The 72,089-nt window shown below is 47.8% G+C and overlaps 1 protein-coding gene across 1 annotated transcript; it reads left to right on the forward strand.

Moving 5' to 3' along the window:
* The first annotated feature begins 14,701 nt into the window (after positions 1-14,701).
* Positions 14,702-56,772, forward strand: LOC116952900 (PR domain zinc finger protein 1). Its single transcript, XM_032972590.2, has 8 exons — positions 14,702-14,812; positions 15,115-15,176; positions 36,109-36,348; positions 42,813-42,932; positions 46,422-46,659; positions 50,194-51,695; positions 52,242-52,370; positions 53,652-56,772. The coding sequence occupies exons 3-8, from the start codon at positions 36,121-36,123 to the stop codon at positions 54,477-54,479; spliced, it is 3,045 nt and encodes a 1,014-aa protein (XP_032828481.1). The 5' UTR covers positions 14,702-14,812; positions 15,115-15,176; positions 36,109-36,120; the 3' UTR covers positions 54,480-56,772.
* Positions 56,773-72,089: the final 15,317 nt, after the last annotated feature.

Genomic DNA, 72,089 nt, shown 5'->3' on the forward strand with positions numbered 1-72,089 from the left:
CGCAGGTGAAGCCCAGATCAGGGTCAAGTGCAACATTCCACTTGTGTTGTGCATCATGGGCAGGAATCAATATTTAAAATATCATTTAGTGAACACCAGTTTTCAAATCTGTTTTTGTTTGTCATGGGATAACAGAAGACTTGACCTACCCTCTTGCAGTATGGTCGGTAATTCCAGGCAAGAACTTATATGCTGCCTTTAGGAATCAACCTGTCATTCTCTCACATTCTGCATCAGCGGATAATGTACTGATGCGTTTTGGCTGCCTGATTATATTTTATAATAGTTTCAAGTTAAATTTGATTGTCCAGGTGAGAGAACTCAAGAGACCAGGATATGGTCTCATTTGCTATAGTAACCTGTTGCACCAACATCACAAAAGCAATCACGTTTAAAATGAAATACAACAATGAAGCAAATACGGAATAATTTTTAAACACGAATCAATATTTTATAAAAGAAATACATTTCCTGTCACAAAAGTTGTCTCTGACCAATGACTTAATTTACAGAAACAGTACGGATTTAGGGTGGTAATCGCACTCGTATGTAAACACACAAAGATACAAGTCCAATACGAAATAAATGTTCAACACATATGGCAACTGAACTTCATAGCTATAAACGAGGGCCATTCCTCAAAACGTTGCCTATTATATCAAACATATTTTCCAGGTCACCGTTTTATGGACGAACGTGTCGAGTTGTCGTGCTGCGTGTGCTCGTGTGCATCGCTGCAAATGAACGCCCCTCCCCACCGTCCCTTAAAATAATGCGCGTTCATCCCCAGAAGAAGGCTGGCTGCATCAAAGTGGCCCAAGCATGCGAACAGAATCTCGTATTTTACCAAATCTCCTCTTCTCCTAAATCCTTACAGATGATCGGGCCTGGAGAGGATATTCCTCTATCTCATTAAAGGCCTATAAATGCTCGAACCTATCTCATTAAAGGGTCTATAAATGTGCGAACACAAGGTAATCACCTGAGCTGCCACGCGACAGCGCGAAGAAGGCACTCTGCCGTTAAGCTGGCTGCAGTGATTACAACAAAAAGCATTTGCTGTAAGACCGAAACCGGAGGTGGATGTCTCCACAACTCTGGCTGTCGCCCGATGAAGCTGATCGTGGCTGTAATTACCGGCGAAACGTCACGGTGTTCGAATCGTTAACGCTGTCTTGGGTTCACTCCCCGACACGCCGGTGGTGCCGTACTAGTCACGAATTGCCACGTTTTGTTTACGTGACAAACCTTACTAATTGGCCATGTCGGGTGGTGGCGGGTTGAACGACACATTTATATTTACGCGATCTAACCCCCCTCCTCCCCCCCCCCAAAAAAAAAAACCCACCCCTATTATGGAAAACAAGCGTTTGGCCGCTATTCCTCATGATTTCCCGTGTCCCTTAACCACCGTCAATTACCCTCCGCAGCACCTGTAAGGCGTGGGAGGTGCAGGGGGGTGGTGGTGGTGGTGCTGCACAAGCGGTGACATGCCCGCGCTCGCCGCCCAAACCTTTTTTTCTTTTGTTCCTTGGTTTTTATATTGCGGACGAAAGTTTTTTGTTGTTCTTGCTGCTGCTGCTGCTGCTGTCTATAGTTGTGTGAAACACCCCCCCCCCCCAAACAAAAAAGACGTTTACCCCCCCCCGCCCACAAAAAAAATCGCACGCCCACCTCCATTGCACGTAGGTGCAGTCGGCTTTGTCCCCAGAGAGCGGGCCTGATGGAGAAGCTTATTTACCCCGATAAACATCTCCTTGTTTGTTTAAGGCCATAAATAGGAGGCTGTGTTGTGTGTGTGTGTGCGTGGAGATGCTCCCAGCTACATCATTACTGCGAGTGCTCCCTCCCCACCCCTCCCTGTGTGTCGCGTCGCTGGCTCTGCCCGCACTGCGTGACACAGATTAATGAAGAGAGAGAGAGAGGGAGAGAGAGCGAGAGGGTTTGGGGTGGGGGGCATTTCCTTGGGGTGCGGGCAGGCCGGGAAGGGTGGGCGGTGAAAGGGAGCCGCTTTGGTGGTTATTGGTGTTGGCCGCGCGCGATGTGTAATGAAGGTGACGGAGATGTTGGGGGTGACGGAGATGTCGGAGAGACGGAGGCGGCGGCTCTGCTCGATATGTTCAGAGAGGGAGAGCAGTCCAACGGTGGGATCAGGTGTCTGTGCAAATAAATAATCAGAGATTGGTTGAAGGGAACAAAAAAAATGTGGTGTTTTGAGGTCACTGCTCACAAACACAGTATTTGTAATGAATGTGCAATTACAGTTTATATGTACATGGAATGTTACGCTAAATTAATTCATTAATGCAGCCTTAAAAAAGAAAAATGTCGATCAAAAGCTAACTTTTTTGTATATAGGCCTACCTCAGAAAAAACGTTTAGCTGAAGTTTGGCCTTTACATGGTGGTTCCTTGGAAACATTGAAGTTGACAATAACAAGAAACAGTTTATAATTAATACAACATAAAAAATATCCATCAACATGTAATGAATAAGATTTTTTTTTAAGAGGTGAGTTTATTCTTATTTGAGCTTGTGCAGCTGTGGTTGATGAACTGAACGATTAGTTGAATTCCCAGCCAAAGTGAACATCAGTGGCGAGTGATTATATAAATATCCACTGGTCTTGTGCCTCTAGCTACACCGACCCACACTGACCAACGTGGTGAAGTATGGTCAAACAGCCCCCATTATTGACCCAGTGCGAGGAGGCCTTCATCCAGCGGTGGATTAACAATGGGCTGACATTATGATTATTTACACGAACAATACGTTTTATGTATACATAGAATGAAATATTAAATAACTAATAAAAAATTGAGGTGAAACGAGAATGATCGACATCAGTGCCTGAGATTATGATGATGATGATATCATTTATGGACGCGTACGCACAAATGTCTCATCACTCCGATTAGCACGGTTGGCTACGTACGGTGCGAAAGAAGTTCACCATAAACACATCGCCTAATCTACAGAGCGCGAACACGGGTAATTTGTACTGCACATTTAATCAGTGCGCAACAAATTCATACAAATTACATCGCCCCACCTCCCCCGCCGCGCCTGCATTTGTAGCGACTTTAAAACAAGTCCACCACTAAATAACATTTTTGGGGTGGGGGGTTTGTTAATCTAGCCTTGTCCATTTTTATGGGTTCCATTCCACAGGCGTCACACACACAGCGAGGGTATTTTATAGAGGGGGGCAAAAAGACACATAGTAGAGATGGGTCAGAGCGCGCGCGCCCCCCACTTAACCCTTAACCTTTGCCCGCGCCCCTCCATCACCTCCCATGTGCATATCAGGTAATTTCTAGCCGTTAAGTGACGCGCCCAGATTTAAAGCTTCCTGCAGAGAACATTTATTTAGGGCCTGGTTTGAGGGGAGGGCAGCTGCACAGGGATAACGGCGTGGTGAATAGAGTTGTGGCGTGGGGCGGGGGGCGAAAGGAGCACACGTTGCCTCCTGGCTACTCAGGCGTCGCTCCCACACGCTCTCTCTCTCGCTCTCTCTCTCTCGCTCTCTCTCTCTTGCACAGCGAAGGCGCGTGTGCCTGTGTAAAGCACGAGTCTGAGAGTCCGTCCCACATGGATTCATATAAACTTTGCGGTGAAAGTGCTGTCACGTGAGAAGTCCATTAAGGCTGGCGTGGCACAACGGAGGGGTGACGCGAACAACATAATGCCCATTTGTCGAGGCTCTCTCCCTGGGACTTACGTTGTCACTTATTCGATTGTAGCCCGAGACAGCCTAAGGGAAAAGTCAAGCCAGATTCAGATACCGATTGCTGTGAGCGTTATGCAGCTCAATCAAACTTGAGTCCACGGGATGGTGCCACGGTGGGTTAACCGCTATACCACTGCAAGTGCATATGACAAAGATCCCCTGTATAGCCTGACACAGACTATCAGGGTAAGAGTTCTGTCAGCGAGCATCAATGGAGGCTGGCATGAAGCAAGTGTTTTCGCCAGGACAGTGTCTTCTGAGCGCCGGTGTTTTCCACATTGCACCAGGTACTCGTGTAAAGCCACAGGCCAACTTATACAACAAGTGCCTTGTTCAGACATTCGCCACTGATGTTAGTCGTGCCCTGAAATCGAACTTGTAAAGCGTTCGTAAGTGGTGCGAACTCACCTTTATCCGCGCGTAGTAAAGACAAAGATCACCCGTATAACCTTAATAGACTGTTGGGGCAAGTGGTGTGAGCGAGCACCTATAAAGGCTGGCACGGCACAGGTGGTGGTGGGTGGCCAGGACCACGCGCGGCCGCCTTTGTCTCCATAGTAGCGATGCTTACACACCTCACCAGGTACTCATTCTAGGCTGAGTCGACCTAGGGGAGGCCCAGGATCGATTCAGATAATCGTCACTGGTGTTGACCGTGAACGGAAATCGGTTCGTAGCGCAGCGCGCTAACCGCTACACCACCGCTCTCCACCCATAGCAAACACACACACATTCAGATGCCATGGTTGCATTATCTAAACTACTTGTGTTTCCTTTACACATAACCCTTGTTTGATTGACATGGCATTAGCTATTTCATTTTTATACGCTTTTATTTAACTCACTCTGTCTGTTGTTGTCGTCGTTGTCGTTGTTTTCTCAAATCTTGTAACTCAATTTTAACCCACTTTCCAAAGTGGTATCGACTGCAAACTCGGTATACTTATGTCATACCAATGACAATACTATATTCTATCATAAAAATATATATATATTTGTATACATTTTTAAAAATGTTATTTCTACGTCTCTCTTTGCCCAAGCGACGTTGCCCCCTGACACCACCACAGACGATTTCTCCATCCAGTACCCGGCGCGACGTGCCTCGGCCATTTCAGCCACTTCGTGCGTTCGAACAATCGCGCGTCCCGCGCCAATTCGCGCCCAACCGCGATCATTGAACGCCGCTCGCCCCCCTCGCCCCCCCCCGCTCGCCCCCCCCCCCCGCTCACTCTCCCGCTCACCCCCCCCCCGCTCGCCTTCCCGCTCGCCCCCCCCTTGCCCCCCCCCCTTGCTCGCCCGCACGCGCAGCGGAGTTCAGGTGAGAAACGGAGATTTAGCGCGCGAGGGTCGCTCCGTTAGCTTCAATCCTGGAGAAAGGTTTGAACCCCCCCAAAAAAGGTGGTGGGGTGGGGAGGAAGAAAGCTCTCTGCGGATCAGATATCCGAGACAATAAAGAGCAAAGCCTTCAGACTCTTTATTTAATTATTTGGTTCATCAGCGAGAAGGTGATTCAATGGGGGGGAGGGGGGGGGGCGGTCTTCTCTGCTCCAAAAAAACAAACAGCTTTGGCCTCCGCTGATCAGTTTGCCTGTAGCCACACTCAGATCCATCAGCGGAACAATAGAATGGGCTTGGGCGCCCCAGACTTATTGCAGCAGCCACCTCTCCCCTCTGCCCACCCATCCCTCAACCATTACCTGGAGTTAGGTTTTAGCAGCAGGGGGGCGCTGGGGACGAGTCAGCCACTGGCTGTCGCCGTGCCACAAGCTGTGCGGCTGTCTCTCACCCTAATCTTCTAGAAAAACTGACCGTCTGCTGACGACGCTGCTCCCCCCCCCCCTCCCTACTGGCTGGCCACCCATGCCCCCTGCGCTCCCACTCCCTCCCCCTCACCGCCCTCTCCCCTCCCTCCCACCACGGCGGTCTTTCCATTCGTCTTTTTTTTTCAGCTACGCTACTTGCCCAGCTTGCCTACGAGACAAACAAAAAGTTGAAGTACAAACATATTCGCTGAGATTTAAAAATCTAACTTTTGGTAAAATGTACAGTTTTTCTCAAAGGGGTGTGTGTGTGTGTGTGTGCGCAAAAGACAACATGCACGCATGGGACAAACCCGCGTGGACATCGCTGACTCGAAGTTCAAAGAACAATTCGAGACATCGCATTCACCGTGAAGTAGAACAAGTGCACTTGAAGAGGAGACCAGCGCGGGAAGCGGTCGGTGGCAGACAATCAGGGAAACAAAGCAGACACAGAATCATAAATATGTATTGATGCTGGAGGAGAAATCCGATGAGCTACAGTAGGGGGCACGGCGTGAGAACTCTTACCGTGAAGCAGAAGGCGCAATCGTGAGACCTGCGTGTGTCTAGGAGGGAGCCCAATTCCACTACCGCAGAGCTGTGAGCCTTTGAAAATGAGATTGGTACATGATGGTGGCGATGACCTGCTGATATCATTGCAATTTTGCGAAGTGAGCTGCGGCTCACTGAACACGACACAATGCATTATGTACCCCAGCGTGCAATGCAACAACAAATGTGCAATGTTACATGCATGTGCATAATGTGCCTGACCCTGCTGATGAGACCCAGAAGGTCGAAACCAGCCCTGAGTTTGCGTATTAAATTTTAGCCCGGAAGGCATCTTAGTCCGATCGACTCTAATTATATCTGAAGGTGGAATTTGTGCGTGTTTGTTCTTTATTTATTTGTCATGGTACGTCACGTAGCTCTCGCAATCAGCTGATGTGTGTTTCGTTAACTGGTCGCATTCAAGCAGTGGTTTTAAATTAACATTTCGGGAGACAAACGCAATTGCCCTCTGTCATTGAACTCATGGCGTCAAGAGACGTACGCCTCTGCGATGAGCTCGTGGTTCATAATTTGTGACGTGTATTTTTATTTGAATATGTACAAACACACACTTAAATTGCATTTGTTGCAAGTTTTCGCTTGCGGTGGTACCCACTTGGGCGGCAGCAGAGAGCCCGAATTTTCACCCCCCCCCCCCCCGCCTTCGCTAAGCCGCTGGCGCGCCGGTCTCGGCGTTTTTTTTGCTCACGGAGTTTCTGTCTCCCCCCCCCCCCACGTCTCCCACCCCCCTCCTGTACTGTGATCGGTGCCTCGCACTGGACTCGCGTTGAGTGGCAATAACAACGACAACAACAAAACATGCATTTGTTCCTAACGAACTAACGGAGAAGATTATGTTAAATTTGAAGATCAATTCACCCTTGTGATGTAAAGAGTTCAGCAGTCAATTTCCCATCTAAGGCCGATGAAAGACGCTCATCGCCCTCACCGGTAATCCACCCTCAGAGTCTTCTACATCAGCTCACGAAGAAAAAAATATATATAACACGTATAAGATAACCGTGGGTTTTTGACCAAACATCACGATGCTGAAAATGATTGGGATAACACAGCAGCTACAGCAACATCACCACCACCCTTCGACTGCGAAAACGTTGAAGACCCTCTTGAAAACAAGTATAGAGACGAAGTGAGGCTTTTCTTTGGTAAATAAGCATAATCATCCACAATATGGTTTTGTTTGGTTCAGATCACGTAAATATGAGTCGTTAAACCCGCCACCACACGACACAGGTTTGTCACGTGAAGAAAACATGCCAATTCGTTCCTAGTTCAGCACGCCGGTGTGTTGGAGAGTAAACCCACAACATTTAAAATCTTAATAACAATCACCTATAGAAGTGTGATCCCACCGGCTTAAGATCCTTACGGGACGACACACACGGTGCAAAAATAATTTGTCACTGCCGGAAGACGCCGCATCTCTGCTAGGAAGATTGTGCTCTAGGATTGAGGCTTCAACCATCGTACCTACAAACTATACATTAGAAAAAATAGATATTTTACCAGGTAAGGCCCCATTGAGTTGTATAGATCTTTTTCAGAAGTGACCCTGTCCATCGCAGATGATAGCCCCAACGAATTGGCTCGTCACATGGACATTTATAGCAGCCCCATGCTCGTACCTACGACTCGAACTCCCGGCGCACTTTATTGAAGAGTGTAAAAAGTAAATATTAAAAAAACGTATTCTTGGTTCTTTCGGTATAGTCACGTAGAAGGGAACAATAAAATCATAAAAATATGAAAAAATAATTGTTTTATATTGTTATTGCTTCCCTTCTACGTGACTTTACCGAAAGAACCAAGAATATGAATCCCTGCAGTCACGAAAGCTTTAAATCAACAGTAAAATACGTGTTTTTGTTTCGATCCGCATCATTGCCCGGCCCATGCCGATTAACCGCGGGTTGCCTTGTGAAGCGGTGGTGCCGCATGGCGCCTCTATCGATCTATCTGTTAAGGCCGCCTGCAGGAGGCGACCAGGTGGGACTCAGTCATTGATAGTAAATTGCCACTAAACGCTAAATCCCCGTGATTATCCTCAGAGACCCACCGCAATCCGGCACAGATTATCGAGCCCATTGTCTTAAGTCTGAGCCGGAGATTTAATAACGGTCGAGTGTTTCATGTAATAACAGTTTTTTTGCGCCAAACTGCTCTTCGATGACGGGGAAAGAAAACTGGCACTGTTCGGGTTGATTACAGTTGGCTAATTAACTAAGGGGCGGCAAAGTTCCATGTCGTTATGTTAGTTGCACGACCCACGATATTGTGCGCCATCTGTCCAGCGTGACTTTCACCATCGTCTGCCATGCCTGGTAAATAGGTCGAATGGCACTTGATCTGATTGAAATTGTTTTTGAGCATGTGCTAATAACATATATTGTCATCGGCAGAGTTCTTCCTTATCATACTGTGTCTTTAAAAATATAGTTTGCTCTTCTCCGACGGAACGAAGCTTTGTTTTTTTTTAAATTGTTGAATCTCTGAACAAGGTTGATACATCACGAGCATCCTAAATATATACATATGTTATCTGCAACAATTAACTGTTGCACATGTTCGCTTTCATATACTTCCTAACTTGATGTATAAAACACATGTCAAGTTAGATTAATGATATATAATATTGTTGAACCCAGAAGTAACGTGGAAGCTTTCACTTTTCCTTTCAGTGAAAGATTTTTTTAACGGTACAAGAAAATCCACGCGCACCTATTTTACACACTCGCGTGCCAACCGGCTAATTGCTCTGCACTCAGCGAGGCGAGAGAGATTGCATTTAAAAATAGTCAAATTAAAACTGGAGGTTAAAGAAAGATCTTTTTTAACGTTCATGGTGCCACGGATTAGGCCATCACTGGGACACTTATCCACTCGGATGTGGGCCATTGCTCGTTAAGCTGCCTGTGCCACTGGGAAATGGAAAGCCAGCAAATTGCTTGCAGCCTGCGAGCAGACACCCATCCGCAAGACTGGAGATTGAGGTTATTCCGCTAATGGGATTTTCTTCAACAACAAACTCGCTTATCCTATAACAGAGTTAAGCCGCCACGCTGGAGCCAATTACGGAGCGAGTGTGACAGCAGCACTCACAGACGTGAAATCTCCGCTTTATGTAAGCCATGCACCTGGTGATTTTGCAGCATTAAATATCCAGATCCAACTGAACCACAAGCGGTTGGACGAGCCCCACGGTTGGAGAGCGTGCCGCTGTTGTATCCGCAGCAGCGATGGTTGGTTCACCGCCTAGAATCCCATCCCCCAACCACCCACCCACCGACCCACCCACCCAACCAACCACCCAACCAACCACCCAACCAACCACCCGCCGACCCAACCATCCACCAAGCCACCCATTGACCCACCCATCCTACTCACCCACCGACCCACCTACCCACCCACCGACCCAACCAACCACCCACACACCGACCCAACCATCCACCAATCCACCAACATTGACACATTATCAGCCAAGTTTGGTAAGAGGAAGTCAGAGGGCCCTATGATGTAATGTACGCAGTGTGGTGGTAACGTGCCCTTTATCCAGTGGCTTGGCGGTGGGGTTGGCGGATCATGAATTTCAGCGGAGTGTTGGAATGTTCGTGATAGCCTCCCGCAGGGGCAATGAGGCGCCCGAATGTGGCAGTGCAGTTGGCATTCTGATCTGTTTATGTGGGAAGTGAGTGATGCTCCACCCGCAATATCGGGTTTCCTCTCCACACGTAACAAAAATGCTCAATTCAGGAATTGAGCAAATATTCTGAGAAAAAATGTGCTGAACTTGCTTAAATATCAGTTTAACACGTAGTAGGCGTTCGCAACCAATATTGTCTATCATTGAGGTTTTTTGGGTTGTGTCATGTAAATATTTAAATGTGTCGTTAAACCCGCCACCACCTGGCACAGCCAATTAGTAAGGTTTGTCATGTAAAACAAAACATGCCAATTCGTTACTTGTACAGCACACCAGTGTGTTGGAGAATAAACCCACAACATTTACAATTCGAGTACGACGTTTCACAAGTAATTACAACTAGCATCATCAGGCAAAATCTGGCTGTCACCTGATCTCGCTCGTTGTTATTACTGGCATTCTTCATACTCGAATGTTTAATGTTGTAGGTTTAAATTTTGATTTAAAGCTTTCGTGACTGCAGTAATTCATATTCTTAGCTCTTTCGGTAAAGTCACGCTGAAGGGAAACAATAAAATAATAAAATATATATAAGACAATAAAAATTCTCACGACGTTTCGACCATGACCGTTTGCGTTATGGTCGAAACGTCGTGAGAATTTTTATTGTTTTATATATATTTTATTATTTTATTGTTTCCCTTCAACGTGACTTTACCGAAAGTTGTAGGTTTACTCTCCAACACTGAGCTCGATTTTGTTGTCTTGGTGTGGTGTGGGACTGTTCTTGCCGTTGTTTTGCTGCTTTACCTAAGCTTGAGAAAAAATGCACTTCAGGAATTGGAACTTATATACTTTAGTAATGTTATGTACTCACTTTTTGTGATTTATTTTCCTTTCCTAAAGTTTGCACTCCTATCGATTTTTGCACTGTTTGTTGTTGTTTGAACTTCCTGACCCCGTGCCCCTGTGGAAAAAAGAGCTTTATAGCTCATCGGATTTCTCCAGGATAAACGAAGATTCTTATTCTGATTTCTAGCCGCATTAAAGTCAGTGGCGAGTGGTATCTGCACTGATGCTGAGCCCCTCTCTCTTCACCAACGCGCAATGAACAGAACGATGAAGTATGATCAAAACAACTCCCATGAGCGACACAACATAGGCTGGTCTACATCCAGCAGTGTGCTCACATCTAAGAACAAAACATGCGAAATAAAAAAAAATGTGTGGTCTCTAAATGCGTATTACAATTGCGCACAATCAAGTTCAAGTGTATTGTTGAATCGTGTATGTATGGTGAACTTGCTTTCGCATCATACGCAGCCAACCGCGCTAATCGGAGGCGCGGGGTGGGGGCAAACTAAACAGATGAGAACTCAAGAGACCAGAATAGTCTCATTTGCAAGAGTGACATGAGGCTTTCGTTGTTGCCACGAGGGAACGATAATTGCCGCCGTGTGAGTAATCCGAATTTAGTAATTTGCAGGCGCAAATAAAAAAAATCGTCGGTTGGCAAATGTGAACCCTGCCGCTGGCACACACAACGGCCTGCCCTTGTGATTGGTATCAGGGGATCTTTAACGTCCGCTTGTGAAGGAGACGGTGGGGCATTGTGACAGTTAATAGTGCCACAGTAATCACCGGGGTGGCCGCTGAAATCGAACCGTCAACTTCTACGTACAAACAAACATGTGGCGACCGCGCTAGCAATAGGCCACGTCTGATAACCATTCCTCTAAATATCTACTCTGCAAGTAACCTTCACATGCTTACGCAATGAATCTCAACAGAGTGTCGCCTGATTTAAAGGAGAGTGCCGTAATACAGACCGGTGTGTTACTCGTGGCCACAAGTGCTCAAACGCAATGCTGTACTTGCAATGTCGTGGGGCTAGGTGGCAGCCCAGCACAGCTGTTGCAGCACAGCCCACGTGAACTGGGCAAGCCCTTTCTGTATGCGTGTGTGTGTGTGTGCACGCGCAATCAAGCATTTGTGTTTTGTTTACCAGATAAGGCCCACTGAGCTATGGAGATATTTTTCAGGTGCGACCTGGCTATCACAAATGATAGCCCAACGGAAGTGGCTTATCGCGTGGACTTTTATAGCAGCAGCCAAATGATGTAAACGCGAGGTGTTGATTCTAAGTATGGAGGGAAAAAAGCGGAGGACCCGGAGAAAAATTCACGCGACCACGGGGAGAACGTGCAAACTCCAAATATACAGCAGGCGTCAGGGTCGGGAGCGAATCCACGACCTCCTGCATACCAGGCGAGGGAGTTAACATCTCACCACACAAAAAATAATCACCAAAAGCATACCGACTGACACAGTGCATCATCATCATCATCGTTAGCCGTGATCAATCCAGTGGAGGATGAAGGCCTTTTCAACACCTTTCTCAGAAAGGCAGGAAACCCTTACAATCCACGTCAAATATGATGTTGATGATGTCACCAAGCCCCGCCCATCACCTCCCGTCCAGCGGCACAATGGACATATGGAAGACGGTTTTTTTCCTCTCCAAATATGTATGATTCGTCGAGTAATTGTTAATCGGCAGAATAATCCATTACTTTAAGCAATCGGATAACAGCCTCAGCTCTAGATGAAAGCAGTGGGGAGGCAAATACAGCTGTAAACAACAACAGGATAGTTTTATGCGTAGGCTTTCACGACCAATGTTGTAATTAAGAACTAGTTATATTCTTGGTTCTTTCGGTAAAGTCACGTTGAAGGGAAACAATAAAATAATAAAAAATAAATAAAACAATAAAATTCTCACGACGTTTCGACTGCAACACAAGCAGTCATCATCAGGTGTTGCAGTCGAAACGTCATGAGAATTTTATTGTTTTATATATTATTATAATTTTGTTTCCCTTCAACGTGACTTTACCGAAAGAACCAAGAATATGAATCACTGCAGTCACGAAAGCTTTAAATAAAAAAATAACTCGTTAGTTCGTGGAGGTATAATGGCAATTTTCAGCTATACTCTACGCCACCCGATGCGGCCTAACTAGTCACGAGGGCAATTGTGGCAATGGATTTGGGTTTCTTTCAGCAAAAAGCCAGAATGTCGACAAGCGAGCGGATGGTTTTTTCCGACAATTGTATCTGACGTTTCGATTGAGATTTACAGCCAGCATCATCAGGCGTTAGCAGAGGCTCGGCTGTCGTTTAACTCGAACGAGGTGTCATGGCACACGAGGTGGAGGGTGGCCAGCACCACGCCCGTACGCCTTTGTCTCCCAGGTGGCGATGTCAACACACACCTACACAGTGCACGAAGTCAAAACGTTCTAAGTTTAGAACAATACATCTTAAAATAACCAGATTTAAACATTCCACTCTGAAGAGTCATTTGTCTTCTACACACCAACCTGTCTTTCACGTTTGGTTCTGAAAACCGAAACTATAACTCGTCGGAAATATAGCAAATCTGTATGCTTGTGAAGCCTTTAACCAAATCACCTGGAATGCACCCGATATTGTCACATCTCAGCGTTAAGGTTGGATATTTATTTTCGAACTTCTTTCGCACTGTGTACCGAGAGGTCGTCACCATTGTCTGCTGTTGGACTACGTGGATGGCAAGCGGACGACAGCGCATCGTAAGCGACCATTGTGCCCTACTCCTATGTTGCATCGTCTTTGCCTCCTGACTCTGCCAACCTGCGCTGGCCAAACGCGGTGAGCTATGGCCAAAGAGGCCCCCATGACGTGCACGGCGTTAGGAGGTCCTCATGTGAGTGGACATTGCGAGAGGGTTGGTGATGTACGATATGGTGATAAAATAAACAATACGTTTTTGAAAGACTACAGAAATATGTTCTCTGTGAGTTATATCTGGAGCCTGACTTAGGAGTTGACTCGTGTTTGTACATCACTGCTAATACAGTTCCTCAATGTTTTGTTCGTGTAACTAATTATGAAATTATAATCCCGTCAAACCTTTGTTCGCATCAACTGATGTTGATGTTCGCCATGGCTCGGAATCCAACTAAGGTCATCGGGTTCTTAGCGAAGTTTGTCAATCCGCACGTCGCAGCTACACCCAAAATAATTATACAGGTATGCATATATAGAAGGTACATATATTACACGTTTATATATATAAAAAAAGAGTGTCACGCATTTTATGACGTCTAATATATAAAGCTCCGCGTCATAGATAATCTCATGATTAACATATAGTTTATACAAGTGTTGATGGTTACGAATAATTTCAGCTGCGGTAACGACACCGGGACATTACAAAAAGCAAAGTGCTGTCGTTACAGAAGAAGAAAAAGATAATAAGTGCGTCAATGTTGATAAAGCCGTTGTGTTTTGGCGTAAAAATCACCGTCAACTAAATCACGCGAAATTAACTGACAGTCGATCAACGCCTTCCATCGTAAAGAACATCGTGTTTTGATTGACGCCAAAATGTGACAGGAGTGGCCGCCAAAAATAAATGTTGGCTTGGCTAAGTGACATCCATTCAATCGCTAAAGTTTTGTGGGGGGGGGGGGGGAAACCCCCGAGTAAAAAAAATGAAACACTCATTTAAAAAAAAGCCCATTCGGACGTCCATTTTAACGTTGAGTTAGCACGATTATGTTTCAAGTAGGAGGCTGATACGCAATGGGAAATAGGTCAGTTGGTGTCACAGGGAGGAGGAGGTGGTGGTGGGGGGGGATCCAGAAGGTTTCTGGGTTTAGTGTTCTGGGTACGATATGAGTCACGTGGCCTTTGAGACGTAAAAGGTGGGGGGGGGCGGGGGGTGAGTGGGAGGAGCCCCCCCCCCTCTCCTCATCCTCCTCCCCCCCTCCTTTAGCTTGGTGGGGGGTGCGTCATCAACATCATTGTGGGTGCTGCTCGAGAGCCCTGGGCTGGGTTTAGAGAGGCGGGGGGGGGGTTGAGGGAGGGGTCGGAGGCAGAATACAGGTTTAAAGGTTGGCCGCTTTGGGGAGTGGGCACGCATTCGCTGTTGAGATAGAGGACGGACAAGACGGGAATAAAAGGGGGTCTTCGGAGGGGGTCACAGATTAATCACGGGGGACTCCGCAGCACTTGCAGGTGAGTTGTCTAGCAGCGCAAGGACGTTGAGATTTTCACTCGCCGCGTTGTGAATGCGCCTTTAGCCTCCAGCACCCCGGCGGACGAGACAGCCGCTTCTTGCCCCAAGGATATCGCCGTCGATTTTGAAGCAGGCGCCACGTGCCAAAAGTTGACGGGTCCTCCCGATCGGCGCTGCAGACAAACATTGACTGTTGAATTTTCTTCCTCTTCTCCTGCTTCTTCTGAGCCTGGAGGACGCAATTAGCAATCGTTGGGCCGCCCGGTTCTGATGAAAGTGTCGTTGTTTTCACGCGTGACAGGGAAGACGGCAGACGGAGAAGACCTGTCCGCCTTCGTCACCCTTCTTCGTCCAGGGCAACAGGTGAGTGCAGTGCGGTGAGGGTCGGCCTCGACTTGTAAACGTTGTGGATTTTGCTCTCCAACACACCTGTGGGCTCAGGTAGTCACTAATTGGCGCCTTTTTGCTTACGCGACAAAGCATACCGGCCGTGTCTGGTGGCGGAGGGTTACGACGGATTTATGCTTACGGGATCTAAGCCAGCGACCTTTATCATCAATAATATTGGTCGCGAAAGCCTACATGTTAAAACGAGGGAAGCCTTCATTCAGTCCGAACGCGCTTGCAAACTCAAAACAGCTAGCCAACACCGCGTGGGGATTCATTCATCTGGAGGAGAATAACACTTATCATCAACAATTCAGTGTGTGTGTGTAAGCTCGCTACATTGTTTACGTAAACGCGCATTGTACAGAGCGAGAGAGCTTCTAATCCACGGTGAAATTATGTAACAACCTTAATTGACGCTGGCAATTTTGACGAACACTTGAGGCTGCACGTTTTTTTGGTAATGAGAGTCCACGGTTTTTTGCTGTTGTAATTGTAAAAATACTCCCGTGGACTTTGTAGATGGACTACGTACCACACATTTGTGAGGCTGTATCTGCACTCTGCTAACTCCTCACACACTGCGCCAGGAGCGTGACATAGGCGACAGTCCACGGCGTCTGCCTTTAACCTCACAACACTGAGTTCGATCCCAACCCCAAAAGCTTGCGCCGCGCATTTTACAAAACATTTACATCGCCCTCCAGCGAATTTGCCTACCGTGAGTCACGCCGCCTTGCGCGTGAATAATACATGTCAGCTGCTCGATCTGTGATCACTTCAGGGCAAAGAAGCAAGGCACACGACGCATATACATCGTGACGCCAATCGGCTCTTGCCTAATAATAGCCCCGGAGGATTCAGAGTCAGGGGTCTACTTCCTGTACTCCGTCGCCAACTTCGCTGATACGCTATCTGCTATGCTAGCCACTTCAACGAGTTCAATCAATTTAGGATTTCTTTTCACGTGTGTGCGCTTGAACTAGAATTAAGACAATTGTTTGATGGAGCGTTACGCATCGTCGGAGATAACGTATCGTGTTTAAAATCCGCACAGTGCCGTTTTGTTACATATTATACAGTATGGGATGAGTATTTTATGTGTACGGATGTGATTGGGTTCTGTGTCTATTTTTTAAAGTTACAATAACGCACGTTCGCTTAGAGACGAAGGAACAACCCCAAAGTGGTGTGAAGTTCATTTCGTAATTTCGCCAATGTGGTATTTCAATGTTTAATGGGGTGGAATGATTGTGTGTTAGCACTTATCACATTCTTTCGAACGTTAAATTAAAATGGCTCAACGTAATATGCGGAAACATTTATGTTTGCAACCTATGCCAGTTTAAAGTTTTTTGTTTTTGGTGTAAACTAATAACTGAACATCATTTAATAAAGAAGAAATAGCACTGGAATACATACGCCAAATAAATAATTAAAAAGCACTGGCTGACTAAGAAATGTATGAAACAGCAATAACTATGCAAATGTAACTTCATAAAAGTTTTAAAAAGTTACCTGTAACCTTTAACTTTTCAACTTGAACATAGACTGCCAGGTGTTTAATGTGTTTAGTATTTAATCTATTGCGGTGTTTAAACATTTCCCAGTTTATATCTGCTATAATATATTTTACACCAGGAACAAATCAGTGAATACATTTCATATGGGCTTAGGGTTCAATGCTTGTGTGCGCCTGCCTAAATAATGACACACAATTTACACAATAAGTTGTGAGGTTAAACATATTGTTTGGCCGATAAAAAAAAGCGTAATTTACACTTGGATTTCTATGAATGAAAAAAGAATAACCAGCCAATACATAAAAATAATGAACAAAACAAAAGATACGTGTAAATAAGTCGATATCAAAAACACCAAAATCAGCCAACTACGATCTTAAGAAACAGAGGGCTGAGTTTGTTGTTTGTTTCATCAACACGTTTTTTGCCTTGGGGCAAAATTAAAAAAAACGATTTATTTCAACTCGCAAAGCTTCATTGCCCACAGCCGTCAGACAGCCACACGAGGCACCCCTCGCTCGCCTTTTTGTGCTGTGGCGTTCGTGAAACAACCTCGGCCGTTTCTGCTTCCGAGATCCTCGTTAACGACCGGCAACAGCACACCCACACGCGTGCGCGCGCCAGTTTGTGGGGGGAACTCGTCGACAAAGACGCGAATGGTTCACTTTTGGCAGCATTCATTATTTAGCATTCAGGTCGTCTCACATGTCAGTGAGACGACTGGCACAGACACGTTACGCCATATCTTGGGATTGACTGGTTTTGTCTCAGTTTATTTCTGCCCGACACTGGATGGGTTCGCCCTGAGCCACATCGAAGTTGTCCTCGACGGGATTGGGGTGGCAGTGTGCCGTGTTTTTTACGTCTTAAAATGACATTGATAGAGAAAACACCAATACTGTTGGTAACAAGCCTTCAGCGTGTTCGATCTGGTTTTATCTAACACGTGATGACCGCTGATGTGTGTTTGGAGAGATTTTTTTAAATATCCAGTTTGGTACGTATGAAGCACAACCAACACAACCAACTTAGTCTGTTTAAACATTTTGTGTTCTGTGTGTAAACACATTTTTCTCAAAGTTACATTTTAAAATATTATTTTTTATAGCTTAGGACTTTGAAAATGGCTATAAAACATGTCCATATACCCTTCCCCTTGTGACATCTCAATACTTAAAGCGTATCTTTTCACACCAGGTATCTGTTCACGAATGTATAATGGTTGCAAGAAAAAAGTAGTAAATTGTTCCATAACTATTTCACATTGTACTATGTATGCAGGTCACAAGCAAAAAGCTGTAATTATTTTACAACTCAATTCGTTATAATTTAGCATTTTCGCAGTAAGCGTGGCACACTTAGAAAGTGTGCACACTCGTTTCATATGCTGCTTTAGGAAGGCCTTCATCTAGCAGTGGACTGATCATGGCTCATTATAATGTAGCTGTCCTATATTATGGCATTTTGTTCCCTTAAAAGGGTGCCTTCATAAAAATTCAGCCATTGTATAGTTGTTTAAATGCAGACCTCTACTTATTTATTAAACTGCAGGTCTTTATTTATTTTAATTGCAGGCCTTTATCCCGAGTTGAAATAAAAGCACAGACTGACCGACACCGCTGAGGTCAATACACTCGTAAAATGAAACGTACAACAGTGCGAAACTTCTTGCATATGTAAATCGCTCACTCATTCATTGTGCCGTGCTGCAATGGCAGTGCGGTGAAACAGAATACAAGTATTTGCCTTGCGGACGCTAACAACTTTATAGTTATGCAAACTGTGTGCATCATCCCAAAGGTATTCGATAGGAGCCAGTTTATAACATCCCCAGTCGCCACTCTGTCACCTGGGAAATGTTAACATTGCTCTTCCTCTGACTCCGCTTAGGCTATAAAGCTATGGGGGCCCGCGTATAATGTTGGAATGGGCAGTGAACATCTGCCGTGCCGCCTAGAAGGCCGGCGATTAAGTCATTGGACGTTGAAAAGATGTTACTATACAGGCCTGTAAACGGCTCACAAGGAGATGATTTTTGGACAGGGCAAGGCAGGGAGAGGCTGCTGCTGGCAGCATTTGGATTGCTTCCACTAAGGTTAGGGTTGGGTTTTAAAACAAAATGTAAAGGTGTTTAAATGTTTTAAAAATTATGATTTGTTTGCATGTCTTTGCGGCGATGGATGAGTTGTTCAGTGTAATAAATTATAGAGTGATTAAAACAAAGATATTGGGGCATACGAGGTGGCTAGTATAAGGCAGTACTGAAAGTAGGTTGCTGTTGTGTATGTTTGGATGTTTGAGCGTTATCCCATTACACGAGTGAGTCTTATCTGGATACTCCTGTTTCCGCTTACACATCAAACTGCCGAGTAAGGAATTGGACAAACATTCCAAGCAGGGTTCCTCTCAAAGAGTCTTGAGAATACGTTGAGACCTTTCTGGATTATTCGAATTACTGTTTTTTTTTAACTTTTATATTCCAAGCCGCTTTTTTGTGCTGATGAGAGGGAGCATTTAACAGTTACGTCACCAGAAACCGTATACTTTCTATCATTGCCTCTTATACTGAGCTCACCTATAGCACCCATATCTCTTCTCAGAAACTGTGTCGGTAGGAATTCACTCTCAGAGAAGTATGATTATGAATAAAGTTCAAAGCCACCGGATCTTGGACTTTGATTTTACGGACCGCAACATAATTATTTGTCGCTAACATAAGGGCAATTCTTGAACAAAAAAAAACTTAATTTGTATCCGAGTCAGATTTTGCTTGACGACCCGTGTCAGATTTAGTTTTCTTAAGAGAAAAGTAACATTGTCTCCACGCTACGTATTGTGCGAAAGCAGATCACCGTATGTACATATCAGTGCTACGATTGCCACCAACAACACTGCCGGTGTGAAATGTTAGCATCTGTGTATATAATAACACGTTTACTTAACTCGAGCTGTGAGCAAGGGTGAACACGTGGAGCCATTTCGTTAATCCACTGCTGGATGAGGGCCTCCCCACACCGTTCGGGCCATGGGGTTATTAACATACTTCACCACGTTGGTCAGTGCGGGTTGGTAAAGGAGTGGAGCATAGACATTGGAGGGTAGTGCAGTACAACAATAGATGTCGCTGCATTGGCCCCTGCTGAAAAACATTGGTTTAAAATATTTAAAAGTACTCGTTTGCAGCCAAACCAAAGTAAAAAAAAAAATCCAATAGTTCAATATTTTATTCTTTATATTACATTTTATGACACACGCACAAAGCAATGTTTTACATGGTTTTTTTTACAAGTGTGGTGCAACTAAATAGCACGTCACGCGCGCATGCAACGGCCGATAAACGACACAAAGGTCGTACCCAAAACATGATGTAATGTAGTGAACCTTAGGCAACTTAAACGCAATCGCGGTGTCATCACTGCGTTCACGGCTATGGCTGCTCCTTGACGATAGTGTCTCTCGCAGCCACTCGACTATTTTTCGAATGGTTAATTATCTCAACAATTTCACCCAGCTGTAACGCACCAAAAAAAAATGACAAAACGACACAAAATGTGATATATATATAGAAAGACGAAGATCCCTCGTATAGCCTTTAACAGACTGTTAGGGCACGTGTCGTTATTGAGCACCTATGAAGGCCTAAATGGTTTCACGAAAGGGTGGGTGGCCAGCACCACGCCCGACCGCCTTTGTATCCCGAGTGGCGATGCTTACACACCACACCAGATACTCATTTGATGCCGAGTCGACCTAGGGGAGCCCCAAGAGCAATTCAAATAATCGTCACTGGTGTTGGCCGTGAGTGAAAATTTATAACGGGTCACTGGGTTCAAAGTGCAGCACGCTAACCACTGCACTACCGCTGCCCATATATATACACACCCACTTTTTGTTTTATAGAGTCTGAAATCATGCAAATGATTGAAATTATTTGAAGGGGTCAGAACGGAAGACACATTTGCATCAGAGATTCAAGTGATACCTGGGCTCCTGGCACAACTATTGTCAAAGGCACACGAGTCGAGGCAGAAGCAAGGGGACGATATAACCAAGCGACATAGGGCACACGTGATGGACAACGCTAATGATGGGACGGAAGTTATCGGACGAACAGGGAATGCACACAAAGGTGTGGCCAGAGAAGAGGTTGAGTGATAAATAACTACAATTTTTATTTTACCAAATAAGGTCCACTGAGATATACAGCTCTTTTTTTTAGAAGCGATCTGGCCACAAAATGATAGCTCATAAAAGTGGCTTATCACGTGGACATTTATAGCAGCCAAATGCTCAAAATGCACGTTGATTCTAACTGTGAATGGCTAAACCGTAGGACTCGGAGAAAAATCCACGTGACCACGGGGGAGAAAGAGAGAGGGAGAGACACTCCAAATATACAGCAGGCGTCAGGGTCGGGATCGAACCCACGACCTCCTGTAAACCAGGCGAGATAGCGTGAAGACGGATCGCCATAGAAAGGGACCACAGGTGACGGCGGTGGTGTGTTGACGTTGGAAAGGCCTCAGCCAGCCATCGACTTTGAAGAACCGCTTTAAGAAGCTTGTTTGTGTAAAAGAATATCACCCCACCTCAAACCTGCGGCCGTGTGTCGCACGTTTTAAAAAAGAGGCCTCGGTATGAAATGTAAGTTTGCTAAAGGCGATCAAAAGGCCTACAAAATAAAATGTCAAACCCACAATTTGCGAAATAAAACTACGCGGGTTTTTTCTTCGAAATATATATTTGGTTATGTCGACGATAACCGTTCATGTGCGACAAGGCGAGACGCAATTTACCGTTTAAAACTCAAATATAACAACGTAACTTAAACGTTGGAGAAACTATTAATTATTTAACTGTGGAAATTCAGTCTCCTTGATTTCCACCGCCTTTGAAAACTGATTTCAATTGGGAACACCGTGCACTTTTGAACAGGAGGCAGTACGATAAGTTTCCTGGTGGCAATGCTTATGCAGGTAATTAGAACAAGTCATAAACCATTCGTCCTCTCATTCATTCGCTTTGTCCGTATGTTGAACTTATTTCGCTCCGTACGCAGCCAACCGTGAGAGTGGGAGGTGTGGGGGAAAAGCAAGAAACTAAACACAAAAAGCAGTTCGAAAAAAATGTGTTTTACATCTAGATTTAAAAGTGCATTTCTCCGGCGCCTTCCTAACATCGGAAGGAAGAGCGTTTCAGACGGCCGCAGAAGCGTCTTTGTGTCGATGACTAGCGCACACATGGCGAAATGTCGTGTGATGCGCGTCTCAGAACGTAAACACTGCACGCATTGCGTGCTGTAATCCCATATTCAGCGAGCTGTTATTTTCACGAGACGTTATGCTATTGTGTGTACTATATATTATCCCCGGGAGTACTGAAACGAAACTCAGCCTGCGCTGCTGAAATGTGCGGTGAAGAATGGCCAAACAGTGCCCACCAAAGCCTTCAGTCCAGCACTGGCATTGACAAAGGGCTGTAAATTCGTATTGGTTTCATTTGATAATTTAGGAAGCCATTCTTAGAACATTGGTGACACACAGTGGACACTGAAAAAATACCCCTCACTTTTAAAACGCTTCTTAGAATTGGCCCCTACCAGAGGAATCCTAGTCATCTTTTGTATATTGACACGAAATAGAAATGACCCTGAATTTGTATCGTATCGTTTCGGTCACCTTACACAGGCTAGGCTTTTATGAGGCGAAATACACAAGGAAAAGTCTCCTCGTGGGTTTGCTGCCAAGTTAACGTACTTATTCACAAAATGCATCCTTCCTAGATCGATCTCATTCAATCTAAACTGCCGCGCGGATGAGCAGAGTTTATTCATTGTGGGAAATGTTTTATTTCCACATTAATGCAGCGCGAGATAATAAAATAATCCGCACATTATTATGCTTTTTTCAGAAACAATTTATGTTCTTGAGAGATTAATAGTGATTACCGCATGTGATTTATTTGGTTGTGGTCGAGAAAGCTACCACATCGAATGATAAAACTAATATTTTGTAAAGCTACTCTTTGGTTCTATTCGGTAAAGTCACGTATAGAACCAAAGAGTATGGATCCTTGCAGTCACGAACGCTTTAAATCTAGTTTTGTAAAGCTATTTTTAATAATGTTTCTCGGCTAACAATCCTCTCTGTTATTAGCACACAGCACCGTCATTTGTGCAAAATTCAGACTTTCACTTACGGTAATGCTATATATTTTTTACAATGAATATATATATTTTTGTCAATATTATACGGCATATGTTACACTAATTTTTTTTTTACCCAGGTCTTTCACCTGCCCATTGTAAAACATTGCGTATGATTGGGTCGTTATTTTCACATAAAAAAAAATAGTATGTGTGTATCAGGCTGTGAATATGATAAGAATAATGAGATTGTGTAGAAGCTCATACAGTATTTTCTACTATACTATCGTGTGCAGTAGTTACTGGAACTCTTTCCATTTTCTGACCACTTTTCAACACTTCTGCATCTCAATTGCATTTTGCAGATAAATTATGCAGTGCTGACAATGAATATGATGTAGTGCTTACTGAATTTGGTTGGCTAAATTAATTACTTGTGTGCCCAACATTGAGCTGGTTTGCATGGCTTACACAGTGTTTATTCCTACGAACAATATTGTTACGCGGCGTTACCAAAGAAAGGAGGACAATCAGAGACTCGGTGTTATTAATTTGCAACAGTAGTGCTGTATTTGAGTCAAAATGCCAATTTTTGTTTGTGTTATCTGCAAGTCTTGTTGAAAAAAAAATCATACAATGTATTTCTCCCTTAGCTAAATAAAAAAAAGTGATTCCAATAAATGGTCTATCTGCAAGCGTGTTCACAAGAATAGTAATAATAATTTACAGCTCTTTGTCAATCTACTGCTGGATGAAGGCCTCATAGGGGCCATCGTTGCGTGTTGCAAACCGGAGGTGGGGAGGCTGCCGTCACCACTGACGTCATTTGGTCACGGCTGGGAATCTAACCGAGGTCACCAGGTACACACACACACAGTGTGTGTACCTGTGTGTGTGTATATGCGAGATTTGATTAGACTGCTGGCAAAACAAGGCATGGATCTGATATTAAAAATCGTGACTCGTTTTGTTTCGTAGAAAAGGAAGCCACTGCTAGACCATTGGCGACACACAAAGAATACCATACTCAGTTGCGTGCCATGAATAAGGACCATTGCCCCAAACGTTGCCTGTCGTAGTATTTTTTTTTCCTTTCAAGGCCGTAATGGGTCATTGACGAATCTGTTGAGCTCTGTCTTTTTTGTCATTGTTGTTGATATTCGAGAAACGATCGCCCGTATTGTGAATCACGCAGCGGGCAAACGATGATGGGAAGCGGGATGGAGGGCAGGTCGGCCCGTGAAAATAACGCGCGCTTGTTAAGCCTGAGCATTATCGAGCGTGCTGGATTCCACTGCATTAAGCAGAAACAAGAAAATACAATCCCGCGCAATCTGATTTCCTACCTGGCGCAGCAAGCATCTGTTGAGACCTCCCCCCCCACCACCACCACCACCACTCTTTACCGTACGGGCCGATTAAAGCGTCTTTAAATCTACGGAGCTAATCTTCATCTGCAAATTATAGACTCGTCAAGTAAATGTGCAGCTCATTTTTTATTTTTTTTATTTTTTAGGCAATCTCCCCCCACCCACCCCCCCCCCTCTTTTTTATCGTTCGGTCGGGGTGGGCGGGCAGGCGGCCCCGAACGGGTCGCTGGGGCAAAGGCAAATCGGCCCAGACGGACTTAAAACCTGCGAAGGTCGGAGTTGGGGGAGGGTGGCGGGGGTGGCTGTCCCGGGCTGCCCCAAGCAGACTCGGCAACGCAACGGAAAGCCCCCCCCCCCCACCGCCCCCGCCCCCCCCCCCCCCCCTTATCCGCCGTTCAGAAATCAGGCATATTTAGCGGAGGCGGCCTTTATGGGATGATCAGTAGGGAAATGAGGATTACGTTGTCTATGTAGGTCAGTGCCTGTCTTAAAGAGGATTGGAGGCTCTCTGGCAGAAACGGCATCTTTTGCCGTCGGCAAAATCTGAGCAGAGGCTCAAGCCATCGAATTTTGAATTAACCGCGTTTTGTTGTTGTTGTTATTGTTGTTGCTGCATTCTCTAAATAAACAAGCGATCGCTTTTAGTGCACTTAAGTGCAACGGACGAAGCTGTTTTAATTGTGGGTCGTTTGTCAGCAAATGGTCAAACGACTGCGCTGTACAACGGCACAGGTGTGGATGGACGTTCAGGACGCCACGACGGGCAACAGCGTGGATCGGCATTCGAGAATCACGCGGACCTACGCTTACCACAATGGATCGTTTTCCCCTAGACAAAATGTGCAAATGTACTCCCAACGTGAACCGACCGACCGACCGACCGCCCGCCGCCCCTCCCCTCCCCTCCCCCGACGCGCAACGCGACGAATGTTCCGACTGCGTTCACGTTGGTGCGGGAATCACGATTGGCGCTGGCGCGGTGGCTCCTGCGAGTTATGCCGCAGAGCTTCCCGAGAACGCAGCGGCTGACCGAGATGCGGGCACAACGGGAGCTGCTGAAGGACGCTCGCCAGAAGCTCCCCGGCGCGGACAAACTGTCACCGAGCGCAGGTTGCCTTTGCTGCGCGCTCGTTGGTCCGGACAGCTTTCAAATGCTGCAACTCACTTATTCTCGTCGACGCGCAAATCTCAGCATCCCTGAGAGGCCTCTGTTGGTAAAGCTCCCCCCCCCCACAGCCCTCCAGGTCTCCCCTCCCCCTCCCAACATTTGAATAGGTGACAATGTTCACACAGCATTATCTCCCACACCTCCCGGGCTTTCCCTCTACAAAAGCCACCATCCCCAAAGGTGATGGTTTGTTTGTGTAATCGCCGGGGTAAGGGGGGTGGGAGAGTGCGCGGGGGTGGGGCGGGGAGGGGGGTAGACAGCTGACCGTGGAGACAGAGAGCGTCTGGTGCTGACGGGATGGTGGTGATGGGGAGGGGGGTGGAGGTGGCGACTCATCTGAGAATAGACAGGGCTGGTGCCAGCCTTAATTCCACCTGGACTAAGGGGAGATGCCCACCCTGTGTGAGGATCTCTATTCCTCAGCGGCCTAAACAAAGGCTATTGTGCGCAAGACATTTGTCCCATCTGGCTGTAGGCGCACCTTTAGGCCCCCCTGACTTAGCGCCTGTCTGCACGCTAACACAAACAGTGCGCATAGCAAAGGGATAAATTATGTCCCCCCCCCCCACACACACACACTCCCTCTTTGCACAGTTAAGGTCACGTAGTCCCGGTTTGCTCACAGAGTACGCTTCGTAATAGAGGGTGCTTTTTTGGGTCAGATCGCGTAACGCGATCTAACCCCCTCCAAAAAAACCCCTCCTCGATTATGGATAATATCGGTCGCGAAAGTCTGCGTGTTAAAGAGCGGCCCCCTCGTCAAGGCAGAAACGACGAAGAACCCCCGGATCGGCACGCAGTGCCAGTGACGTCACCGCGGCGCTTGGTGCCAGGCTAGGTGCACTTCGAGGCCACGTGAAGTGTCGTCACACACGCACAGACACGCGTGTGTTTCACGCGTGTTGTATTTGGCATGCCCTGCATATTCTTCATCGAGGGGGAAATGAAAGGCGAGCCGCTGAGACAAGCACATAAATGCGTGCCTTCTTTTTTGTTCGCGGTAGGAACTTGCATGTAAATCAACATCAAAGTTTGCAAACATCTCTTCCTCGAAGAGCACTTCCAGTCTCTGTATTTGTTTAGCAAATAGAAATGATATTGCATGTGCAGAAAACTAATGCGTGCAGCATTGTGCTATGTGTCATCATCATCATCAACCGTGGTCCATCCACTGCTGGATGATCTCACCAATCAATCACCATCCCTCACGTTTTTGCGATGCAATGTGTATGTGTACGCGGTTCCAAGTTGGTGTGGTGATTGTATAAATAAGAGGGATTGGTTAAAATGTTCTTTAAAGAGTGACAGACAGCTCCCGTGGCTTGCAGAGAGGGGCCAGGTTACGTGTGTGTATGTGTGTATGTGTGTGTATGTGTGTGCCTCAAATGAGTACCTGGTGCGGTGTGTAAACATCGCCACTAGGGAGACAAAGGCGGTCGGGCGTGGTGCTAGCCACCCACCCCTTCGTGTACCGTTTCGGCCTTCATAGGTGCTCGCTAACAGCACTTGCCCCTACAGTCTGTTAAGGCTATACAGGGGTGGTGGGGGGGGTTATTTGTTTTGTTTTGCACGTGAGCACCCTTGGTCCGCGCGCGCTGCTTGGGCGCGTGTTTGCTCACCAAGACACGCGGAACTTTGAAACCGCAGAGCCTGCTTCTCGCTTTGTTGGCGAGTTTGCGGAAGGAAGCGGAGGTCTTCTTCCGTCAATCTGCCACCGTCCTCTCAGCCGACGCAGGAAAGACGTGCGGCCGAGTGGCTCTGCTGACTTATCTGCTCTCACACACTCACTCACTTACCTTCCACATCCGTCTACCAGCTCACTCACTCATCCACCACCCTCACTTAAACTAACACTCAACTCCCCACCCATCTCTCAGTTTGCTCACTCGCTCATCCACCACCTCACCTAAACACTCACTTCCCCTCCCACACAGCATCTAGCATCCCATCTGCCAGTTCACTCACTCATCCACCAAATTACTAAAGTCCTCGCCCACCGACAGAGCAACCCACTAATGCTATTCCACACTCGCTCGCTCACCCATCACTTCACTCATCATCCACCAAACTCGGTCGCACACATTGCACACAGAGTGCTTGCCACCAATGAACCACAGTACCTTGTTGATCTCAAGGAACATAAAACATCACGTGAACGCCGGTCATCCTCTTAGCGCCTGTTGGTGATTCGTCGAACAAAGACGGTCACTGCATCGCGCACTTTCAGATGTGCTTCTGCAGCCGTATGAAATGCTCTTCCGTCTGATATTAGGAAGCCACTGTAGCTATGCACTTTTAAATCTACATTTTTGAAAATTAATTTCTTTAAAACTATTTTTTTAAAAATTAAGTTTGTTGTCCTTCCCCCGCACCTCCGATTAGCACGGTTGACTTCATGCGATGTGAAATACGTTCAACATACATACATACAAACTCACTCAAGCACAGATATACAATCCGGTATATAATTGCAATATATATATACTTAACTGCTTATCGTGCAGATATGTATTTTAAACTATTTAAACATAAACGTATTAGAGTACAGGCAAGCAATGGGGCGCAGTGACTCCCGAACAAGCTGGAACCAACCAGTGTCGTGAAGAAGTCTGGTCAAACAACTCCCACGGTGGGGGTGGCGTGAGCAGGCCTTTAATCAAGCAACCAGATTAACAAAGGCCTGAGTTTAGTATTCATACTATGAACAGAAACATCGAGGTCCCGTTATTGTCAGTGGTGTCCAAATCCAAAGTAAATGCTAATAAGTCCGGCTCCAGCTCTGAGTCTGTAAATATTTCCGTCCTCTCTTCGCTCCACGGGACCCATTGCCAAGACATCCTCGTGCTGTACTTTTCTGGACAGCAAACAGAGCAGTGTTAATGATCAAGGTTGCTGATTTTTTTTAATTCACATTTCTTTTAACTTGTGCCATCGCGCGCAACACACACACAGTCGCAGTTACCTCGAAGCCACACCTGAGCATTGCATTTCAATAATTGTACACACGTAAGACATGAAACGGTTTGCCAATGCTCCCAAATTTCACCCAATTACGTGAAAACGGTGGCTTCATTCATTTGTGCTCAATATTCCACACCGACGCCGGCTCCCTCCCCACCCCCCCCCCTCCTTTCTCCACCTCCCTCCTGGTTTCTTTTCTTTTAAACTTCCTTTGCTGCTTTCAACAACAAAAAAACTAGGGCGCACATGTGCTTGGAGGTAGGATCACAGGATGCCGCCCGCCTGCCCCCCTCCTCACCACCCCATCCATCCCCCCATCCGCCCCCTCCATGTACAATGCGTTTTTATAAATAAACCGGTGATGCGAGCGCGAACGCCGGTTTTATTTCTGGTGCGTCATCAGCTGCCCCGGGCCCGGGAGGAAGTGGTCCCAACGTCGTCCACGAGTGATCGGCATCGTCGCCACCACGCAGCTTCCTGCTCTCCCCGGCGGGCAGCGTTGCAGCCTCTGCTCACATCTCTCCCCCACTCTCTCTCTCTCTCTTTTCCCCCCGTTCTTTTATTTGTTTGCTTGTTGCTGACAGCGCAGCGGTGCGCGTGCGCGCACGGGGCGTGTTGCGTGCGGTCGTGGTTTAGCGCGCTGAACCTGCGAGCCCGCCCCCGCGCGAGACGTACCAGCCAGTGTGGAAGAGTAGGCCAAATGCCCCCGAGTGGGGTGGGGGGGGGGTGGGACTCTCTGACGGTTCCTGCTGTCGAAGAAGCCCCCGTGGTGGCAGCGGTGGCGTGAGCAAAGCAGATTGCGGGCTGCGCATTTAGCCTTCAAAAGTATCGAGGAGCGGTTTAGTTTGCATCAAGTAATTGCAGCCAAATGCTAACCAAGGCTCAACGCCGCTCAGCCCCCAATATCTTTTGAGATCGGATGTATTACGGGGGAGGGAATTGTAAGTGTATCACTTACGCTTTCATCACCAATATGAGTCGTAATTGTTTTCATGGGTCAGGATGGCCGCGAAAGTAAATAAAAAATGTGTGTGCTGAATCCCTCCTCCACCCAACACGAACAATTCATAATGTTGTCACCTGATGAACAAAATGGTGCCCACGCATCACTTGCTTCAGCAGCACCAACGGAGAGCGATCCACGCAATTTACAAAATTGGGTAGTCAATTTGGTGACGATTGTTCACGTGATATCCTTATTGGTTGGGCTGTGTAGGGTGGAAGAGGGTGTACGACAAATAATTGGTGAATCAGGGGGACTTGCTTGGTATATTATCTGCTTAAAAGCAAAAGATCACCATTGTAGGCGATTGGCGGGGGTGGAACACATTTTGTGCAGAAGTGCCAAATGGTGGATATATTGACAGATTGAACCAAGATGCAACTTACGAATTGTAAATGCTGGCGAATGAGCACCTACATTTTATCATGACTAACGCTGCCTTGTGCCAGCAGTGTACATATATATGTATAATGCAGATATATATTGGGGTAATCCTTGCAAACAATGGCCCTGAACGCAACACTCACAAAATAAGCAGTTTAAATATTTTGACCTACAGCCATTAGGTGATAATGGATAGGAACAAACCATCGATCATTAGCCGCGTTTACCCTGGACGTAGATTGTCGGGGGTGGTTCCTGCCTTGAGGCCGCCTTCTATAGGTGCAAGCGGTATGTGCTTTTCTTTTTTGAAAGGGTGCCCCCAAGAATGTAGTCGATTCTTTGAGTTTGACTCATCGTGCCGCTGCTAATTGAATCAACGGGTGACAATGTGCCGTGCTCATACTTAGTGCATCACCAACGCAGTGCGCAATGTGCTGGCTTGGGAGCACAAGTTTTCCAGTGAGTTGTTCATACCTTTAATGTGTGTGTGTGTGTACGCACTGCTTACCAAGGCGGTCCCAACGATTTTGGGTTCGTCCTTGGATTACGACCAATCATCAAGCGCGCCATTTAAAATGGATCCGTGTGAAGACGCTTTTTTCCGCACCGTCCTTCTGCGGCAAAAAAAAAAACAACTGTTGGATCAGGATACGCAGGGACCCCCGAGCGTGACGCGATCATGTCAAATAATGGCTTGGGTAGGCTCGGAATCGTCAATCCCCTGATGTTTTATGAAAAGCTTTTATCCAGTGGTAGATTGACAAAGGGCTGTACAATGCATTCTATTATTATCGCGAACAGCATCTGCTGCTGTGGCCTGCGGCATTTTCTGCTGTAAATTAATATCCTGAAGTACACAGCATACGGGGTACACCGTGACCATTACCACAGTTCTCTTGCCACGTTCGTGCGCCCGTGTGTGTGTGTGTGTGCCCGTGTGTGTTCGCGCGTGAGCACGTGTGCACGCGCTTATCTATATTTGGCAATTTCCTGATGTGAGGTTGCAGTGATTTTACAGGAATCGGTTGCACCAATGCGATAGGGAACTCAATGAATCATGTCCGCTCCACCTCCTGCAAAGTGCTCGGTTTTTCGCCGCATGTCCACGCTGCCCACAGGGCGAGTCCAGATATTTCACTTGTGGGCACCCCATCGGATGTGGAATAACTTCAGTGGTTACAGTGTATTCGTGGCCTATACCTTGGTCATTGCATTAACATGTGATGACCGTCTGAAGTTCGTGGAGTTATCAAATGAGTAATTTATATTAGCCGTTAGACTGTACGTACATTGGTGCTACTCAAGTCTTGATAACTTAAGGAATACCAATTTTTGCTCTGGCCAATGAACTAAGCAGCAATATGATTCAGCTGCGTTAACCTACCTTACAGGGCAAAACCATGAACAGGTTGACAGATTACAATCGTGAAAATAGATGTATCAATAATGCTTTATGCACAATTGGAATATGGGCCAAGAACCTTTAAGGTGAATATGGTACTAAAAGTTAACCTTGTATTTTGTTGTATTGCTTCAGTAATAATTAAACAAAGCTTGCCTGTCAGGGCAGGCAAAGAGAGCGACCGATGGAATGAAGCTAAATTAGATTTCATTCTGGAAACATTACGATCGTGTCTGTGTCGACATAACAAGGTAACAATTCTACACCCTTGGACACTTCTCTTCACGCATTTCCCGCCGTAATATGGCAATGCACAAAAACGGTGCGATTTTAATGAAAATAAATATACAAAATAAAAGACAATTGCAATGCTAGGAATGCATTGCGTACCCCTTGGTTGGGAAACGTTTCAGGTCCATGTCTCAACTCATGGTTGGAGCTTTCAGATAGAAGAGCACGCTGGACTGAAGAGTGAATTTACATTGCTCTGCCCTCACACGGGCGACTGCCTTCGACCCGCGCTGCGCCATGGGAAATGGCGTGGGTGTTATTAAACGTTGGGCTGACGCCTTTGCCTCATCGGTCAGCCTCTCAACAACATCAAGCAAAGCATTAGCAACGATGAGCCACCAGCAGCCCCCTGTTCTGTGTCTTTTGTGTCCTGTAAAATAAAATCCCCCGGGACGGCCTGACATCACCGCCTGCTACGTCGCATTTAGTCACTGGCATGGTCTTCAACGGCAGCCCGCCGAACTAAAACTGCGCCCACAGGGACCGCGCAAACAGACGGACGCGCTTGCACTCCGGTGTGTGTCCTCTTCTGGTAAAGCGTGGCTTCACGCACACACGCGCACGCGCACGCACGCGCCCTCTCCCGCATTTAACCAGACTCACCGTGTCATTGTCGGTATATTTCCCCCTCGGTGCTCAGAACACGGTAGGTGGAGTGTTTAGCCGTGGCCAGGAAGGGAGATAAGGGGAGGGAGAGAGAGAGAGAGCGAAAGTTGTTCCTTTTTTTACCGAGGCAGCGGTAGCGGCTGTGGCGCGGGAAGAAAGAACATCCCCAAGCCAAAGTGGTGGGTCCCAAGTAGCTGGGGGAGCCCCGCACCTTCGATTAGCACGGTTGGCCACGTGCGGTGCCAAAGAAGCTCAACATGCACACATACATATATTCATCGATAAAATAGGGTGTTTCAAATAGCACCTCAAATTTAACTCGTAATAATACACCTAATAAGACGGCATAAAACATGCCCATTCATTTCTCTCAGCTCTCTTTCTTGTCTGCATCTCCCTTTCATCTCACGACATCTGTATTATCGTCTCTATTTCCCCTTTTTTTTCTTTTCACCGCATCTTTATCCCCTTGTCTGTATCTCTTCCGATCTCTTCCGTCATCGCGCTGTGGCATTTTATAAATCGTAATGGGGGCTTGCCCCAGAAGACTTTTTTTTTATTGCACAGGGCTACAAGTGGGCTAGGGCTACAGGACGATGGTGGGTCGTCCTTGGGCTTGTGCTACTCGGTGCTCGCACAAAGACCAAACATCCCCCGTATAGCCTCAACAGACTTTTGAGGGGCGAAGTGCTGTCAGCGAGTAGCGCCTATGAAAGCCGGCACGGTCCACCAGGGGTTGGGCGCTTTTGCCTCCCCCAGTGGCGATGTTTACACAACACACCAGGTACTCATTTGTGGCTGAGTCCACCTAGGGGAGGCCCAGGACCTGTGTTGTGCGCCCCCCCCCCCCCACGAGTGGGAATCGTACCGGGGAGCACCGCTGCACAGACGCCGCCTGTGCACGCCCGCTCGCATGCACTGCCGCGTTGCTGTGATGTAAAACAGCAGACTTGGGGCGTTTATGTTTGCCTCCTAAATGCAAACAACGTGCCGCGGAATCCGCTTTGAGATTTTCTGCTGAGCTAGTCGCCGTTGGAGGATCGCTTTGGCGCTCAATCTGTGCCGCGATGTAGGGAAGCGCTTCCAACCTCAGCAAAGTCTAGATTCGTATTAATATCCGATTTATTTTAATATGCTGGTTGGCTTGGCTTTGACATTTTGGGAGTTACTTATAATATGATATTATCCGCTGAGACGGTCAAAACATTTCGTATCGAGATTACCTAGATTTTAGGAGTTTTTATTAATTGTTAAAATCACGTTGAGACACGTTCCTTGCAATGTCTCTCGTACACACAAGTCCGTTTTTCTATCATGGGCCAAACAGTCTTTTCTACTGCTCGACGGAGACCTTCCCACACCATCACCATCCCACGTGGCATGTACATACATTGAACTTCTTTCGCACCGTCCGTAGCCAACCGTGCTCACTGGAGGTGTCGTTGCTACGCCCCGCAACTCCATGGTGCCCCCTGCTCTTCGTGAACTGTCCTCCTCGGCCATTCCTCTCAGACACGCGAGCGACTTCCTTGGGCTGCCACTCCGCCACCAGTCTTAATCAATGGCTACCGTCCCTTCCTCACGATGATGTGTCCTGTCCCAGCAGTCGATATGATGTGTCGAATTTGCGTGTGGTCCCCGAGCTACATGTTGTTCTTCTTCGTTTTGCATCTCATTGTGGAATCCCAACAATTATCTTGCCATGTCGTTTTTTTTTGGCAATTTAAAGCACTTTTTAATTTCATTTTCTTCATAAATTTCCATGTTTCGGATCCATATCGTGATGGGTAACATACACTGATTTCAGAATCGGATTATTTAGTTATACTGGAGGAATCCGATGAGCTTTTATGCTCTTTTTCACAGATGTCCAGAAAAAAAACTAAACTGTACACATTACGGTGTATATAGGATACATGTATCAATTTAATGTTAATATTAAAATGGTTTTATCTGACAGGGTTTAAATAATTGTTAGCGTCCAAATGATTTCGAACGTCCCATCCCAACAGTAACATCTTTGAGTGCCAGTACTATCTTCCTTTCCCCATAAATAAACATGGCTCAGAAATAAAACACACAATGGCCATCAGATTCTCAATTTTTATGAAGTTAAACATCTTTAGAAAATCTTCCGGCGAGGCCAACGGAATAATATTAATCGAAAATATTGAAAAGAGTCTTTGAAACGTTTTATACTTCGCTAATACAAAACATGTGAAGGTTAAACAAAGGTCAACTTATATAACATGTTTATGCGGAGCCGGTTAGCGGTTAGCACACTGTCCAATAAAAAAAAAACTGAGTGCATTACAAACGGCGATTCACCAAAAGCGCACCGAACAAATGGGGACACTTAAATTAGGCGCCATTAAAACACACAAAATACTTGTGGCAACCGCACCGATCAGGCCGAGACAAGATATCGCGTTCTTGCGACACAGATTTTATGTAATAACCGCCCGGGGTACACGATGCCCGAGCGATGTCTCACTGGCGTCATTCTGACGGTGACGCGGACGGCTCTTGTTGGTGGCGGCGGCGGCGGCGGCGGCGTGACTTTCGCGCGGACTGCGCAGCTCGCTCGGAGACCCACGTCACTGAGCCCCGGGGAACGTCGTGGCCTGGGGAAAACCACAAAGTGGCGTGGCGTGGGCAGAGCGCGTAGTCGAGTCGCGGTCTCCCCTACGGGGGGGGGGGGACAGCCGTGACGGTTGTCTACAAGAGCTACCGCGTTGGCGGGCAGCGGCGGCAGCAGCCCGCGGTTAGGACAGCGGAAGGCCCCCCGCCCTCTGTTTCCCCTTTTTCTCTCTCCCTCCTCCTGCCCCCCCCATTGCTGGTGTTCCTCAATAATGCTCAGTCTCTCACCACCAGCCAGCCCCTTCTGTGGTTTCACCATTTCAAAAAGCGCCACGCCACCACCCTGCGCTTGCAAGCAAAATATATATTTTTTTCCGCACATAGATCGTCAAATCGCTCGTTTCTTTGTCGATGACAGAACTTGAGAATTGAGGAACGCCCAGAGGAGCATACGAGACTTGTGTATGTTTTTTTTTCTTATTTTTCCCCGGTTGGATATTGTTTAAATTATTAAACTTTTTTTTTAATAACGAAGGCTGCTGGCTCTCGTGACATTACCTGATAATTGCCAAGGAAGCCGGTTTTAATGTAAGTGAATGAAGATGAACTATAATACTTTTCGTTGTTGTTCTCGTTATTAATTCGGCAGAGTCCCCAGCTCATGTTTAAAGTAAAGGATGTTATGACTCGTGCTTTTGGGATGGAAAGGAAGCTGTAGAGAGTTTGATATAATCGGCTGTGACGAATGATGGATATTTATTGCATTTGGAATGATAATCACAGCGATGTAATGGCCTAAGAAAAGGCGTTTGACAGTCGTGCGAATAAACCTGGGATGTAAGCCATGAAAACGTTTTCTAAAGCTGTTTTCCAAAGTTGGCAAAAAATATAATGAAAAACAACGGTTTTGTTTGGCGCATTTATTATAATCACATGAGCAGCTTTGTGTATGTAATTGAAATTATACACGAGCTAAGTGAACTAGCATTTGTTCTGTATTGTATACAGAATGGCAACAGATGTGCTCATAATCATAATGGAAATGTTAGGATGACGCTGCGATGATTCTGGTAACAATGAAGATGACAACACTATCGGTAACCACAACGCATATGACATCGATGGCGACAATTTTACAAATGGCAATGGTGTTAACGATTAGGTGATGGGGATTTAGATGAGTCAGGAGGGAGTGAGCGATGGGTGAGTGTCCGCACGTGATGTCGTGACTCGGCGTGGTTGGCATGGGCGAGGAATGAAAACGTGGCTCCCTGTCCAATATCCCCCCTCTTCATAGTCCAGCATCTATACCCCTCCGGCCCGGTCCATCCACGATCGTGGGTGCAGTTGCACCGCCTGCACACTCGACAGCCACGCCACTCGCACGTACTCTCCGCGTGACACTCGGGTCGCTAACGAGCGCTCTCTCTCTCTCTCTGTCTCTCTTTGTCTCCGCATCTCTGCGGCCGCTGCAGCGGTGAGGGCGCATGGTGATGGGTGAGCGGGAGCCGCCCCGTCTGGCCGCGCTGGACGAGCCCCTGGAGGGAGAGGAGGAGGACAGCGCCGCCGCCGGGCGCTCCGAGCAGGAGCTGCAGGACACGTGCACGTACATCGTGCAGGACCAGCCCTGGCCGGGGCCTCTACCCGGAGCGGCGCCGCGCGCCGAGGCCACGCTGCCACGCAACCTCCGCTTCCACGTCTCACACACGGGACAGGTGAGGCCCTGAGCCACGGTGAACCCCAGCGACCTCACCCTTGACCCTGAGCCACGGTGAACCCCAGTGACCTCACCCCTGACCCACAGTGAACCCCAGTGACCTCACTCCTAACGCCGACCCAGAAAGAACTCAAGCGGCCTCACTCCTGACCCTAGCGTGTAGGGATTCAATGTTTTTTTAGAGAGTTCGGAATGGACCTTTATTCATCTCTCAACGTGCGGATGAATACAAATGAGAGAAGACAAACGCATTTAAAAGAACAAGTGATTAAATTATGAAGGTTCATTCTTGTTGCAATGTGGAAAGGATGTAGTAATTTAAGGGTGTTCATTAATCGAGCCACAGTTGATGTTTTGTCTCGTTGCCGGACTGACTGAACGTGGATAATAACCTAGCTCACAAGTGACGACATCACATGTAGCGCCTCTATTTAAGACTGAAACAGGAGGAGGTTGTCGCCTGATGAGGCTGGATGTTGTAATTAACGGCGAAATGTCATGGTAGTGGAATTCTAAATGTCGTGGGTTGAACTAGTAACGAATTAGCAAATTTTATTTACGTGACAAACCTTACTAATTTTCTGTGTCGGGTGGTGGCTGGATTAACGACGCATTTATATTCATGCGATCTAACCCAAATAAACCCCTATTATGGAACCTAGTATTCTTTGCAGGAAAGCGGCTTGATTTGTGATGGATGGCCAAGAAGGCCAAATGGTAATTTCAGGGATAACAATGTTAGGTTTGATATCTGAGAAAGAAAGAGGCCTCTGGGAAGACTTGGCAGGGATAATTGTTGGAGAGCCTGCAAACTCTGCATGTCAGGCAAAGAGAGACCTCGGGTCTGAGAAATTGGAGAGGTGATTGCGGAGTCAAGTTGTGCCGTAGTGTACAGTAGCGTGCAAGCACGACAACAACAACAACAACGCTGGACCACCTCCTTGGCAGCAGCTATTATAGAAGTCTCAGAGAGTCCAAAGTTGCACGATGTAGAGTACAGTTGAAGCTTCTCCATAGGTGAGAGCTTCGTTACACTCTGGGGCTTTCTGAAGCTGGAAACGCTGCACTTTGTCCTCGGGGCATCCGTTTGATTCCCACAGGACCCCCACTCTGCCCTCAGCCACCCTCCCAATGGCCTGGACGCCGCTTTGACCTCTAGCCGACCCCAGTGTCTCTGCCACCCTATTAAACCCTTAGCCGCAAATTCCTGCCAATTCCTAAGTAGCCCGCTCAATTTGTGGACAGTTCTAATAACAAAAAACCATAGCTTAGCCTCTTTCAATCAGCCACAGGGTTACTGACAGTTCCATGCATTTTCAGTCGGTTACAATCCCATCTGTTGATCCCATCCACAAAGCATTAATTGTACTCATCATTTGATATTGTTTTAATGCAGTGTAAGCGTGACTCTTTTTTTACTCTACGGGAGAGGTGCCTGATGTGAAGGAAACGCCGCTGACGGAATGAGAGTTTACATTATGAGACCTCCTTTGCCTGGAATGAGAGTTGTATCACGGTGTCATTCGGTGCCACGTGCCGATAGCTACAGTTCCTAAAGAAGCTCCTAGCAGGTGGAGGGAAACATCGCGCATCGTGCCGAACAGCACGCAGTACGAACGGAAAACGTACGTGGGCCCAGCTGTGTGTTAATTTTTTTCACTGCTTTGCTGCTTCCCCGACGTGCGTGGCGGACAGAGGAGCGAGCGATGATGGTGGCTGCATTTCGGTTTCCTGTTTTCGTTTCATGCCTGCCCCGGAGTTTTTTTTCTGTCTGTTGACGTAACCACGTCATCATGCCACACGACGATGACAACATCGTCACGTCTTGTACAAAAAAAAAAGTGTGATGTCACTTTTTTGTAAACAGTCACTGTTGGTACCTGGTGTTGCCTGGCATGGGTTTTCGTAGGCACTCGTTATCGAAGTATGGCCTTCTGGGTCCGGCCGTGTGTTGAGAATGTCTTCTTTCGAGCTGTTGCCACGCATCACTGCGGGCAAACATCGTCAGTCTCTGGACACAAAGATGCACGAAGTAGCGTGTGGTGAAACGCTTGAGAAAAGAAACGCTAACCGCGCCACCAAGGTTGTTGTGACCTTGAAGGCAAGTGTGGAAGTGCAAGTGAGTCCAGACAAGTTTGGACTGTGAGGTCAGGAGTTACCGTTCAGTGTGAGCGGACACTAAATGCCAATTCAGCAACGTCGCTCATAAATCTATGCGGGGGGGGGCGGGGGGGGGGGGCACGGAGAAGTGAGGCTTTTTCCAGGGTGGCGGCAGCTGTCCGTTCAGCTCACGTGGCGTAACCCGGAGGTGAAGGGCCCTGTTTAAATACGTGGGTGGCAGAAATAACAACGGCCGGGACTTTAGCCGAAATGTAGCCACGCTACTGGGCAGGTGTGACGACACTGATGACAACAACAGCGACAAAAAATCGGAACGGCTTCAGCATGTAGGATCGCGTCAAGGCGTCGTTTGAAGGTGGACGTGCACGCAAGCCGCTCAGAGTTTTTTTTGTTGTTGCGATTGCACCTGTACGTTCCCGGGCCTGTCTCGGATGCTATAACTCGCCGATTGCAACAACAACAAAAAAAACGAGTGTCCTGGCCCGGTGAAAGAACATCAAGAAGTCCCCCAGCAAGGCCTGCACACAGCCTGTTATAACCACCGGCTTTATTACTGGTTTCAGTATTATTAGGACTCATCACTATAGTACAGCCGTCGTTGTACCGGAGGAACTTACACTGAGAAAACCTCCAACTGCTCTGTCGCTGCGCTGCCGCTGCCTAAATCAAGAGAGGTGGCACTTTGGCTCGCGTGAGCAGGTGGCCATCACCGGCCATGTGCAGAATGTACGCAAGAACGGTGATGTCGCATATGGACATGCAAAGCATGCTCAGGCTTCCTTTTGTGCATTGATGTCTAAGGCACCTTTGAGCTTGCATCGTTTTGTTTTCAATCCGCTTAAAAAAACAAATCGCGTGTCTGACTAGCTACCAAAAGTGCTGGAATTCGGCGCTGATAATTGTCATTATCCACCCCATTCTCTGGCAGTACTTAGGGCTCGTTCTTGCGCTCACTAACAACGTCAACAGCCGACCGATTTATCGGCGATGTGGCCTGATATCGGTGGTTGAGCGGCAGCCGAAATACTGCCGTCAAGAAATGAACGTCACCATTTCACTCGGCAACAACGCTCATCCCGAAATTGCTATTGCGCAGCTTAAATCCCAAGCACCTGGTCCGTGTGTGCGCCGTACATTGGCCAGGTGTGATGTGTTTAAACAAATAAAACTGGACGAATAAAAAGCAGAAACAGGGAGGGGATTTTGTGTCACAACAGCAGTCTGTGTGCCACTAAGCTACAGGATACACGGGCCTTAGCGAACAACTTAACAGACTGCAGGAAGGCGAAGAAATATTTTTTTTAAGTTCATACTTTAGGTGTTAGGGAGGTCCCATCTTGAGCCATTTGTATGGGAAAAGCGCGGCCCCTTTATGACGTTCTTGACATCACCAGGAGACCATTCTGGCTTTAGAAGTTGCTCTCTAGGATCAGATCACATGCTTAAAGCATGAGGGTTGGTGAACAAGACAGGAATAATTCACGGTGCACCGCAGGTAGTTTCAGTGACGTTCGTTTGTACAACATTGCAAAGTGAAAATATATTGGCAGTAAAGTATCAAGAAAGAGCAAAGGGTTTGGCGAATTGTAATGAATCGGCCCCATGATTTGTTGAAATAATCAATTCTCTATTCTTGGTTCTTTCGGTAAAGTCACATTGTTTTATTTTTTAAATGTTTTATATTTGTATTATTTTATTGTTTCCCTTCTACGTGACTTTACCGAAAGAACCAAGAATATGAATCCCTGCAGTCACGAAAGCTTTTAAATCAAAATCAATTCTCTGTTGTCTTATTATTACCGCCTCGTGAGGGTTTTGCTGTCTGGTCGGCATGTTTGCACACCATCAGCCGAAATGTGACATTTAGCACCAATTGATTTTCATTGTCTGCTTCAATTGAAAGAAAATATGCTAATTCTTGCACGTGATGGGATTCACGTATCGTTAGGTCTTAAATAAATCATCTAAATTGATGAACCAACGCATCGTTACACCCGTAGTACCTGTGATATATATATACAGTGAGGGAAAAAAGTATTTGATCCCCTGCTGATTTTGTACATTTGCCCACTGACAAAGAAATGATCAGTCTATAATTTTAATGGTAGGTTTATTTGAACAGTGAGAGACAGAATAACAACAACAAAAATCCAGAAAAACGCATGTCAAAAATGTTATAAATTGATTTGCATTTTAATGAGGGAAATAAGTATTTGACCCCTCTGCAAAACATGACTTAGTACTTGGTGGCAAAACCCTTGTTGGCAATCACAGAGGTCAGACGTTTCTTTTAGTTGGCCACCAGGTTAGGCCACTCCAGGACCTTAATGTGCTTCTTCTTGAGCCACTCCTTTGTTGCCTTGGCCGTGTGTTTTGGGTCATTGTCATGCTGGAATACCCATCCACGACCCATTTTCAATGCCCTGGCTTAGGGAAGGAGGTTCTCACCCAAGATTTGACGGTACATGGCCCCGTCCATCGTCCCTTTGATGCAGTGAAGTTGTCCTGTCCCCTTAGCAGAAAAACACACCCAAAGCATAATGTTTCCACCTCCATGTTTTGACGGTGGGGATGGTGTTCTTGGGGTCATAGGCAGCATTCCTCCTCCTCCAAATACGGCGAGTTGAGTTGATGCCAAAGAGCTCCATTTTCGTCTCATCTGACCACAACACTTTCACCCAGTTGTCCTCTGAATCATTCAGATGTTCATTGGCAAACTTCAGACGGGCATGTATATGTGCTTTCTTGAGCAGGGGCCCTTGCGGGCGCTGCAGGATTTCAGTCCTTCACAGCGTAGTGTGTTACAAATTGTTTTCTTGGTGACTATGGTCCCTGCTGCCTTGAGATCATTGACAAGATCCTCCCGTGTAGTTCTGGGCTGATTCCTCACCGTTCTCATGATCATTGCAACTCCACGAGATGAGATCTTGCATGAAGCCCCAGGCCGAGGGAGATTGACAGTTCTTTTGTGTTTCTTCCATTTGCGAATAATCGCACCAACTGTTGTCACCTTCTCACGAAGCTGCTTGGCAATGGTCTTGTAGCCCATTCCAGCCTTGTGTAGGTCTAAAATCTTGTCCCTGACATCCTTGGAGAGCTCTTTGGTCTTGGCCATGATGGAGAGTTTGGAATCTGATTGATTGATTGCTTCTGTGGACAGGTGTCTTTTATACAGGTAACAAGCTGAGATTAGGAGCACACTCCCTTTAAGAGTGTGCTCCTAATCTCAGCTTGTTACCTGTACAAAAGACACCTGGGAGCCAGAAATCTTTCTGATTGAGAGGGGGTCAAATACTTATTTCCCTCATTAAAATGCAAATCAATTTATAACATTTTTGACACGCGTTTTTCCGGATTTTTGTTGTTGTTATTCTGTCTCTCACTGTTCAAATAAACTTACCATTAAAATTATAGACTGATCATTTCTTTGTCAGTGGGCAAACGTACAAAATCAGCAGGGGATCAAATACTTTTTTCCCTTACTTTAGTCCATGGGCCAGAACAAAATCGGTACCACCAGAGGTGGCAACATTTTAGCAGCACCGATTTATCTCGATAGCCAATAGGAGTAAATTATTTGATAACCCCACTCAAACGGTTACCACATTATTCATCGCCTATAGGCAACATAAACGAAATAGAACCACTGAAGACATGCCACCTCTGCTCTGGAGAATTAAGGACTAATATCCTTGATTTGCAATATCGCTGAAGTCATGCAGCAATGAACATCGGTATGCAGGGCGTTGTACGATCACCCATACCTCGGTGACTCATGCGCCATACCCTTTGAATTCCTTACGTTATGTTTATTATATTAAAGTCCTCCCGGTTGATAGTGGATGTCTCTGCTGGATGCCACTCCAGACCAGAATAACTGGCAGACCCTGCTGGAAGGACAAACTAAAGTCAGGTTTAACCAGTTTTGCGACAGGACTGAATACAAGCACATTGAGATTGTGTCAGCAACAGGCACCACGGCACTTCACACGAAATCCAAATTGTACGTCTCTTTGTGTGTGTAATTTTCCCTGGGGTTGCAGTGGTGTCACAGTTAGCGGCAGGTAATGCAACTGAACCCCGGCGAGCCGAGGTCGATTCCCGCTCACGGTCGACACCAGCGACAATTATCTGAATCGGCACCTAGGCCTCACCTAGGTCGACTCGGCCTCAAATTAGTATCTGGTGCTACTGGGAGAGACAAAGGCGTCCGGGCGTGGTGCTGGCCACCCACCCCCTCATGTGCCGAGCCCGTCTTCATGGGTGCTACACGCTAACAGCACTTGCCCCAACAATCTGTTAAAGGCTATACGGGGGATCTTTGTATTTGTGCCAATGCAGGTGGTGGGGGTGCTGAGCCGAGAGTTCATCCCCAAGGGGACCCGCTTCGGCCCATTGCAGGGCGACGTCTACCTGCGCGACGCCGTCCCGCAGAATGCCAACCGGCAGTACTTCTGGAGGGTGAGTATCTTCAGCATTATCACCATCATTACTATCGATCACCATCATCATCACCTCCATTATCATTACCATCATAACTGCCCAACACAACATGGTGTATTCTGGTGGAACACACGGACTCCACTCAGCCACCACCTAGGATGCCGTGGAATGGCTCACAATATTAAGCATACGATTGTAACTTGCCATATTTTATCTTTTTGAAACACCGTATGAACGACAATCAAAGAAGATCATCAACACCATCACCACCACCATCTTCATCGTTGATGAGATAGTGAGATCTGGCAGCAGTCCTTCCAGATTCTATTCAACAAAAGCGCCATCTCGTGACGTTGAGGATACAATTCCTTATCGTGGTATTGGCAGGCGAAGTATAGGGAGGGGGGGGGAACTTAAGGGAGAGGTGACGGAGTAAGGTGGGCTGGTCTCCTCCTCCCACTTCGGTGTGGGGCAATTCTGAAAGAAAATAAATGAAGCTCACGCGATTCTTTTCAGCCATTTCCACGAATTCATTTTCCTTTTATTCGAATTCACAATTTTTTTTATGGCCATCGTGCCAAAATGCTAGCCCTCCCATATTGGCGTGTGCACAAAAAGGGGCAATTGAGTGACTCAGCAGTAGAGGTATTTATTAGTATAGATTTTTTCTTAAATGTTTTTTTATTGTCATTAAAGAACCTAAAATACAAAGTGCAATTAAAAAATGTATTAGTATTTATTAATGGAGTAGGGCAGGGTGGAGCGGAGATACAGTGGTCTGTGCTATGAACCCGGCAACCCGAGTTTGATTCCCTGTCCGTGGCTATTATTAAATTTGTTATAATACACCGCTTTAATATCTTAGTGCATACACTGTCAACTCGCACGGACAACACGATGGCATCCTTCGAGCGTCACTGCAATGTTTATACGCTCGGCAAGGAAAACCACTCGCAATTAAACCGAGACCCGCAACAAAACTAAAAACCCTGAAGTGCACCAAAAACAATGAAAACTTGAGACGTGAAATTCGCACAATGGAGCTGCCCCAACTGGGGATGCCTCCGTCAGGCCCCCGTGCATCCTCGCGTGGCCGGATCGATCGGGGACGCGTGGGAAAGTCGAAGCTTTCCTGCCGCCGTCACAAACAGGTTGCTGTGCCTTCCTGTTTTTTCGCTGCCCGTGTGCGCACGAGCTATTTCTGGCGCGCATTTCCTGTAGGTTCCACCGGTCCCTTTGCTTTCTCTCCTGCCCTCCCTTCAACAACGCCGCTGCCCTAGACAACAACCCAATTCTCCCACCGCCATCGCCGCCTCCTCCCTCCTCCTCATCCTCCTCCCGCCGCTCTCCCCCAAACTCAGCCCCCGCCCGCGTCGGCTGGTCAGAGGCTTCCGTTCACACGGCGGCCCAGAGACATTGAAGGGAACACCCGTCCAATCTGATCCGTCAGGGCCTACGCATTTCCCAGGTCGTGACCCAGTGGCCCTGAGCTGGGAGGAGGAGTTCGGGGTGGGGGGGAAGACAAGCGTGAATTTGAAGGGGGGGGGGAGGAGGAGGGGATGGGAGCTGGGTTGGGGTAGAGATGGAGAGGATGGTGGCAAGAGTCAACAGCGGAGAAGAACAACACGCAATGACTGCGCTGCACCGTGCATTTCCACTGCGGAAGTCCTAAAAAAAAATGGGGCCAAAGATAGACGGCACAGGAAATTGCGATTAACATTTTGCCATTTTTCTCTGTCACGTTAATGTTAAATGCGGCTTCTATTATTAAGATGCTTTTGCTCCGCTCACGAGGGAGAGGGGGAGGCAGACCAAACGGAAGCAATGTGTGTCTGCGGCGTCCGCAAGTGCGCAGCGCTTATGGGTGCAAAATTGATGTATCGGTCCCATCCATTGTTTGTCAAAGTCCTATATTGGCAATTGCTGAATTTTTTCCCCCAAAGACAGTTTTATTTTGGCAACTTATCAGAGCGCAATTGTGCATTAGAATCAATAAGGGCAATTTAAATCCTCACCATGGTGGAAAGATGTTAACTACCTCACCTGGTATACAGGAGGTCATGGGTTCGATCCTGACCCTGATGCCTGTATATTTGGCATTTGCATGTTCTCTCCGTGGTCGCGTGGATTTTTACCTGGGTCCTGTGGTTTTGCCCTCCACATTTAGAAACATGCATTTAGAGTATTTGGCTGTTATAAATTACCACACGATAAGCTGTCATTTGTGGCCAGGTTGCTTCTGAAAAAGAGCTACATCGCTCAGTGGGCTTTACGTGGAAAAATTAAAATTGTTTGGTTTAAGTTTAGTTTTTTTATTGCACTTACTAGTTGCAGTGTTATTTAAGCGAAAAGAAAGTTGTATTTTAAGATGACAATTTTGAATTGGATGGGGCATATGGACCACCGTGGTTCGAAATGTCCCATCAGCAAGAGAGGAAACCAAAGCCAAATGTTGGCATCAATGTGCAGACGTTCAGCACTTAGTTGGCAAGACACTGAGGAGAAAGGAAAGACCATTGTGTGCTAATGTGATGGATCAGCTGCCCATTGAGTAAACACATGGTCTTGCTTTTGCCCCTTTGTCATTTATAGTAATGTATAATCTTCAGATTAAAGGGGAAAAATGCAATTTAAAAGAGGGTGTTAAATAACACTACACACGCGGTGAAAACGTAACAATAACACGTATCATTTATGGACTGTTGTGGTATATAAGGGGGGGGTTAGTGAGCACCTATTAAGTCTGCCACAGAATGCCCCACCACGATAGTCTCCTGCGTCAGACGCTGTATTACACTGGCGTTGAGCATGCCGTGCGACACAATGCAATTTGGATGCCGCTCAGGACACTACGGAAATAAATGGGGCATGCGCATTAAAGAGGATGAAAGGCAGGTGTTTATTTACTTTTTATAAGTACCCTGCAATTAGAACCACGCTACGTTCATAATGCGTACATTAATGCGGAATGGTGAAAGTAGTGATTCACATTATAAACACTCATCATTGGCTGACAACATCTTCTATATGTAGAGGATCGCAGAGCTTTCGCTGTAGGTGCCAGCTCATCGCGTGGCTGCCTTCCTGCTTGTCAAGTGGTCCATTCATGTGCCTCTATCCGCAAGAGTCAGGAGTGAACTCTGTGCACGTCACAGGTTGGAATCATTGTTGTCGTTTAAAAAAGAAAAATATGAATGGGAAAATTACAGTTTGATGATGTGTGCCGTCCATTCGTCCACCAGGTCTCACAACCATCGTGATTAACACACCGCTTTATATTGCTTCTACGAGCACTGTGTCGCCAGTGCGAGTGCATGACGCGTCCGTGCGTCCGTCCGTCCGTCCGTGCGTGCGTGCGTCTACCCATCTGTCCGTCCAACAGATCTCTCATCACCGCCATCGCCATTAACGAGACGCTTTAGCTCGGTCCTACGATCCTCGGGCCCGCGCAAAGTCGCGCGGCGTGGCCGGTGCGAGTGCATGACCGCGCGTCCGTGCGTCCGCCAGATCTACCGGCACGGGGAGCTGCAGCACTTTGTGGACGGCTGGGACGTGAGCCGCAGCAACTGGATGCGCTTCGTGAACCCGGCGCGGTCGCGGCGCGAGCAGAACCTGGTGGCGTGCCAGCACGGCGCCGACGTCTTCTTCTACACGCTGCGCGGGGTCTCCCCCGGGCGCGAGCTGCTCGTGTGGTACTCGCCAGAGTACACGCGGCGCATGGGCCAGGCACACCACCGGCTGCAAGGTGAGCGAGCGTGGTGAGCGGCGCAAGGCGAGCGCCGTGGTGTTGCGCTGCGGCGAGCGTCGGCGAACGCCTGCTCGGCGATGTGGCGAGCGATGTGGCGAGCGCTGCGGTCGATCAATTCGTGAACAAGCACACCGTGAACATATTCAAATTGAAGGCCATCGAATCGCTTGACTTGGAACTCATTTAATTGACAATTCAATCCATCCCGGCATGTTTGCTGGTAAAATGTTTCGAGCAAAGGCCAGTCGGCTGAAGCGGATTTTAAATGCACACAATTCAATCAATAGGTGAAACCTTTCTTTCTTTAAAAAGGGCATCTTTGTTAAAACTACCATGGCCCACGTGCATAAATTACGAATGCCAATTTTATTTGGCAGCTAATTAAATGATGCGCGCGACTGCAGCGAGCCTTCAAACTTACGTGTTTAAAAATAACAGCGGAAGTGAATTTGCGGAGATTAAGTTAAACGTGATGAATCTTGTCACACTCAAGTATCACCTTTCTATTTGAGGGCAGTGTCAGAGCGTGTGGGGAGTGTGTGTGTGGGGGGGGGGGGGGGGTTGGGTGGTGGCGGGGGGAGTGGTGGTGCAGTGGTTAGCGCGCTGGCTGCGCCGCGAATCTGGTCGCCCCAATTCGATTCCCGGCGCATGGCCAACAACACCAGTGACGATTATCTGAAACCGTCCTGGGGCTCCTCTAGGTCAACTCAACCTCAAATGAGTACCTGGTGTGGTGTCTAAACATCGCCACTCGGGAGACAAAGGCGGGTGCGGTAATGGCCACCCACACTCTTGTGCCGGCCTTCAACACACCGGCGTGCTGTACTAGTAACGAATCGGCATGTTTTGTTTACGTGACAAACGTTACTAATTGGCTGTGTCGGGTGGTGGCGGGTTTAACAACTCATTTATATTTACGCGATCTAACAAAAAAAGCTCTCTTATGGATAATTTTGGCCGCGAAAGCCTACGTGTTAAACTCCGTAGGTGCTCGCACTTTCCCCAACAGTCTGTTCAAGCTATACAGGGGATCTTTGCTTTAGAGGTGGGGGGGGGGGGCGGGGGGTTACTGGTGGGGTTGGGGGGCGGGGCAGAGAGCAGTCGAAGAGATGCTGGTGAATTGTGAGAGGCTGGGAAGTAATGGCTTGTGTGGAAGGTTGGGGAAGTGGGGAGCTTGGTAGTGGTGGTGGGGAGAAGGGGTTATCTGGAGCAAAAGGAAACAAACAGAAGCGGCATTTAGCCGGCTTATCAGGTGATTAATCTGACTGGCTCCCTCTGCCCTCTGGGAAAAGCTGGGCTAGTTATCTCTCACTATCCCCATTTCCAAGGGTCCCTTGCCAGCCACATAGCACATCGCCGCACCCCCGTGCTGCAAAGCTTCACTCAAGTCACCACCTCAGACGCACGCGCACACTCTTAATGCATGCCATCTCTCTGTTATGCATCGCACGCAATGCTGGTAAGGCGACGCGCGATGAAGTCTCTTGCCCATTTGGGAAAGGATGGCGTTCGAAATTATAGATCCCGCTCGTTTTTACTCACGCCAGCCTCACCGAGTTTCATGACTCTTTGGCTGGACGGTCCTGCCGAGTATGAATTTTGCATGGCCTGCTATCGTCATGTCTCTCCCGTGCCTTAATGGGGAAAACCGCCACTCTCAGGGGCAATGAGTTACAGGCGACGATCGTTCGCTCTTTCATGTTGCGTATTTGCAAGGGGACACTTCCAATGTTGTCAATGTTGTGCCTCAATAGGAGGTCAATGTAAAGTTGACTGAAGTCATGTACTTGTATTATGGCTGAGCACACAGCACTACTGTGATTTAATAAACAGTAACGTTATACGGGGAATATAAGCACTGCTCCCTGTTGATATTGTAAGTAATACAAAATCACGTGGGAGTTTGTGTCACACTGCTATTGAATGTGTGCAGGATGCCAAACAATAAAACCTTAAAACGCGACCTGCGCCCAACAACTGCACTAATTGCCTTTGGAAGGTATTTACAACCCACACGTACGCCTCTCCTTCTAATCTAATAATACTCGCCTTCACTTCGCTGGGCTCAAACTCTCACACGACTCCCCCACCTCCTCCTGCTTCTCTCTCATCCCTTTGCTCTCTCTCTCCAGCCAGCCGCCCACCCACCCACCTTCTCTCTGTCTTTCACGCTAAAACCCTCTCCCAGAATCCCACCCCCTAGCTAAAACAAACCCCGTAACACAATAGCACTATATCAGTTGCTGGCATCGTCCGGGCTGGCGTGTTCTGGAACCTCAGCGCCCCTCCACCTACAATGTTAACCGGTTTGGGTTTTTGTGTTTAGTTTTGGACGCGCACGCTAACAGCGGCCGCACGCGACCCGTCATTGACAGATATTCGCTTTGAGGCCATGCTCAATCCACTGCCGGATGTCGGCACCGCAGCTTGCGATTCCCCCCGTGCATCTGCACGCGATCTAACGCCCACGTACGGTCTAATTTTCTGTTCTGTTTCCCCTTTTGGTCTTCCGCTAGCGTGCGTTTCCTCCGTCGGATGCCGCCGTTCCATCATTGGCGTTGTCGTTGCTTTATTAAATCCAGACTTCGGCTCCACTGCAGACACCTTCTCTGACCCCACCACACAGATTGCCTGCAGTTGCTCTGCAACAATAGTAAAGTTGATGATAAGCCCAACTGTCCCACGCGTGCTACACACATTCCCAATCCAGGTTGATTTTTGTTGTTGTTGTTGTACAAATGTAAACAATTTTTAAAGTATCCCACGTCTCAAAACGTGGTGCAGTACAAAAAAAAATCTAACAGCAAATGAAGATGAAACTCTAATTCCGTCAGCGGCGTTTCCTTCATATCTTGTGCCATCATCCCTTTCAGTTTCTGCTGCAGAGATACATCTGCACAGTTACTCTTTCTTTGCATCCGAAGTTTTGTAAACAAAGAAGAGAGAAACAAAACAAACCTTTGCAGGACAATAGCACTCGCGACTCGATCCCAGGCGGTAATCGCGCTGGATCTCAGCCCGTTGCGAAATCCGATAAAGCGAAATCTCTCAGCTGGGGCCACGGAATCTTGTTTTCCTCCGAGGAATGTCCCAAACAATGTAGCAGTAGAGCCACTTGGAGTCATTTGTTAAATCCCGATATCTCGCCCCTCCCCGGTAGACAAACAGGAGAGGGGGCTGGATGGAGATGGTGGCAGGGAGGGTGGTGGGGTGGTGGGGGTGGCATGAGTTGGAGTGAAGGAGTTGAAGGAGTTGAATGGGTGGAGGGGGGGGGGGAATGCGTGGGGAGTGGTTTGGAAATGTAGTGATTGGGTGTGGTGGGGGATGGAGGAGAGTGGAGCGTTGATGTCAGTAGCTAGCGCCGATATCCGGAGTCGATAAGCCCGAGTCTCATCTTACCAACCAAACCCAGAGTCTTGTTTGTGTTGCATGTGCTGGACCATTAGTCTCACCTCGTTTCCTCTGCATGCCCCCTCACTCCCCTCACCCTCCCCTCATTTGTCCCCCCCCCCCGCTTCCCCTTTCCTGCAGACGAAGAGCCCGAGAGTGATGATCGTTCAGCGCCAGTGGCCGTCGAGAGAGACGCCAAGCGCAGGAGAGGCGATGACGCAGAGCGGATGGAGACCCCGGCTCTGGCCGGTGAAGAGAGGGGCACAGCACCCCTTCGCACTATTGAGGAGCAGCGAGGGGAGAGCCGAGACAGGCGTGAGAATCGAGAGGCACCCGTGACAGAGGAGTGGAGGCACCCCCACCCTGAAACCATCAGTCGCGGCACGACCAGCGACAAAGGCCATGTGGACTCCTCCAGCAGGGTCAGGGTTAAGGTGAAGAGGGAATGCCCTGCAGAAGTGGCCAAAGTTGACGAGAATCTCAGGAGTTTTACCGGGGGTCAACCGAGCCACCAACCTTCGTTAAAGCCGCCTAAGAGCACCCACCACGATCTGCTGACCGGCAGCAGCAGGGGCGTGAGGTGTGACTTCGACCAGGTCGTCCCATCTCCTGGAGAGCTGTCCTCTGGTAAATCCACCCCCTCAGACCGAGTGAGTCCCAGTCAGAGCATGTGCCCTCCTCTTGCTCCTCCTGTTCTCCCTCCTCCTCCGAAGCGAACATCAGTCATCTACAGCTCGGTGTCCAGCGCACCGCCTTCAAAGCCCGGCTACGCACCGAGCCTCAGCGAGCTATATGGCCGGACGCACGTGCTGGAGGGCTTCCCTTCAGGCCTGCAAGCCGAGTACCTCTCGTCCACGTTCCTGCAGCCTATGGGAAGGACAATGCCGTTCATGTACCAGGGATTTATGTTCCCAAACTACCCAATGAACGTGAGCAGGATGGACATGTTCTCCTCATGGGTGCACCCCGTGTCTCTGCACCCCGCCATCGTCGCACCCCCACCGGCCATCCCCACGGCCTCCTCTCTCGCCACCGAGCACGAGTTCGGCTTCGGCTTGGGGAAGTGCCCCAAGAACCGCCTGGTCGTGGCTAAGAACAGCGCCTTTTCTCCACCGGCGCTGTCCGCCGTGCAAAGGGACGCCAAGACCGGGGACGCAGGCTACCGGCAGGACGCGGCTGCGCTGGAGATCTTCCGGGGATTCTCCTACCCGCCGAGGTCTCCCGACGGCGGCTACCGGCACGCGTCCCCGTGCAGGAGGAAGCCGCCCGGCTTGCCGCACTCCCCGGAACACACGGCGCTGAGCCGGTGCGACCCGTGGAGCATCTTCTCGCCGCGGCTGGAGGAGGCGAAGCTCACGGCGCTCGCGGCTGCGCGCCCGGCGGCGGTGCGCCCGGCGGTGGCACCGGAGGATTTCGGCTACGGCTCGTCCGGCGATTATGCGGCGCAGGCCCAGGGCCAGCAGCAGGGGAGAGGCGCCAAGTCGGCGTGCGATCGCCAGCCGCCGCCGCCGGAGTCGAGGGCGAAAGGGAACCTGACCGTGAACGGTCACACGGTGCCATACCCGCTGAAAAAGCAGAACGGCAAGACCATCTACGAGTGCAACATCTGCGGCAAGACCTTCGGGCAGCTCTCCAATCTGAAGGTGTGCATTTGCATCCGTCTGTTTTTTTGTTCATTTTTTTTGTTCATCCTTTTGCGGGATTTAACACGAAGGTGTTTTACTATAAGCACAACGTGTCCGTTGGAAAGTTGTTTCCTACATTTCGAGGAATGGTCAGGCGGTCGGTCAGCTTATTTCAGGTGAGTCTCAGTCATCCTAGATGTTTAGGTGTGGTGCCAGGTTTCATGGCATTTACATTTTTACCTTATCGTTTTACAAGAAGAATCGACGTTCATTCTCATTTTGTTGGAAATACCGAGAAAAAAACTGGTGTAAATGCGGAACAAGTTGCAGCGATGCGCGCGTCACTTTTAAAAACGTGGAGCGTCAACGCTCGCGTGCAACGCAAGTTTTTCCCGCAAGAGCCGATCCCATTGCGGCTTTACGACACGTCTTCGGATGCGTACCTGCGTGTTGTCCGGCACGATGCCCGACGTTTCGCCGCTTGCACGTGGTGGGAGATACAGTAGCCACCTTGCACCCGCCGCACAGGTTGCCAAAGTGACGAGGATGTTATTCCCCCGACAGGTGCACCTGCGCATCCACAGCGGCGAACGGCCGTTCAAGTGCCAGACGTGTGGGAAGGGCTTCACGCAGCTGGCGCACCTGCAGAAACACCACCTGGTGCACACCGGAGAGAAGCCCTACCAGTGTCAGGTAACGGGGCAGCCGTGGCCGCGACGGGGGGGGGAGAGGCGGGGTTAGCGACGACCCCAGCGCTCGCGAATTCCGGAGCAAAGGAGCTTCGCTATTAAGATCGAAGCCTCAACAACCCGGAGGTTCCGGTGGTGGGTTTGAATCCAGCAAAAGCACTTCACAGTTGTGCAAAGTGTGGAGCGACCCTTGTTGAGAAAGCAAAAAATACATTTTTGTCTTCAGACCGGAGTCCGAAGAGCCACCCTAATGCATGACCAACGTATCACTTGACACACTCGGCACGTACGTCACGATGCTGCTTTGCAATTTTGAGAAAAAAAAAGATTCTGGGAAGCCACAACAGACTCATGTTTACGCCAGACTGTGTGTGTGTTTTTGGTGGCTGATTTTTTTTAGAGGGAGGTTGCATTGCGCATCAGAATAATGTATCCGTGTAAGCATGGGCTGAACAGCCAGACATGGAGTCCTTTAGCTGGGCAAGCTTCAACTTGGCCAGTTCTTTATTGAGTATTATTTGGCATTTGGAAAGAAACTTGAGAATTTTTAAGAAAGTTTATTCTTGGATTACATGTTTTTTTTAGTATATTAAACAAGGGAAGATCGTTGTCCAGCAGTGGATTGTCTATGGCTGTTAGCGATTCAGAGAAAACATTTTGCATGACAGGGTATATATATAGACCTACTTGCTGTACTCCCTCCAAGAGATACCACTTCCTTGCCCCTGTCTGTATATAGGTGTCTCGCCTACACAAATGTCCTGTCCCTGCATCATCCACCAACCCTAAATCCTTCCCCTGCACTACCGATTGGCTAGCATGGTTGGCTTCGTACGACGTGAAAGAAGTTCAACATACATACTTACATATCCTGACAGGCACCGATGCACCTAGGGATTAAGTACAGGTATAACTCTTATGGCGCTAAGGGTGAGTTTTTAGTAAACGGAGCGCTATAGGAAACAGCGCTATAGGAGGTCACTATAACGTGGTTCCAATAGGGATGAGTTACCGAAAGCGCAATTATTTTTTTTACCTATGAAGAATATATGAGGGCTTCTTTGCTATCGGTAAAAGCCTTAATGATATTAAACACATGATAAATGTATTAAAGCATTTTATAAATAAGAATAATAGCTTGCACCATCATTTTAATCGCCGCGCCTGTTATTCAAATTGAACCTGCGACCTCTGTACTGCACGTCCTTACAAAGAGCAGTACAGCACGCCAGTTTCCCATCCAGAGCACTAAAAATGTGCGTCCGTCTCCGTTTGACCCACGCAGGTGTGCTGCCGCCGCTTCAGCAGCACGAGCAACCTGAAGACTCACCTGCGCCTGCACTCGGGCGAGAAGCCCTTCCAGTGTAAGCTGTGCCCGGCCAAGTTCACGCAGTTCATCCACCTGAAGCTCCACCGGCGCCTGCACGCTCGCGAGCGTCCCCACCGCTGCGCCGACTGCCAACGCAGCTACATCCACCAGATCAGCTTGAGCCTGCACCTCAACGGCTTCTGCCCATCTCAGCAGGGGCCTGCGACGGTGGCGTCCGAGCAGCGTCATCCCCGAACCTCCTGCGAAGGTTTCGCCGACGTGGAGCTCGGAGGCTCGGCCGCATTGAGGCCCCCGACGCGGGATCTTCTCGGGCGTCACGGGCACAGTGGCTCAACGGCGGCAGTGGACTTGCAGGCGTCCTCCGTGTCGTGGCATCCAGCCGAGCTGCAGGCTTTCCCTGAGTCCAGGTCTGAGCAGGACCCTCTGGCCAGGGTCAACCAGGAGATCGACATCTTCGACGTGAGCGAGGAGGCGGAGAAGTTGTCCATGCATCCCCACGTCGACGTCGAGAGCAAGATCCTGAGCACTTTTTGCCCGGCGAACAGAGGCCTGTCTTTCCTGAGCTTGTCCGAGGAGGTCAAAAAGCTCCTGGAGTTTGCCGGGTTGGACATGACGTCGGAGGACGCGGCGATGGGAGGGGGCGGCATTCCTCCAGAGCGAGGCATGGGTTCCCAGAAAGATGAGTCGCTCGTTGGTGCGAGCCGTGACTCGGGGCAAGGCGATATGCCACAATTCAAAATTAACCAAAATGTGGCCAGCATCGTAAAAGGGCCAGAATGTTGAAACCACAACCCCCCCGATTGAAAGACTCTCTCACCAAAGGCATTATTTTTACAACTCCAGCCTGTCAAAAACACAAAAAGATCTTAAATACTTGTTGTGCTGCAGATTTCGATCATCTGTTGTAATATTATTTTTCGACATCGTTTTGAAGGTCAGGGCTTGATGGTAGTCTCGATGCCATGGTTATGAGGCCTCTTAAACTTGTGCCGGAAATGCAAGCAAAGGAGCGTCTAACCGTGGCATTCTTAAAGCCCGCATTTCGAATGAATGGTGGAAGTGAAAAGGAATAACATTTTTCTAAAGTTTCCCGATCAAGCGCATACGACGACGATATTTAACGTGTAACTTATGTGTGATGATATTTTTTTGTTGTTCGTTAAAAGCTAAAAATTGCTAGACAATCGGCGCACGTGGAATGTTTCCATACAACTAAAGTTACTTTTTCTTACCTGTAATAAACAAATATATATTTTATCATATAAGCCATTAGTTTTATACATGTGTGTAGCAGCGGTGGCGTTTTCTAAATACATTTTGTGACTTGCAGGTCAAGCTATTATTATTCTTATTATTATTCTTCTTCTTCACGTGATTTTCCCCTCTGATCTGTTTTGGTAGCTTTCACTTTTTTTGGGGGGGGGGGGGGGAAATAGCTCTACAAATTAAATACCTCTTTGTTGTTAGATTTTAACAATGAAAAAAACAAAGCTCAGGTTTATTGTGATGCAGGTTTGGGGTAGACTGCGTAATATATGTTGGCTTCAGCACAAAAAGTGACGGACTTCAAACAGCATCGTGGATTTTTAGCAGATACTGTAACGGGTCGTTTCCTTTTGATAGTTTTCAATTAATTTTTCCCGACAAGATATTAGAATACTTTTCACGATTTAGGTAATTTAATGTTTGTTGTAACTGTGTACATTGTGACTCTCTAATTATATATTTGTTTTCTCGATTGCCGCCACTGTTTTTTTTTTTTTAAAGAAGGGACATTGCAGTTCTGCTTTTAACTGCAAACGAAAATGCACAACCGCATCTCACATTTCATTTGGCCGTGGTTCTCCGGATTTATACGACGCCACTTTCACCCTCCCGCTGTGTGTTCGAGAAAAATAGTCAGGTCAAGAATGCATTTTACAATCCAGTGTGTGTGTGTGTGTTGGGGGGAGCGGTGGCGATGCAGTTAGCGCGCTGCGCTACAAAGCCAGCGACCTCGAGTTTGATTCCTGCTCACGGTCGACACCGGTGACGATTGTCTGAACTGGCCCGGGCATCCCATAGTTCGACTCAACCTCAAATGGGTACCTGGTGCGGTGTGTAAACATCGCCACTGGGGAGACAAAGGCCAATCACCTCCTCGTGTGCCATGCTGGCCTTCATGGGTGCTCACTAACAGCACTTGCCCTTACAGCCTGTTTAGGCTATAGGGGGATCTTTGTCTTTGTTTTGTGTAACCACATTTGTACAGCTTTATTGACAACGGGCACAAGTTACTGATGCGTCTTACTTTTCTGACCCGTCTTACAATCCGGAGAATATGGTAACATTAAAATGAATCACAAATGCCTGCTGTATTTAAAATATTGTTTAATCGCTTACGATTTCACTGACATAAAATGACCGCTTAAATCTCTTCTCATTTAACACTTTTTGTTGTTTGTGTATTGTTCGCAATAAAGTAAGGTCATGGTAGTAACTGTTATTTAAGAATGCTGATGATTACAGTATCCGGTAAATGATGTAGTTTTTGGGAAACAATATTACGCAACGGAGCAATTGGAACATCTTTCACAATGATGTCCATGCCGACCGGAAGAAGATTTGCCCATAATGGTTCCCAGTGACGAGTGAGGAAAAGCTGCACTGAGGGGAGAGACAAACGAGCCCCATAGCATGACAGCACATTCACGCCGACACATGCAAATGACAAAGGCACAGCCCTGCAATTGCCGGGATCACACCGCTGCTGGCGGAAGAGCCTCAGCTAGAAGGAGCCTCGAGAGAGCAATTCTTGAAGGGTGTTTTGGCCTACTCCTCCACGCAGGCCAAACGTTTTGGCGGAGGTGGGGGTGACTGACATACGGCTTCCACAAATACACACTCGCACGGGCGCTCGCAAACGACTGACACAACTTCTCGTGACTCTGCAGTGTCAATTGCAACTGTTACCTATCCATCAGCAGCAATGGGACAAATTTGTTGTTATTCATTTTTTTCTTGACATTGTACAGCTGGACATTCATTTTGTACGGTTGTTCTCATTTACTAATTAAACACTATGCTACACTGGCAATGGTTATTGGGTGCTTCTTCTTAAGCATGGTTACAAAGAAGCCCCCCCTCCCCCCTCTATACAACGCAGCGGTGTACACACTGCACCAAACAACACTGCCGCGGTGGCGAGATGTTTACTCCATCGCCTGGTATGCAGGAGGTCGTGAGTTCGATCCCAATCCTAACACCTGTATAATTCGAGTTTGCATGTTTCTCTCTGCCCGTGCTCACGTGAATTTTTCTCCTGGTCCTCCGGGGTTTTTCCCTCCACATTTAGAAACACGCGTTTAGATTTGACTGCTCTCCATTTCCGCATGATGAGCCACTTCGTTGAGCTATCATTTGTGTCAGCCAGGTCGCTTCTGAAAAATAGCTACATATCTCAGTGGGCCTTACCTGGTAAAATACAAAGTTAACTTTTTTTTAGTTTTAGTGTTGGATGCTATCTGAACTAGTCATGGGTTCTCACCCACCCCCTTGAACACACGGGTTGGTACAGAAACAACATGCATCAAATCATGATAATAAAAAAACAGTTATAATAATTAGTTTGGGAAGTTCTGATTGACTGGAAAATGTACCTTGATAGAAGGCTTCTATAACTTCAGTTTTCAAAACCCCATTTTACAATCTTTTGTAATCAAATGCAAAACTAAGTCATTGCACATTGATTACGCAGGGGCTCAACATTGTATACATTGGAGAGTTTATATTTTCTCACTTGCATTTCACTTCGTTGAAACTTTTTTGCTGTTTCATTTTCCCACAACGTCATCTTGATTTGAGCTAGTTTGGAGCCTTGTCATGAGATGATCGGCCCATGAAAGCACATATCACGGAGCTACGTCTGAAATTCCTTAAATTATCCTCTGCTCCACGCAGGAGGAAGTGCGACTTACCCCCCACTGCTCTACCACTGAGAGTAATGATTGCCGCTTTGCTCGCTTGCATGCGCACTTCTGCGGCCGTCTGAAACGCCCTCCAGATATTAGGAAGGCATTGGACAGATGCACTTTGAAATAATCGAGATTGAAAACTCGTTTCTTTAGAACTGCCTGTTGTGTTTAGTTTATTGTCCTAACCCCGCACCTCTGCTTAGCACGGTTGGCTACGTACGGTGCGAAAGTCCCACATACATACATACATGACAGTCAAATCGATATTTTTAATTCTCAGAGATGGAAATTATCCGATAACCAAATTTAACGTGATTTTTTTTTACGGAGTCGTTGGTGACTAGACAGACCATCATTTGATGTCCGGATTAAAACCAAGGATCTCGTCCTTGGCAGCTCAGAGGCTGTGACCTCTAAGTCTCAGCGATGCCTCTTCTGTCCCAAAGCACACATCCCGTCAGATGGCACAACAAAATCATTTTATAATATAATTATTTAAAAATATAACAATGTTTTTTTGCGAAATTGCTCAGAGGTGACCACTGTACAGCCAAAAGCTATCCAAATAGCAGTAAATACCACACGAGTGCTTGCATGTCTCAGGCATTGTCCAAATTTGCAAATATTTGAATTAATGTTCAACATAATAGAGGGTTTTTTTTTGGTTAGATCGCGTAAATATATAAATGTGTCGTTAAAACCCGCCACCACCCGACAAAGCCAACTAGTAAGGGTTGTCACGTAAACAGAACGTGACAATTCGTCACTAGCACAGCACTAACCGGTGTTGGAGAGCCAAACCACAACATTTACAAACTGAGTACGACGTTTCGCCAGTAATTATAACTAGCTTCATCAGGCGACAGCCAGATTTGTGGAGAAGTCCACCTGTTTCATTCCTCATATAGAGGCATAGATGTGGGGACCACGCTTCTGCGCTCTTGCCCACACTTCTGCGCAGAAGTGTGGGCAAGGTACATGATGCATGTGCATTATGCGAGCCCTTAGAACTTGCCCTTCCTGTCTATTGTGTATATTAAAATAGCCCTACCAACGGTAATCCCTATTGAAGTATGCTGCCCTTTGTAGGCATGCATTTAAATAATGTATTATTTGATTGTTCGCTTCCAAGCAGCACTAAGGTGGTAGCTATCCGAGCGGTTAAAATATTTTTTTTTCATTTTCGATAGATTATTTAATTAGTATTGGCCAGTAGTAGCTATTTTTGCACAAAACTTCAACATTATCAAAATCAATTGAGTGTCCTTGTTGGCACGCGTGTTCTGCTACTGCTGACAGTTGTATTTGGGAGAATTTAATATTTCTCTGATGTTTTTTTAGTCTCGTGCTGATCATTCATCCTATTTGCCCAACATAACATTTACCACACGTGCAGTTAATCCTGTACACATCTTCTGTTGTACCAGATATTAATTTCTGTATTTTATGTACCGTGCCAAATCTGACTAGGATACTTTGTTTTTCCAAACATCTGGCTGGTTTATCAGTTACTCCCGCAATGCACGGTATTTTGATACCGTTGGGCAGTAATTAAAGGGCAGCATACATCAATAGGGATTACCGTTGGTACGGCTTTTTTAATACACACAATAGACAGGAAGGACAAGTTAAAAGGGCTCGCATAATGCACATGCATGATGTTTCTATATGAGGAACGAAACAGTAAAACTTCTCCACAAATATGACTGTTGCCTGATGAAGCTAGTTGTAATTACTGGCGAAACGTCGTACTGAGATTGTAAATGTTGTGGCTTGGCTCTCCAACACACCGGTGTGTGTGCTGTATTAGTGACGAATTGGCACGTTCTGGTTACGTGACAACCTTCACTAGTTGGGTGTGTTGGGTGGTGGCGGGTTTTAACGACACATTTATATATTTACACGATCTAACCCCACAAAAGAACACTGGTATGGAAATTGGTCGCAAAAGCCTACCACGTGTTAAACTAATGTTAAACAGATGATTTCCCCGAGACGCATTGACGTGGGGCATTACGCACATTCTACGGTATTGGGATGCTGCCGTGGTGCAATGGTTAGTGCCAGGGATTGATATTTCATGGAATATTTCACGAGACCCCCTAACCCCACACAAGTACCCCTCCACCGCGCCTCTCCCTACCCACCAACCTTCCCCCCCAAAACTTTTTCAGAGCTTTAGCCCCCCGCACGGCTCCGGCTGAAATAAACCCATGCCCGTTCTGAGATGACTGCAAATTGCAGGGTGTGGGTCCCGTTCACTGCTGAATCTCAGAGCGCACAAGCGGTTCCACATTCTTTTTTTTTAAAGAGGCGTAGGGCCACTGTTTTTAAAGACATTGTACTCACTGCAGAGAACCATAGTGACACGACCGCACTCTACGATAGCCGGCGCCAAACTCTGCCACATGCCCTCCCGCATGGCCTTGTGGGAGCCTCAGTACCAATAAAGTACATTTTTTTTGGTTCCGTTCTGATGACCTACAGGTATGTACATGTACGTCATCGGAACGGGAATAGGAAGAAAAACCTATGACGTACACATACATCATCAGAACAGAAATAGGAAGAAAAACTGATGACGTACACAGGTTAAGCCCTGGTTAGCAGCACACTGGATGTGCAATCCAGAGGTCACTGGCGAGAGTTTCCAGCACGGCCGTTGAAAACAACAGGCAATGTTTTTTCAATCTCTCTATTCTCTGTCAACCCAGTACAGTTACTCGATTGTCAGGTCGTGTGTGGTGGAGTAAAGGGTGGGTATTCGCTCTTTCTACCGAGATGTCTGGCCCACGTGGAATAGAGTTGGCTCAATAATCCCTCTCTAGAGGAGATTCTCCGGAGCTTCCCATCGAGTGAGGACCTTTCCGTTGGCAATGGCGTGAGCAAGCAATTGCAGTGCTGCGCCTTTGGCCTTTACCGACCAGTCCCCCGATGCTCTCACGGCGTCATGGAAATGTATGTAAACGGTGGTACGATCAGGCCCTCGAATGCCACGTGTTCGCATTGACTGTGCACGACCGATTCGCTGGGCCGTGCTGAACACAAGAGCACTAATCAGTTATCGCTGTTTCCATCTGCTCGGTGATTACGTTGTTGTAGAACGTGCCGGCACGCATTCATCAAACCACACTTTTGCCAGATCCAGGGGATAGAACCCTCCAGACCAATAGACGTCAACCTAGATGTGTTTTTCTTCTTCTTTAAACTATGACAAGCTGGCATAAAACCTGTAGACACAACCAAAACAAAATAAGACTAAACATTATTTTTCAGACTGCCGGCCTTGTAACTCGTGTCATTGTTAACTTCCGTGAAATGTAATTAGATATTTGTATTAAAAAAAGCCACCAAAACGAAAGCATACTTCAAAAATATCGCACTATGATTGTACGGTATTGCCTTTGATTTGATCACCTAGAACCTTCCCTACTTTCGTCAGGTCTCGTAGAACATCAGGATTGAGCCTGAATGGAATACCACCATCACCAAGCGACACGGTGATCAAACGATCCTCACAATCCACGTGGCACAGTGGAAGCCATCAACCAGCAGTGGATTGGCAAAAAAAAGGTGCTGCGTACGTCACGCATCGTACAACATTGACGCTCACTAGATGCTCCCCGTAGATTACAGTCCAGGATCGGCCGCTGTGTTTCCGTGACAATTAGCAAGGGGCCGGCCATAAATGACGTCACGCGATTTTGGACGATTTTTGACCCCCCCCCCCCTCGTCACAAGGCGTCACAAAAAGTCAGACGCCCCCCCTTCAAATATGACGTCACAAAGCTCTGCCCCCCCCCCCCCCAATAAAACATGCTTCAAATCGCTTTAAACTATTGTCATTGTAGTGCGTATTTAAAGTGGCGCTGCACTCTGATGTTGTAGGAGAAAACATTTATTGAAAAGCCTATTTAATTAAGTAGAACGTGTTGTCTATATGTATTTAAAGTTGCGCATTTTGATGTGACGTCATATTTCTCAACCCCCCCCCCCTCCTTGTCACACATCGTCACAAAAGTCTGACCCTCCCCCCCCCCCCAGGTGCGTGACGTCATTTATGGACGGCCCCTAAGTGGACCTGCGCCACGCTGTGTCACCGATAACAATGATAATTATTATAACAATAAAACTATTTATAACGTGCTTATAATTGCGCGAATCGGACGCAATGTCCGAATGAAAACTCGGGGAGTGATCTTGTAGAGCTCCCCCACACACCCCGCTCTGCTATGAAGCCTGGAGAGACAAGCCACCGTGACGTTTTCGAGACCCGAACACAATTTAACATCGTACCCTACCCCAAGCTCGAATCCACTGGTCATGTAATTTTATGCCACGTGTTTTAAATGAAGACACGGCCCTGAAGCTGACCTGAGCTGGAGAAGCCTGGCCACTCATCTCTTCCGCATTAGACCCGTGCTGCCACGACTATTTCCAAGGATAGATCGGCTGAAAAGCGAACAGATCCATTGACAAAACAGGCAATGCAGTCCAGCATACGCTTGGCCAGGCGAAAGTGAATCATACAGCCCTTGACTTATGAACACCCTATTAACGAAATACCGGCACTTACGAAGCAGCTTCGGGGCCGTCCATAAATGAGGTCACGCGATTTTGGACGATTCCCTACCTCCCCCTTCGTCGCACGGCGTCACAAAAAGTCAGACCCCCCTCAAATATGACGTCACAAAGCTCTGCCCTCCCTCAAAAAAATTAAACATGCTTCAAATCGCTTTAAATTGTTGTCATTGTAGTGCGTCTTTAATGTGGCGCTGCACTCTGATGTTGTAGGAGAAAACATTTATTAAAAAGTATGTTTAATTAAATAGAACGTGTTGTCTATATTTATTTAAAGTTGCGAATTTTGATGTGACGTCACATTTCTCACCCCCCCCCTCCCTCGTCACACATCGTCACAAATGTCTGACCCCCCCACCCCAGGTGCGTGACGTCATTTATGAACGGCCCCTGCCATGAAATACATACAGCATATACAAATTATTATTTTTACATTCACTTAAAACTTGGAAACGATTTCGACGCAGCGGGAGCGATCCTCCGTGGATGAGGCCCGCCTGCTATTGAGCGGCCGTGGGAACGTGGCATTAGCGTCTTGCTGGCTCGGCGCTTCAACACGAGCCTCGGTGAGCCATCACCCCCCACCGCCACCTCGGCTGGAAATTTATTTTGCAAGCCACGAGCCCGGGAGGCCACGGCGACACACGAGAGAGAGAGGGAGAGAGTTCGCGCGCGTGTGCGTGTGGGTGTGTGGCCCTCCATCAGGGATGGGCCCCTTCTCCTTTTTCGGAACTCTCGCCTGTTGTCTCAGTTGTCGCAGCAAAAAAAAGAGAGGGTGGGGGGGGTATGCAGCGTGCGAGGAAAGAAAGGGCAGCGTAGAGAAGAGGGAAGGGAGGGGAGACGCGCGGAGGCGGGAGACGGAGGGGGGCGACTAGGGGGTGGGGGGTGAGATGTAACCTTGGCGTATCGCCGCCGCCGAAAGTGGGTGTGAAATTGGAGCCACGAATGTTGAAAAGGAGCCGGCGGGCGGGCGGGCGGGGCGCGTGCGTTTGAAAGGCAAGCTCTCTTTGTTTCGAGTGTTGGCCCGGGCTGATTGTCAGTTCCTGGTCACAACAAGCCACATTGAACGCGTCAAGAATGAAATTCTGCGGTCAGATTTATAGGTCCACATGAGAGCCCAGGCAGAGAATGGGGTAGCTCATTGACGGGCGGGTGACACCAGGATTATGGCTCAAGCGACGTTTAAAACGGTCGGCGCGGAGGGCTTTTACCCCAATGAAATGCTCCCTCCATGCACGTGGCAAGCAATATCGCATCTCATGATGCAAGTGTCAATACTATTGCTAAATTATAATCATAAAAAAAATCATGCCGTACAGATGATATGGCCTCAGGCATTGTAAGCGCCCTAAATGGAATGCTGTGTGGCAGCAAGGCATTCTGGGGCGCATACTAGGCACGTGTCACTTGGAGAGCATGTCCACTTTTAGCCACAGCCCAATGAGCTACTTCATCGTGCTGGTTTCATTACAGTCATTTTTTCTTCTTACGTCCTTCATAGTTTTGTGAAGCAGCTCACGCCAAGTCACTGGCTTCTTGTGGTAGATGAGGCACTGCCTTTGGAAAATTCTTTGTAGGGTTGCATGCGAGGTGCTGGACAGATGTATTAAATTTTCATAGAAACAACGATATATAGCAATGTATTAAATAGGAAAATGCTCAACAGGATATCGCCTGAAAGTAAAATGATCAATGAGTGGGTTTCCAATTCCCTTGTTTGTTCATAGAAGGTGTGGTTTATTAAGAGAAAGGTTATTTTGAAAATTGATAGGATGGATGAACGTACAAGTACTGCTACTACACAACAACAAAAAGTTTCATACTCATGGACACAATGAAAATGTATGCAACGTTTGTTTCATTTTTCTTGGACATATGCAGTTGTAATGGGTTCGATTGAGGCTCACACTCAACTTGGAGGCAACACTATTTATTAACATGTAACAACCAACTTGAATACGATACATAAAGTGGTGACCACCGTTCCTAAATACTACATAACGTGACCAGGGCAGGTTAACAGGCTACCTGGTCACGGATGAAGATCGGAGACTCGAGGACCGCTGATGGCGTCTTCATCCTGGGGTTGAACAGCCCAGCTCTCTTCACACCCCGCTTATAACTGCTGCGGCATGGCCGGCCCAGCTCTCGGCCACGCCCCCCTTCCCGATCCTTCGGGAAGGCCCGGGCCCCTTACCACGTGACCACCAAGCTCCCCCCTGGGGACCCCAGCCCCCCTTTGTCCGGTCACGTGTCCTCTCGGGTTCACGCAGAGTGTCACAGCCTGTCGAGACCTCTGTGACACCCCGCCTACAGTACCCGTACAGAGCCAACACAGTAGTGACGTCATATGTCACTACATAAATTCCCCCCCCCCCCCCTGTGTAACACACAGCCATCCCGGCTGTAACGCAACTGTGGAGGAATAGAAAAGTGTGCCTCCTAAAAAGCAACATCAATAAATAACTGGCGAACGATAATAAATACCGCATATAAATACGTAAACATTCCGAGAGGGGGGGGGGGGAAGGAAAGGAGAACGCATAGAAAGAGGGGAAATCAACAACAACAAGTGTACATGATACTGGCTAACCCGTTTATCCCCCAGCACAGCCTACCCGTTTTAGAAATGATGCACGCACAGTACCATAAAAGGCCAGGTTCAGCCAATAACCTCCTTTGACATGTGAGTGTGGCTGTTGAACGACGGTGTAGGCAACAGCATGGTGTGTGAAAGTCATGTAAAGCGGCCAGTCTTAGAACGAGTTCGCGTGGCCGGGCCCCCAGGCGAGGTGGGCCTGAGCTCCCTAGGAGGCTCGGGGGGGACTTCAATACGGGCCGACGGCTGCGGTCCTTCCATAGGAGATGACAGCGTTGGTGGAGAACGGCTGGTCAACGGTCACTCCACACCAAGCAGATCATCTGGAGCAGGAGCAGCCGGCGATGTCGAGGGCAGCACGCACTCCGGTCCCGTGGGCGGGACCGCAGAACTACCCTGAGGAGCAACCTCAGCGGGTGCGTACCCCAGCTCGCCCGGCACACCCGACACTCAGCCCTCGTGGATTGGAGATGAAGGCACGTGACAGGGAGCAACAAAAGGCTTAAGGCGGGATGGATGCATGAACCAATTCCGGCAACCGAACCCGATTTTAACACATTGTGGCCGGTTGGCCTGAATCACCTCAACCGGCCCACGCCAGGGTCTGTACAACTTGGGGGATGTACCCACAGGCACTTGAGGTCAATGCAGCCAAGCCCTGTCCTCCGGAGCCCACTGTTTACCAGACACCCGAAGCCCCCTTAGCCTCTCGTTGGCCGACTGCCACAAGGCAGAATTTTCTTAAGAAGCCTCGCGTGCCTCCGAGACCCATTGAAGGGTAAATCGCATGGGTTCCGAAATGGTAACCCTCAGCTTCCTCGGTTCCGTGTTCAGCTGGAGGTCAATGGGGAGGGGGGGGGTTATATTACCTACCATACATTAAAAAGAAGGGTGAGTAGCCGGTGGAAGCGTGAGGGGCCATTCGATAGGCTGCAAGTACCCCTGGAACATGCAAGTCTCAGTCACCCTGGGACTCCCCGACCTGCTGACTCAGCATGGACTTCAGAGTTCTGTGGAGTCGCTCCACCATCCCGTCCGTCTGGGGATGGTAGGGTGACATGCAAACCTTTTTTGTGCCCAAAAGGTCGCACACCTCCTGCAACAGTTTAGATGAAAAATGTATCCCTTGGTCAGTAAGGAGGCGTTCTGGGGCTCCCTTATCCATGAAGGAATGCATCGACGATGGCCCCGGCTGATTGGTTAGGGAGTGGCCAAGCCATTGGCCAGCGAGACAAATACTCCACGCCCACCAGCAAATATTTATTCCCTCGGGCTGTGACGGGAAAGGGCCCGAGGACGTCGAGTGCGACAAACTCGTTAATTCATGATACTCGAATAGATTGCAAGGGCAGACAGCACTTAGTCTGCGGCGGTTTTCGGCGAGCACATTGCACGCAGCCCTTAAGTACGTTTTTGACATCTCCTGCCATTCCAGGCCAAAAAAAATCGAGTTTAAAGGTAGCTAAGGTCTTATATACTCCAAATTATTCTACCCCTGAGGCCCATAGGCACCACAACACTGTAGCGACGCAAGCCACCGTTCCAAAACATCAAAAGGACATTCCATAAGAATGACAGGGGCCACCCCACGCCAGCCCGACACGCTGCCGTAGCTTCAATAGGGAGGTGTCCTCCGCATGGAGGCACCCCCATTCAACCCAAGGGTGGCATCGCACGCGAGATTGCTGGGGCTATCAGGGGTAGAAGCTCCCGCCGACGCTACAACCAAAGGGGGTACTGCTGCGGTAGCCAAATTGCAGCGGCTCGAACCAGAGAGGCACGCGCACTCGTCGCACGGAAGTCGCCGCTAAAGCGCGTCCACATTTGTGTGCCGCGCACCCTTATGGTAGGAAACCCGAAAGGAATAATCTTGTAGAATTTCCAGCCAGCGGAAGAGCTGGTCGGATGATTGCTCAACGCGCAAAGCATACTGGAGAGCGGCATGTCGGAAAGCACCTCGAACCGCCTGCCGTAGAGATAGGGCCGATATCGTTGCATGAAAATAACTACAGCAAGTAATTCCATGAAGAGTAACACAGAAGCATTGCTCGGCCAGGGACAATACTCTGCTGCCATATGCCACGACCCTCTCCACCCTGTCCACAACCTGGGACAAGACTACGCAATGCCGGTGTTGCTGGCGTCAGTGTCCAGGATGAAGGGTAACAAAGAATCTGGGTATTGGAGGGGAGTGGCGTCCACCAGACTGTCCCGAAGTGCGACAAATGTGGCCTCCTCCGCCGTGATGGCCCTTTGCCATCAAGGCGTGGAGGGGTTTGGCAATAGCGGCGTATGCGGGCACGAAGCGGCGGTAGTAAGTTGCAAATCCGATAAAACTGCACACCTTACCCACCGACTTGGGGGTTGGCCACGTGCGCACGCACTCAGTTTTATCTGGATTTGTAGCAATTCCCGACTTGCTGATGATATGCCCAACGTATCGAACGGATGTCTGCAGCAGGTGGAATTTCTGGGGTTTCAATTTTAGGTTAGCCGCCCACATTTTAAGAAAAACTGCGCGGAGCCGTACCAAATGCTCATCGAATGTTCGGCTAAACACGATAACATAATCAAGGTATATCAGGCAGGAATTCCATTGGAGGCCTGCCAGGACGAGCTCCATGAGCCTCTGGAACTTCGTCGGGGCCGAGTGGAGGCCCATCGGGAGCCGGTTAAACTCAAATAAACCCTGTGGTGTACGAAAAGCAGTCTTAGGCTTGGAGCAATCATCTCGGGGCAATTGCCAGAACCCCAAGAGTAGGTCAAGCGTCGAGAAAAAACGCGCCCCCGCCAGAGCGGCCAACGAATCATCCATGCGGAGCAGGGGGTACGAGTCCACTAAGGATACTTTGTTAAGTTTGAGGAAGTCGACGCAGAAGCGCAAACTCCCATCATGTTTCTTCACGAGAACAATCGGAGCACCCCATGGGCTGGTAGATGGAGAAATGATGTCGGTGGCCAACATCTCGTAGACCGCCTTCTGCACATGTTCCTTTTCAGTAGGACTCAAGCGGTAAGGGTTTTGCCAAATGGGGGCAGAGTCACCTGTATCAATATGGTGGCTTAGGAAGGTCGTGCGGCCAATGTGAAATTTACCCTTGCTAAAAACATCCGCAAACTCAAGCAACAGCGTGCCCAGCACGTACCTCTGGGCGTCGGACAAAGCTGAATTCTCGGAGCAGAGGGCATCCACCCAGCTGTCCTTGCCGACCTGCCCTTGGTCCGTGGCCGACGCGACCCAGCCCTCGGCCACGCCCCTCTTCCCGATCCAGGCCCCTTACCACGTGACTACCAAGCTCCCCCCTGGGGCCCCCAGCCCCTCTTTGTCCGGTCACGTGTCCTGTCGGGTTCACACAGAGTGTCATGGCCTGACGCGACGTCCGTGACACCCCGCCTACTGTACCCGTACAGAGCCAACACAGTAGTGACGTCATATGTCACTGCTCGTACAGTCCTGACACTAGTGACGTCATATGTCACTACACATTGACAATGTGACCGATAGATTATATACAATCACAGTTGCAATCATGAACAAAGCAAGGATCTAAAGCACGCCTTGCCAAAAAGTCGCCGGTTAGAGCCAAACAATTTAAGAGTCATAAACCATAAACTCACATACGCTTGTCTATGTACAGTGCAAAATAAGTTCAACAAACACTTTTGCATTTTGATTCTAACACACCGAGTATTTTTTTTATAGTTCCTCTTGGAAACCCAGGGAATTGCTATTAAGCTCAATGTTTAGTACAAAACATTCCAAAACTTTCGAGGACAATACATGGATAGATTAAAATACGGACTTAGAAGGCCTACGGGCAGCATATAATTATCAGCATATATAATAACAAGCACATTTGTACCTTTGGTTGGCATCTCAGTACACTTGTTAATGTTGATGCACCCATCTCAGGCCTATATAAGACCTTGTCTCAGCAGCTTTCTCTCTCTCACCTGAAGACGATTGCTTGTGTTGCGATTGAAACGTCGTGATAATTTTTTTTCAGTCTACGTGGCTTTACCTAAAGACCCATAGAATATGTATTCCTGCAATCACGAAAGCTTTAAGTCAATATTTTACTCTTATTAAATGAGTATCAGTTCATAAAAATAAGAACTTTGTGCGAGAAGGATGTTAAAATTCCAAATGTACAAAAATTATTTTCACTACTTTGATGATAATTATCATTCTTATCTCATTTTCCCCCCTCACTACTCTGATGATTATCAATCTTATCTTATTGTTTTTCTCCTGTATACGCCGGTTTTCTAGAGGTAGCCTGCTTTTCCTATCAAACAAAATAAGATAGAAACCCCAAGAAGAATTAAAAGCAAACATATCCCAAGCAAAATAACAAAATATATTAACGTGGAAACTTCTAACTATTTTAAAGCTATAAAAGATGTTTAATTTTACCAGGCGAGGCCCACTGAGCTATATAGCTCTTTTTCAGAAGCCACCTGGTAACAATGATAGCTGTATAACCGTGGCACCCTAGGATAGATAGGGAATCTCCACGGTAACGTTGCCTGCCTCGCGCGTTTTCCCACATCTACCACCCCACGTTTAGGTACAACAAGTAGGTGGCCGGGGTGACTCAGAGGTCAGAGCTCCGAGCTGGCTGTCATCGCTGCGATCCTAACTTCGAATCAAGGCAGCCACCCGTGATTAAACTGGGTTCTCAACTCAAGTGAGTTGATGGTCTCAGGCCGGCCACCACTGACTGTATACAGTATATATGTATCGATATAAAAAACGACATTGGATTTGGTTCTACACGTAATTTGGCCAATTTCGATCCCTGAGAATTAAAACTATTGGTTTTGGTGGGAGAGTGCTGACTTTCTAACAGAGGTCACCTGAAAGGGATCTCAGAAGTGGCTCTGCGACATCCACTTCCAAGGGATCCTAACGGATATTTCGTCTGGTGACTTGCTACGGATCGCGCAAATCAGGATAGAATTGAGGGTGAAAATAATAACCATGAAGCCCTAAAAGACAATCCAAATGTTCCGTGAACCGTAAGCGCGTTGCCCGCAACTACCGCTCAACTTGGCTGTCCATTGCAGGAGCGGCTGTATCGCGGTTTCACTCTATTTAAAGAAGCTGCAACACAATTGTAAGCGTGCACATTAATCTGAAACCTTGCACGGAGGCTTTGTGAGTGTTTGTTGCTTGGTTTTCAGACGTTGAGCAACGGTGGTCGTCGTTCGGTGGAGGAGAGTGCGGGGGTGTGTTCGCAGGATATAGTTTTTCCATACAGTATAATGCTAATCACATAGCTGGAACATCTAAACGACATGTAATTACTGGTGCCTCCATTTGAACTCTCCTTAATAATTTAATGAGGTCGCGAGTGGCTTCATTTGAAAGGCGAGACCTCAAATGGTGGATAGGGGCGAGGGATGGACAATGTCTCACAACCTGATTCGCAGAAGTAGATCTTTATTTAACAAAAAAATTAACATTATATTCATGAAATAAAAAAAACCCGCGTTACTCGCTAAACAATCTATGAACAAAGTCAAGGAAGAACACCGGCAAAGTTTTGTAATTTAACAGCTCTGACTATGAAATGGACACGTTCTAACTGCGTTACCAGTTCTAACTGTCAAATTGCAGATGAGACCCAGAATGTCAAAATCATTCCAGAGTTTGCCTGCTTAAACTAATACTATTATGCAACGTTGGTGCAGAAGGCCTTTGCCGAGAGACAGATTGTTTATTGATTAACTTGTGTATATATGTTGGACAAGAACCTACAGTATTGTGGGACATTATTAGAGCCCAAACTTCTACATCGCTTAAGAAACATACCTCAGAATGATCATTTGAGTTCACTTCCAACAAATATATTACAAAATGGGACCTTTCTTGCCAGTATAAATGTATGAAAAAAATAAGAATAGGTTTTACCCTTTTTGGCATAAAACAGGAGGTGTTAAGATGTTCCAAAACCAAATAGAAACCATTTTGCAAGGCATCAAGTCTGCATTAACCACACATACTTGTGGTGAACAGGCAAACAAACGTGCTCTGATAATATATGATGCATTGCATTTTAAACTGTTTGGCCTACACGAGAGACGGCCTTCTTTAGGGCCGAGTCTCACCAGTGTCAGTCCAGAGGACGTCAAAAGGTGAACAGTACAAAGACGATGCCACACGTATCACAAATATATTACAAGCCTCGATGCATAGAAAACTGTCATAACAAACCAGAGCCCTCCTTTGTTAATCTAGTGCAAGATAAAGGCTTTCACATACATAGGTTGTGGTGGGGGTTGTTTGATCATGCTTCACCACCACGCTGGTCAGCGGGGAGCGGCAGGACCAGTTCAGATATGAATATCACTCACCACTCATGTTAGCCACGGCCTGGAATCAAACTCAGTTTTGCCAGGTTCGTCGCGCAGTGCGCCCGTTTCACTGCACTACCGCTCCACCTCCCGGGACCGTTGTTTGTACGACCGATCCCAGATGCGGACCAAATCAGTAAAAGCTCAGCACCCTGAGCAGTCTGTGGATCGCGCTGTGAGCCGTCGTGAACCTCAGTAATTCAGCTTAGTACGAAGGAGATCCACTCAGCTTCACCCCAAGTTGGCCCTTTGGCTCCTTGGCCTGGGGCGTGGGCTTTTTTGATCGTGCCATCCAAAGCCATTCGCGTAGAATGAACACGAATCACCGCCGTCGTTGAATCGTCGACGGTGCAGGGTGGCGCAAAATAACGATGGCCGCCGCTGCTGCGGCGCCGCCAGCGACGAACAATCGGCGCACCCCGACACCGACAAGTGAAAGGGTTAAGCCAATAACACCTGCACGGGCGATAACTCACGAAACGTGGTACGGGCTTCCTTGACCCACCCCGCCCCGTTCCCCATTTGGATTGTGCACACGTGTGCCAAAAACCGGAGCCCAGCGAATTTTTTTTTGTTAAAGCCGAGCCCCAATGGTCACGGGGGTATGAGGCGGCCCCGGGCTGGCAGTGCCGACCTCTGAGTAAACAGGGCACGTGGGGAGTGTGCCGCTGTGCCGACAAGCGGGCCGAGAGGAATGCACCGGTGGGACGCTTTTGGGTGTGCACGCGTGCGGCGGCATGCCGGGTGACCCGACCCGTGACCCCTGACCCCCTGCAACTAGCAGGGGGTTGGTTGGAGGATGGGGGATTTGGGGGGGGGGGTGATGGCTTGCAAGAAGTGATGAGCAGACTCAGTCGAGGTCACTGTTGGCACACGCGCGCGTTCACGGCTGCCCACGCC

Source organism: Petromyzon marinus, chromosome 49 (assembly GCF_048934315.1).
Source record: "Petromyzon marinus isolate PM22_M1 ecotype Great Lakes invasive population chromosome 49, UKy_Petmar_22M1.pri1.0, whole genome shotgun sequence".
Lineage (NCBI taxonomy): Eukaryota > Metazoa > Chordata > Hyperoartia > Petromyzontiformes > Petromyzontidae > Petromyzon > Petromyzon marinus.

Excerpts from the sequence above, each read along its gene's own strand:
- LOC116952900 (XM_032972590.2), top strand. The coding sequence starts at position 36,121 with ATGGTGATGGGTGAGCGGGAGCCGCCCCGTCTGGCCGCGCTGGACGAG. Across the intron at positions 42,933-46,421 it reads ACCGGCAGTACTTCTGGAGG|ATCTACCGGCACGGGGAGCT; the intron begins GTGAGTATCTTC and ends TGCGTCCGCCAG. Across the intron at positions 46,660-50,193 it reads GGCACACCACCGGCTGCAAG|ACGAAGAGCCCGAGAGTGAT; the intron begins GTGAGCGAGCGT and ends CCTTTCCTGCAG.